A 60,302-nucleotide genomic window follows, 5' to 3' on the forward strand; every position below is an offset into this window, starting at 1 on the left:
GAGGAGGATCACTGCTGTTCAGGGCAAAGACACTAGAGGATCACTGCTGCTCAGGGCAAAGATACTAGAGGAGGATCACTGCTGTTCAGGACAAAGATACTAGTGGAGGATCACTGCTGCTCAGGGCAAAGATACTAGTGGTGGATCACTGCTGCCCAGGGCAAAGATACTAGAGGTGGATCACTGCTGCTCAGGGCAAAGATACTAGAGGTGGATCACTGCTGCTCAACAAAGATACTAGAGGTGGATCACTGCTGCTCAGGGCAAAGATACTAGAGGTGGATCACTGCTGCTCAGGGCAAAGATACTAGAGGAGGATCACTGCTGCTCAGGGCAAAGATACTAGAGGAGGATCACTGCTGCTCAGGGCAAAGATACTAGAGGAGGATCACTGCTGCCCAGGGCAAAGATACTAGAGGTGGATAACTTCTGCTCAGCAGAAAAATACTAGAGGAGGATCACTGCTGCTGCTCACAAAGATACTAGTGGAGGATCACTGCTGCTCAGGGCAAAGATACTAGTGGAGGATGCTCAGGGATCACTGATCACTGCTGCTCAGGGCAAAGATACTAGAGGAGGATCACTGCTGCTCAGGGCAAAGATACTAGAGGAGGATCACTGCTGCTCAGGGCAAAGATACTAGAGGATCACTGCTGCTCAGGGCAAAGATACTAGAGGAGGATCACTGCTGCTCAGGGCAAAGATACTAGAGGTGGATCACTGCTGCTCAGGGCAAAGATACTAGAGGTGGATCACTGCTGCTCAGGGCAAAGATACTAGAGGAGGATCACTGCTGCTCAGGGCAAAGATACTAGAGGAGGATCACTGCTGCTCAGGGCAAAGATACTAGAGGAGGATCACTGCTGCTCAGGGCAAAGATACTAGAGGAGGATCACTGCTGCTCAGGGCAAAGATACTAGAGGAGGATCACTGCTGCTCAGGGCAAAGATACTAGTGGAGGATCACTGCTGCTCAGGGCAAAGATACTAGAGGTGGATCACTGTTGCTCAGGGCAAAGATACTAGAGGAGGATATCTGCTGCTCAGGGCAAAGAGAGGAGGATAACTGCTGCTCAGGGCAAAGATACTAGAGGAGGATATCTGCTGCTCAGGGCAAAGATACTAGAGGTGGATCACTGCTGCTCAGGGCAAAGATACTAGAGGAGGATCACTGCTGCTCAGGGCAAAGATACTAGAGGAGGATCACTGCTGCTCAGGGCAAAGATACTAGAGGAGGATCACTGCTGCTCAGGGCAAAGATACTAGAGGATCACTGCTGCTCAGGGCAAAGATACTAGAGGATCACTGCTGCTCAGGGCAAAGATACTAGAGGTGGATCACTGCTGCTCAGGGCAAAGATACTAGAGGTGGATCACTGCTGCTCAGGGCAAAGATACTAGTGGAGGATCACTGCTGCTCAGGGCAAAGATACTAGAGGTGGATCACTGCTGCTCAGGGCAAAGATACTAGAGGTGGATCACTGCTGCTCAGGGCAAAGATACTAGAGGAGGATCACTGCTGCTCAGGGCAAAGATACTAGAGGAGGATCACTGCTGCTCAGGGCAAAGATACTAGAGGAGGATCACTGCTGCTCAGGGCAAAGATACTAGAGGAGGATCACTGCTGCTCAGGGCAAAGATACTAGAGGAGGATCACTGCTGCTCAGGGCAAAGATACTAGAGGAGGATCACTGTTGCTCAGGGCAAAGATACTAGAGGAGGATCACTGCTGCTCAGGGCAAAGATACTAGAGGTGGATCACTACTGCTCAGGGCAAAGATACTAGTGATGGATCACTGCTGCTCAGGGCAAAGATACTAGTGATGGATCACTGCTGCTCAGGGCAAAGATACTGGTGGTGGATCACTGCTGCTCAGGGCAAAGATACTAGTGATGGATCACTGCTGCTCAGGGCAAAGATACTGGTGGTGGATCACTGCTGCTCAGGGCAAAGATACTAGTGATGGATCACTGCTGCTCAGGGCAAAGATACTAGTGATGGATCACTGCTGCTCAGGGCAAAGATACTAGTGGTGGATCACTGCTGCTCAGGGCAAAGATACTAGTGGAGGATCACTGCTGCTCAGGGCAAAGATACTAGTGGAGGATCACTGCTGCTCAGGGCAAAGATACTAGAGGTGGATCACTGCTGCTCAGGGCAAAGATACTAGAGGAGGATCACTGCTGCTTAGGGCAAAGATACTAGAGGTGGATCACTGCTGCTCAGGGCAAAGATACTAGTGGAGGATCACTGCTGCTCAGGGCAAAGATACTAGAGGTGGATCACTGCTGCTCAGGGCAAAGATACTAGAGGAGGATCACTGCTGCTTAGGGCAAAGATACTAGAGGTGGATCACTGCTGCTCAGGGCAAAGATACTGGAGGTGGATCACTGCTGCTTAGGGCAAAGATACTAGAGGTGGATCACTGCTGCTCAGGGCAAAGATTCTAGAGGTGGATATCTGCAGCTCAGGGCAAAGATACTAGAGGAGGATCACTGCTGCTCAGGGCAAAGATACTAGAGGAGGATCACTGCTGCTCAGGGCAAAGATACTAGAGGAGGATATCTGCTGCTCAGGGCAAAGATACCAGAGGAGGATCACTGCTGCTCAGGGCAAAGATACTAGAGGAGGATCACTGCTGCTCAGGGCAAAGATACTGGAGGAGGATCACTGCTGCTCAGGGCAAAGATACTAGAGGAGGATCACTGCTGCTCAGGGCAAAGATACCAGAGGAGGATCACTGCTGCTCAGGGCAAAGATACTAGAGGAGGATCACTGCTGCTCAGGGCAAAGATACTAGAGGAGGATATCTGCTGCTCAGGGCAAAGATACTAGAGGTGGATCACTGCTGCTCAGGGCAAAGATACTAGAGGAGGATATCTGCTGCTCAGGGCAAAGATACTAGAGGTGGATCACTGCTGCTCAGGGCAAAGATACTAGAGGAGGATCACTGCTGCTCAGGGCAAAGATACTAGAGGAGGATCACTGTTGCTCAGGGCAAAGATACTAGAGGAGGATATCTGCTGCTCAGGGCAAAGATACTAGAGGAGGATCACTGCTGCTCAGGGCAAAGATACCAGAGGAGGATCACTGCTGCTCAGGGCAAAGATACTAGAGGAGGATCACTGCTGCTCAGGGCAAAGATACTAGAGGAGGATATCTGCTGCTCAGGGCAAAGATACTAGAGGTGGATCACTGCTGCTCAGGGCAAAGATACTAGAGGAGGATATCTGCTGCTCAGGGCAAAGATACTAGAGGTGGATCACTGCTGCTCAGGGCAAAGATACTAGAGGAGGATCACTGCTGCTCAGGGCAAAGATACTAGAGGAGGATCACTGTTGCTCAGGGCAAAGATACTAGAGGAGGATATCTGCTGCTCAGGGCAAAGATACTAGAGGAGGATCACTGCTGCTCAGGGCAAAGATACTAGAGGTGGATCACTGCTGCTCAACAAAGATACTAGAGGAGGATCACTGCTGCTCAGGGCAAAGATACTAGAGGTGGATCACTGCTGCTCAGGGCAAAGATACTAGAGGAGGATATCTGCTGCTCAGGGCAAAGATACTAGAGGATATCTGCTGCTCAGGGCAAAGATACTAGAGGAGGATATCTGCTGCTCAGGGCAAAGATACTAGAGGTGGATCACTGCTGCTCAGGGCAAAGATACTAGAGGAGGATCACTGCTGCTCAGGGCAAAGATACTAGAGGAGGATCACTGCTGCTCAGGGCAAAGATACTAGAGGAGGGTCACTGCTGCTCAGGGCAAAGATACTAGAGGTGGGTCACTGCTGCTCAGGGCAAAGATACTAGAGGTGGATCACTGCTGCTCAGGGCAAAGATACTAGAGGCTCACTGCTGCTCAACAAAGATACTAGAGGAGGATATCTGCTGCTCAGGGCAAAGTTACTAGAGGAGGGTCACTGCTGCTCAGGGCAAAGATACTAGAGGAGGGTCACTGCTGCTCAGGGCAAAGATACTGGAGGAGGATCACTGTTGCTCAGGGCAAAGATACTAGAGGTGGTTCACTGCTGCTCAGGGCAAAGATACTAGAGGTGGATCACTGTTGCTCAGGGCAAAGATACTAGAGGAGGATCACTGCTGCTCAGGGCAAAGATACTAGAGGTGGATCACTGTTGCTCAGGGCAAAGATACTAGAGGTGGATCACTGTTGCTCAGGGCAAAGATACTAGAGGAGGGTATCTGCTGCTCAGGCAAAGATACTAGAGGAGGGTATCTGCTGCTCAGGGCAAAGATACTGGAGGAGGATATCTGCTGCTCAGGCAAAGATACTAGAGGAGGATCACTGCTGCTCAGGGCAAAGATACTAGAGGAGGATCGCTGCTGTTCAGGGCAAAGATACTAGAGGTGGATCACTGCTGCTCAACAAAGATACTAGAGGATCACTGTTGCTCAGGGCAAAGATACTAGAGGTGGATATCTGCTGCTCAGGGCAAAGATACTAGAGGAGGATATCTGCTGCTCAGGGCAAAGATACTAGAGGTGGATCACTGCTGCTCAGGGCAAAGATACTAGAGGAGGATCATTGCTGCTCAGGGCAAAGATACTAGTGGAGGATCACTGCTGCTCAGGGCAAAGATACTAGAGGATCACTACTGCTCAGGGGATACTAGATGTGGATATCTGCTGCTCAACAAAGATACTAGAGGAGGATCACTGCTGCTCAGGGCAAAGATACCAGAGGATATCTGCTGCTCAGGGCAAAGATACCAGAGGAGGATATCTGCTGCTCAGGGCAAAGATACTAGAGGAGGATCGCTGCTGCTTAGGGTAAAGATACTAGTGGAGGATCACTGCTGCTCAGGGCAAAGATACTAGAGGTGGATCACTGCTGCTCAGGGCAAAGATACTAGTGGAGGATATCTGCCGATCTGGGCAAAGGCTTTGCAGACACCTTACTCCTTTTGGAGGAGAGAAAGAGAGTGAAAGCAAAATGAAGCCGCGACAAGATAATGGCTGGTCGAGCTGTTGCAGAGTGGTGGTTTAAAATGAAACCTTATGCCATAGCTTACAGGGAATTATGGCCTAGTTTAGCTATCACCTCTATCTTATTTTACAAGCTATCATATGGAGGTAAAAAGGCAGTAAAAGACAAATCTTCCAGTCAAGGACATTGATACAACCAGAGGCTGGGAAATCCTGTAAGCCCATCACTGATTGAAATAGTTCCAGAAGAAGGAATATCATCTGGAAGAATACTACATGTTTTGTACAAATGTGATGTCCCCATGCATGTTTATGCAATAAAAGTAATAAAATGTTGCTTCAGAGATAAAAAACAAAAAAGGAGAGAAAGAGAGTTGTTCCATTTAAGACCTCTCCTAAATCAGTAGGAATTATGTATAGGAAGTCAAGTCAAGAGAGTTTATTGTCATGTGTCCCTGATAGGACACTGAAATTCTTGCTTTGCTTCAGCACAACAGAACATAGAAACATAGAAATTAGGTGCAGGAGTAGGCCATTCGGCCATTCAAGCCTGCACCGCCATTCAATATGATCATGGCTGATCATCCAACTCAGTATCCTGTACCTGCCTTCTCTCCATACCCCCTGATCCCTTTAGCCACAAGGGCCACATCTAACTCCCTCTTAAATATAACCAATGAACTGTGGCCTCAACTACCTTCTGTGGCAGAGAATTCCACAGATTCACCATTCTCTGTGTGAAAAATGTTTTTCTCATCTCGGTCCTAAAAGATTTCCCCCTTATCCTTAAACTGTGACCACTTGTCCTGGACTTCCCCAACATCGGGAACAATCTTCCTGCATCTAGCCTGTCCAACTCCTTAAGAATTTTGTACGTTTTTATAAGATCCCCCCCTCAATCTTCTAAATTCTAGTGAGTACAAGCCGAGTCTATCCAGTCTTTCTTCATATGAAAGTCCTGACATCCCAGGAATCTGTCTGGTGAACCTTCTCTGTACTCGCTCTATGGCAAGAATGTCTTTCCTCAGATTAGGAGACCAAAATTGTACGCAATACTCCAGGTGTGGTCTCACCTAGACACTGTACAACTGCAGTAGAACCTCCCTGCTCCTATACTCAACGCCTTTTGCTATGAATGCTAACATACCATTCGCTTTCTTCACTGCCTGCTGCACATTCCCCCGCTGCTCTTTACATTGATGACACATGACTGTGTCGCCAGGTCCACTACTAACCATATCATCAAATACGCGGATGACACAACAGTAGTGGGCCTCATCCGCAATAACGACGACCAGGCATATAGAGAGGAGGTGGAACAGCTGGTGAGTTGGTGCAGCAGGAACAACCTTCTCCTAAATGTGAACAAAACCAAGGAGATTGTTGTCGATTTCAGAAGGAAAATTCAGCCCAGTCACACTCCACTTTGCATCAACAACTCAGCAGTGGAGCAGGTGAAAATCATCAAGTTCCTGGGGGTGCATATAACGGACACCTTAACCTGGTCCTCAAACATTACATCTCTGGCAAAACGGGCACAGCAGCGGTTGTACTTCCTCCGCAGGTTGAGAAGCTTTACACCTCCACCCTCCCATCCTCGCCACTTTCTACAGAAGCACAATTGAGTCGGTCATGACCAGCTGCATCTCTACGTGGTGCGGCAGCTGTACAGCTGCGGACTGGAAGTGCCTTCAGAGAGTGGTGAGGACAGCGTAAAAAATCATAGGGACTTCTCTTCCTTCCATCATGGACATGGGGTACAAGCGCTTTCTGATTAGAGCTAAGGGCATTATCAGAGCCCCCACACACCCACAATTTGGACTGTTCATACTACTTAACTCTGGGAGGAGGTACCACAGCATGAAGAGCGGGACAACCAGGTTCTGCAACAGCTTCATCCCCCAGGCCATAAGATTACTGAACAATCAAAAAAACCGAGGCTAGAACTTTTTAAAGATCGTCACTTTTTAAAAACGTTTTTATATATATATATTTATTTTACAGAACCATGCGCATGAGGCATTTTTATGGACGCACCTGGAACTTTTTAACTATTAACTGATTTTGGAGAGTAAAATGCAACGAAATTTCGTTCAAGGTGCACTGTGTCTAGGTGTATATCTGAATGACAATAAAGTTTTCATTCATTCATTCATTCCTAATCGGCCACCATTCAGATAACAGTCTACTTTCCTGTTTTTGCCACCAAAGTGGATAACCCCACATTTATCCACATTATACTGCATCTGCCAAGCATTTGCCCACTCACCCAGGCTATCCAAGTCACCTTGCAGCCTCCTAGCATCCTCCTCACAGCTAACACTGCCCCCCAGCTTCGTGTCATCCGCAAACTTGGAGATGTTGCATTCAATTCCCTCATCCAAATCATCAATATATATTGCAAATAGCTGGGTTACCAGCACAGAGAACAAAGTAGGCATTTACTACAAAACAGATCAGTGTGTCCATATACCATTACATACGTAAATACACACATGAATAAATAAACTGATGAAGTGCAAATAACAGATAATGGGCTATTAATGATCAGAGTTTTGTTTGAGCCAAGTTTAATAGCCTGATGGCTGTGGGGAAGTAGCTATTCCTGAAACTGGACTTTGCAGTCTTCAGGCTCCTGTACCTTCTACCTGAAGGTAGCGGAGAGATAAGTGTATGGCTAGGATGGTGTGGGTCCTTGATGATATTGCCTGCCTTTTTGAGGCAGCAACTGCGATAGATCCCCTCGATGGAAGGGAGGTCAGAGCCGATGATAGACTGGGCAGTGTTTACTACTTTTTGTAGTCTTTTCCTCTCCAGGGCGCTCAAGTTTCCGAACCAAGCCACGATGCAACCGGTCAGTTTGCTCTCTACTGTGCACCTGTAGAAGTTAGAGAAAGTCCTCCTTGACAAAACCGACTCTCCGTAATCTTCTCAGGAAGTAGAGGCACTGATGTGCTTTCTTAGTAATTGCACCAGTGTTCTCGGACCAGGAAAGATCTTCAGAGATGTGCACGCCTAGGAATTTGAAGCTCTTGACCCTGCGGAGCACCGGACCTTATCCCTTTTGGAGGAGAAAGAGAGTTGTTCCTTAAGTCAGGTAGGATTACATATAGGAAGGAACTGCAGATGCTGGTTTACACCGAAGATAGACACAAAATGCTGGAGTATTAATGCGTAGGATAGAAACATAGGAAAATAGGTGCAGGAGTAGGCTATTCGGCCTTTCGAGCCAGCACCACCATTCAATATGATCATGGCTGATCATCCAAAATCAGTATCTCGTTCCTACTTTCCCCCCATATCCCTTGATTCCTTTAGCCCTAAGAGCTAAATCTAACTTGAAAACATCCTGTGAATTGGCCTCCACTACCTTCTATGGCAGATAATTCCACACATTCACAACTCTGAGTGAAGAATTATTCCTCATCTCAGTCCTAAATGGCCTCCCCCTTATTCTTAAACTGTGACCCCTGGTTCTGGACTCCTCCAACATCAGAAACATTTTTCCTGCTAGCCTGTAGAATCCTTTAAGAATTTTATATGCTTCTGTAAGATATCCTCTCATCCTTCTGAATTCCAGTGAATATAAGCCCAGTCAACCCATTCTTCCATCATATGTTAATCCCGCCATCCAGGGAATTAACCTGGTGAACCAACGCTGCACTCTCTCAATAGCAATAATGTCCTTCCTCAAATTAGGAGACCAAAATTGAACACAATACTCCAGGTGCAGTCTCACCAGGGCACTGTACAACTGCAGTAGGACCTCCTTGCTCCTAAACTCAAATCCTCTCGCAATAAAGGCCAACATGCCATTAGCTTTCTTCACTGACTGCTGTACCCGAATGCTTACTTTCAGTGATTGATGTACAAGCACACCCAGGTCTCATTGCACCTCCCCTTTTCCTAATCTGACACCATTCAGATAATTATCTGCCTTCCTGTTCTTGGATAAAGTGGATAACTTCACATTTATCCACATTATAATGCATCTGCTCACACACCCAACCTATTCAAATCACCCTGCCGCCTCATAGCATCCTCATCGCAGCTCACACTGCCACCCAGCATTGTGTCATCCACAAACCTGGAGATGTCACATTTAATTCCCTCATCTAAATCGTTAATATATATTGTAAATAACTGCGGTCCCAGCACTGAGCCTTGCTGCACCCCACTCGTCACTGCCTGCCATTCTGAAAAGGACGCGTTAATTCCTACTCTTTGCTTCCTGTCTGCCAACCAGTTCTCTATCCATGTCAATACCCTACCCCCAATACTATGTGCTCTAATTTTGCACACTAATCTCTTGTGTGGAACCTTGTCAAACACTTTTTGAAAGTACAGATACACCACACCCACTGGCTCTCCCTTATCTATTCTACTTGTTACATCCTCAAAAAATTTCAGAAGATTGGTCAGCATGATTTCCCCTTCATAAATCAATGCTGACTGACCGATCCTGTCAGTGCTTTCCAAATGTGCTGCCATAACATCTTTAATAATCGACTCGAGCATCTTCCCCATTACCGATGTAAGGCTAACTGGTCTATAATTCCCCGCTCTCTCTCCCTCCTTTCTTTAAAAAGTGGAGTTACATTGGATCAGTTCCTTCAGCCCAGTGGTATTCAAGTCCCTGCAGTGGAGCTGGATTCAGAAGTAATTACATGATCAAGGGAAGCAAAGCGGACATCACAGATTGGTTCTCTTTGCATCACCCCTCTCCTTGCCACAACATCATTTAAAATCCTCCATCAGAAGATCCACAGACACATTTTAGAATACCTCTCATGCCCTGATGCGAGCAGAACCAGTTTGTTCACATATGCGGTACCATATCCGACCCAAAAGCCCCACACACATGTGTTTAAGAAGGAACTGCAGATGCTGGAAAATCGAAGGTAGACAAAAGTGCTGGAGAAACTCAGCGGGTGCAGCAGCATCTATGGAGTGAAGGAAATAGGCAACGTTTCGGCACGAAACGTTGCCTATTTTCTTCGCTCCATAGATGCTGCTGCACCCGCTGAGTTTCTCCAGCACTTTTGTCCAGCCCCACGCACATTATCAGGATCACCAATATGGCTTCTTCCACATAAGGGCAGCACAGTGGTGTGGCTGGTATAACTACTGCTTCAGAGCGCAAAAGATCTTGTGCTGTCTGAGCGGAGTTTGCACGTTCTCCACGCAAGGATTACTGGTCTTACAGGTCTGTCGCACTGACCTCTGTAGTCCTGAAGATCCTTGAAAGGCTTGTGCTGGCCAAGCTGAAAAATATCACAAACCCCCTGCTGGACCCTCTGCAGTTTGCATATCATATTGCAATAGATCTGTGCATGACACAGTCAACCTGGGCCTGCACTTCATCCTCCAGCACCTAGACCACCAGGGGACCTATGCAAGGATTTTGTTTGTTGATTTTAACTCAACAAACCATTGTGCCAGAGCTACTACACGCCAAACTTTCCCAGTTGACTGTGCCTGAACCCCTCTGTCGGTGGATCACCAGCTTCCTGACAGACAGGAAGCAGCACGTGAGGCTGGGAAAACACATCTCGGACCCGCAAACCCTCACCATAGGAGCACCGCAAGGATACATACTCTCCCCTCTCCTCTACACCAATGACTGCACCTCCACTGATTCCTCTGTCAAACTTCTCAAGTTTGCGGACGACACAACCTTGATTGGACTGATCCAGGATGAGGAAGAATCTGCCTACAGACAGGAAGTGACACAGCTGGCAGACTGGTGCCATCGCAACAACCTGGAGCTCAATGCTCTTAAGACAGTGGAATTGATTGTTGACTTTAGAAGAGTTCCCCCTCCTCTCACCCCACTCACCATCAACAACACCACAGTCACATCTGTGGAGCCTTTTGAGTTCCTGGGAACCATCATCTCCAAGGACCTTAAATGGGGGGCTACCATCGACTCCACAGTCAAAAAGGTACAACAGAGGATGTACTTCCTACGGCAGCTGAGGAAGCACAATCTGCCACAGGCAATGATGGTCCAATTCTACACGGCCATCGTAGAGTCTGTCCTCACCTTCTCCATCATGGTCTGGTTTGGCTCGGCCACCAAGCACGACATCCGGAGGCTGCAGCGAATCGTCCGATCAGCAGAGAAGGCTATTGGCTGCAACCTTCCCTCCATTGATGAACTGTACACTGCAAGGGCCAGGAAGCGAGCGGGCAAGGTCATCTCTGACCCCTCTCACCCTGGCCACAAACTCTTTGAATCACTTGCCTCTGGAAGACGACTCCGATTGTCAAAGTTGCCACAGCCAGACATAAAAATAGCTTACTTTCCCCACGAGTAGTCGCTCTACTCAATAACTAAAAATCTGTAGCCTCCTTTTGCTCTGGTATTTTATTTATAGATAGATATGCCATTTATTGTCACTATACATGTACAGTGAAACTGAAAGCTGCTCGTACTCAGTGCATACATACAATTTAGCACAAAAAACAAGAAACAGAAAAAACAAAAAACAGAAGGGAGATGGGGGGGGGGGGGGGAATATGTGCACAAATTCTGCGGCGCTACATACATATATACATATATACAGATGGAAGTCCGTGTTGGGCGGTGTAGTCAGTGCATGTGTGAATTTGAATTTATAGTAGATATAATTCTCGGAAAGCAACTATTCCTGAGTCTGTTTGTCCTGGATTTGATGCACCTATAGCGCCTTCCAGAGGGCAGCAGGTCGAACAGTCCAAACGCAGGATGGGAGCTGTCTTTGATGATCTTCTTTGCCCTGCTAAGGCAGCGGGAGGTGTAGATGTCCATCAGGGAGGGGAGAGGGCAGCCAATGATTCTCTGCACTGTCCTGGTTACCCTCTGAAGCCTCTCCCTGTCTGCCATGGTGCAGCTGCCATACCATGCTGTAATGCAGTATGTCAGCAGGCTCTCGATGGACGAGCGGTAGAAGGCCAGCAGCAGGTTAGAGTCCAGGTTGTGCTTCCTGAGGACCCTCAGGAAGTGCAGCCGCTGCTGAGCCTTCTTGATGACCGATGTCGTGTTGTACGTCCAGGAGATGTCAGCAGCGATATGGACGCCGAGAAACCGGAAGGTGTTGACCCTCTCCACACACTCGCCGTTGATGTGTAGGGGGGCTAAGTCGGTGCTGTGCCTCCTGAAGTCGACAATGAGTTCTTTTGTTTTCCTGGTGTTCAGAGCCAGATTGTTTTCTGAGCACCAGGTTGTCAACTTCAGGACTTCCTCTCTGTAGGCTGCCTCGTCTCCCTTTGAAATAAGTCCGACATTTAATTCACATGTTTAATCAATAATGTTTTATTATTAATGTTTAATGTGTCATTCCTAACTGTCACTGTATGTCGTTGTCACTTGCGGGCAGAGCGCCAAGGCAAATTCCTTGTATGTGAATACTTGGCCAATAAACGTGTTCATTCATTCACCCTGCGACGCATGGTTTTCCTCCAGATGCTCCAGTTTCCTCCCACATCCCAAAGACTTGCTGGTTTGTAGGTTAATTGGCCTCCAAATCCCCTCTAGCGTGCAGGAGTGCAAAAGAAAGTGGGATAACGTAGAACTAGTGAACTGGTGAGCAATGGCTGGCATGGACTTGGTGGGCCAAAAGGTCTATTTCCATACTGTATCTCTAAACATAAAATTGCCCATCCCCTTCCTCAGTTTATCTGCTACTTAAATCATTGTTCATGCTGTTGTTAGGTTTAGGTTTCATTTTTTAATTTTAGTTTAGTTTAGAGACACAGTGCGGAAACAGGCCCTTAGGCCCACCGAGTCTGTACCGACCAGCGATTAAAATTATCCTACACACACCAGGGACAATCGACATTTATACCAAGCCAATCCGTGCATCTTTGGAGTGTGGGTAGAAACCAAAGTTCTCGGAGAAAACCCATGCAGATCACGGGGAGAACATAGAAAATGGGTGCAGGAGTAGGCCATTCGAGCCAGCACCGCCATTCAATATGATCTTGGCTGATCATCCATAATCAGTACCCTGTTCCTGCTTTCTCCCTATATCCCTTGATAACTAACGTCCTCAGAGCTGTATCTAACTCTCTCTTGAAACATCCAGTAAATTGGCCTCCACTGCCTTCGGTGGCAGAGAATTTCACAGATTCACAACTCTCTGGGTGAAAAAGTGTTTCCTCATCTAAATTGAATTGAATTGAATCCTTTATTTGTCATTCAGACCTTTCGGTCTGAACGAAATGTTGTTGCCTGCAGCCATACATGTAATAATAACAACACACAATAAACACAAATTAACATCTCAATTCTAATGGCCTACCCCTTAATCTTCAACTGTGACCCCTGGTTCTGGACTCCCCCAACATTGGGAACATTTTTACTGCATCTAACCTGTCCAATCCCGTAAGAATTTTAAAGGTTCAATAACCTATAAATTCTGTACAGACAAGTACCTGTAGCCAGGATCGAACCATTATCTCTGGTGCTGCAAGCACTGTAAGGCAGCAATTCCACCGTGCTGCCCTTATTGTCACAAATACAGAGGTACAGTGAAAAGCATTGTTTTGCATGCTATCCAGATAAGATATAGAAACATAGAAAATAGGTGCATGGGTAGGCCATTCGGCCCTTCGAGCCTGCACCGCCATTCAATATGATCATGGTTGATCATCCAACTCAGTATCCTGTATCTGCCTTCTCTCCATACCCCCTGATCCCTTTAGCCACAAGGGCCACATCTAACTCCCTCTTAAATATAGCCAATGAACTGGGCTCAACTACCTTCTATGGCAGAGAATTCCACAGATTCACCACTCTATGCGTGAAAAATGATTTTCTCATCTCGGTCCTAAAAGACTTCCCTCTTATCCTTAAACTGTGACCCCTAGTTCTGGATTTCCCCAACATCGGGAATAATCTTCCTGCATCTAGCCTGTCCAACCCCTTAAGAATTTTGTAAGTTTCTATAAGATCCCCCCTCAATCTTCTAAGTTCTAGCGAGTACAAGCCAAGTCTATCCAGTCTTTCTTCATATGAAAGTCTTGACATCCTAGGAATCAGTCTGGTGAACCTTCTCTGTACTCCCTCTATACCAGACATAGATATCATCAGTTCAAACATACAGTAAATGCAATAGATAGAGCAAAGGGAAAGATTCAGAGAGCAGAGAATAGTTGCATTGTAATGGTTGTCGGTACACTTGAGTATTACAATGCTCTCTTGGCCTCCTCCCATCTTACACCCTCTGTAGTTCCAAAAGACTACTGCGTCCAATCTAATTTGCATCGTTATGTTCACCCATCACCTCAGTCCCCATTTATTGTTTCCTAGTCTGGCAGTATTTCGATAACTGTACCCATTTTTACCCATTTCCATTTCTACATTACAAGTTCCAAATCTACAACTCTGATTTCTCCAATTTTGGAAACTTATTTATTCCTGATTTCCGCGATCGTGCCTTTGGCTCCCTTTAACAGCCATGGGACACAATCACTTCAAAGTTATGCACCATCTTATATATTCATCACATATTTAGTTTAAGGTAGGCACAAAATGCCTTTGATTTAAACCAGCATCTGCAGTTCTTTCTTACACATATTTAGTTTAGTTTCGAGATACAGAGCGGAAACAGGCCCTTCGGCCCACTGCGTCTGCACCAACCAGCGATCCCCGCACATTAATACTATCCTACCCACTAGGGACAATTTACACTTATACCAAGCCAATTTACCTACATACCTGTATGTTTTTAGAGTGTGGCAGGAAAGCGAAGATCTCAGATAAAACCCACTACGGTCACGAGGAGAACGTACAAACTCCAGGCAGACAGCACCTGCGGTCAGGATCAAACCCAGGTCTCCGGTGCTGCAAGCGCTGTAACGCAACAACTCTACCGCTGCGCCACCATGCCGGCCTCATTTTATCATTTCAAAGTTTCTGGGTAAAACATTAACTATTTAGTAATACTGTAGCTGTTCCAGAAAAAGGTGGTATGTGACATCTTCACGCTGCATAGAAACAGAAATCTTTAAGTATCAGAATACACTTTACAAATTAAGAATTTATATAAAACAATGAATATTGTTTCAAATAACTGCATTGGATTTAACACAGCTCACCTGCTTTCGTTGCTTCTCAGACAGACCATCCATATTCTCCCTCTCTGCACCCACTCGATAATATCACCCTCTGAAATCTTCTCAACAAGACTTCAGAGGACTCCAATTCTCCTTCCCAGTTTTCTTTGTTCTCAAAATTGGTTCCGGTGGGCAATTTCGGTCTTTTGTTCTGATACTAATTAAATCTTCCATAGAAAGGCATCAAGTGGCTGACATCAACACATATTTCTCAATAACCCTTTTTCCCTAATGGCCAGAAATCTTCAGGCACTTGGGATCTCACATCATCAAATTAATCAGAAGCATTGCAAGATGCTCAAGTGTTCATCCATGCACTTAATTTACCTCTATGACAACACCTAATGACGAATTGCTCCAGAAATAATGCAAGTATATAATTAATTCCCAATTTGAAACATTTGGAATGGCAAAAATTACAAGAACAGAATCTATGGCATTAATGCCGTACATTAGGAATCTCAGTCAGAATTATGCACTGGAAGATTGTGGTTCAAATAGTGCTTGCTGGTTATAAAATTAAAGCTGGTTAGAATGGTAGAAGGTAGACAAAAATGCTGGAGAAACTCAGTGGGTGAGGTAGCATCTATGGAGCGAAGGAATAGAAATTAGGTGCAGGAGTAGGCCATTCGGCCCTTCGAGTCTGCACCGCCATTCTGATCGTGGGGATATCGTGGTGGTATCCCGTACCTGCCTTCTCTCCATACCCCCTGATCCCCTGAGACAGTAGGGCCCATATAACCTTAAATATACAATTACAGCCTCAACACGGCAAACAGAGCCATCTCTGCCCTACAAGGTCCTTCTGAACAAGTTTTTTTTCCCCCTTAGTCCCACCTGCCTGCACTCATACCATAACCCTCCATTCCCTTCTCATCCATAAGCCTATCCAAGTTTTACTTTTTAAAAGATCTTCAGACTGATGTAAAGGCTGTGGGAGAGCTGGGGGGGGGGGGGGAAGGAGTGAGAGAAGCAAGGACTGTGGGAGACCTGAAATTGAGAAAGCAAGACTACCTGAAATTGGAGAAGTCAATTGGAGAAGTCGCTGGGGTATAAACTACCCAAGCAAAATATGAGGTGCTTTGCGGTGGGGCTGCTCACTCTGGCCATGGAGGAGGTCCAGGACAGAAAGGTCGGATTCGGAATGGGAGGGGGAGTTGAAGTGCTGAGCCACCGGGAGACTAGGTTGGTTAACGCAAACTGTGCGGAGGTGTTGGACGAAGCGATCGCCAAGCCTGCGCTTGGTCTCACCGATGTAGAGCAGTTGACACCTAGAGCAGCGGATGCAAAAGATGAGGTTGGAGGAGGTGCAGGTGAACCTCAGCCTCACCTGGAAAGACTGCTGGGGTCCTTGGATGGAGTCAAGGGGGGAGGTAAAGCGACAGGTGTAGCATTTCCTGTGGTTGACCAGGGAGGTACGGAGGGAGCGGTCTCTGCGGAAAACCGAAAGGGGAGGAGATGGGAAGATGTGGCCAGTGGTGGGATCCCGTTGGTGGTGGCGAAAATGTCGGAGGATTATCTACTGTATGTGATGGCTGGTTGGGTGGAAGGTAAGGGGGACTTGGTCCTTGTTACGAATGGGGAGTGAGAGTGGAGCTACGGGATATAGAAGAGACGCTGATGAGAGCCTCATCTAATCGAAGAAGGGAACCCCCGTTCCCTAACGAATGAGGACATCTTTGATGACCTGGTTAGGACCACCTCATCCTGGATGCAGATGCGGCGTAGACCGAGGTTAGAATGATGCACGCAGCTCAACAGAATGAAATCCCAGGAAAAGTAATGAGGCAACTTAAACAAGGAACTGCAGATGCTTGGACTATCTTTAAATCGGACTTTACCTTGCACTAAACACTATTCCCTTTCCCATGTATCTACACACTGGCTCAACTTTCTGATGAGTGGTTAGCACACGAAAGCTTCTTACTGTACCTCAGGACACATGACAATAAACTAAACTAATGGACAGAATAGCATGCAAACCAAAGCTTTTCATTGTATCTCCGTACATATGACAATAAACTAAACTAAACATTTAGTTGGAGTTATAATTTAGCATTAACCATCTTCTGAAAATTTAAATATTCATCCATTTGATTTCAAATATTATGGGCTCTAATATATTAACCACAGCTCACGACTTTCAGGCTTAAAATAAGCCGAAATGCCTGGCTCTTATATTCCATTCTGTTCAAAAAAGAGAATGTATCAATTCTTTAGTACAATTCCACTTTCGAAAGAATATATCCACAAGGAGTAGAATACTTACAAACTTACACCAAGACATTCACTGAAGGGACGATTAAAGCCCTATCCAAGTTGAGAGATGAATTTTGACAACATCTGGCCAAGTTGCAGGAGAGAGACAGACAAAAATCAGGGGGAACGTTACATTTACTTGCATTGATTGCAGTAATTTACAAGAGTTAGTTAGGTCTCTTCGGCAAAAACAGCTTAAACTTCATAAATAATTGACATAGTTGAAACATTTAAACAACCCCATTAAATGGCGGGTAGATAAAAATGCTGGAGAAACTGAGCGGGTGCGGCAGCTTCTATGGAGCGAAGGAATAGGTGACGTTTCGGGTCAAGACGCTTCTTCAGACTGATGTGGAGGTGGTGGGGGGGGGAAGAGGCGGAGACAGTAGGCTGTGGGAGAGTTGGGAACGGGAGGGGAAGGAGGGAGAAAGCAAGAAATTGGAGAATTCAATGTTCATACCGCTGGGGTGTAAACTGCCCAAGCGAAATACGAGGTGCTTGTTGGATTGACATAACTCACATATAGGATCCAAAGTCTTTTATTAGCAATTCAGCATAGGTAACTTCATTTCAACATGCAGCTCAAGACTGAGGGAGAAAGGGACAAGGGCTTTCTATTAAGCCTGCGGGCAGAGCCACAGTATGACTCATAGTATGAGTGACACTAATCTACATCCTCCCTCTGAAAGAATTAAATGTAAACACAAAACTACTGACTAAATAAAGCATACATAGCTGGAGCAAAGTCAAATTTAGCCCGGGTACTTACGGTGGGCTTACAAACGCAACCAGCATGTGTGCGATATAAACCATTTCCCTTCTTTGCCACCGGGGACAGAATCGGTGGTATAATTGGTGTCGGAGATTGAAATGGCATTCCCGGTGACGAACCAGGAGACTTTGGTACAGGTGGAGATGGCGTCGCCATTGGCAAAGTAACCGTGTCAGAAACAGGTTGTGCTGGTACAGGCGGGCCGATGCCGCTGGATGTGGATGGAAATACACTTGTAATCTCGCCACTTCTGTCTGACGATTTGATTAAAGATTGCCATGGTCTACCATCAACGGTTGTTGCTATCTGCTTTTTAAGAAACAAATCTCTCACATCTCCGCCTTCCATTCTTCCCCTCCCCTCACATGTCTGAAGAAGGGTCTAGACCCGAAACGTCACCTATTCCTTCGCTCCAAAGATGCTGCCTCACCCGCTGAGTTCCTCCAGCATTTGTCTACCTACGATTTTCCAGCATCTGCAGTTCCTTCTTAACCAGGAATATTTAATTTGCTGAGTCGGCTGCAAAGAGTACAATGGGATCTAGGTTCAGCTGACAGGCCCCAGAAGCAAGAAAGAAAAATGGAGGCCAGCATCACTCGGCACAGCTAAGATGGAGGCCAAAAGACCCTGCAAAAGGTTAAGATAAAGTCCATAAACCCAAGGGGCAGGAATAGGTCAAATCCTCCAATTTGCTGCATTAGAGAGTCTGCTTCTGCACAATTCATAATTTCTGTGATATTGCCATTTATGTAGTATTTTAGAGATTTTTTAAATACAATACAAAAACAGGGCAGATAGCTACTTTGCATCCGATATTGTGCTTATTTCTTCTCTGAATACTTTAATCCATTTTATCACCCTTTGCAGCATCCTTTCAAATTTCATTACTTGATATATGGTCACACGAAAACAAATCCAGTCTCTCTTCCTTTATCAATGATTTGAAACCAGTGGAACATAATTTTGCACATATGTTAATTTTGAAGCCACTTTCGGATTCCTCCTAAAAACTTTATTTGTCAATGACGAGTTCAAGAGTCCTGCTTCCCCATTGCACCCCAAATCCCACTGAAACTTCACATATTGTTGATGGTTATTTTCTTCTGCTAGAATGCCTGGACAATTCGCAGTTTCCCAGCTGTGGCCTAACTTACACTCAAATGTTAAATTAGTTCCACTTCCAATTTTGCAATTCTTTCAGACCAGAGAATCAAGTTTACCATTCTGCAAAGTAATAGCCACTTTGTTATTGGGCCTAACATGTAATTGAAACTCAGATTTGCCATTTTCTAAAAAAAAAAAAAATCACATTATATCTCAGTATTTTAAATCCTTGGACAAGAGACCAGTGTCTGCCTTTATAACAACTCCAGAATTAATGATGTTCAAAGATTTGTGTTTAAGGTCACAATACATTTATGAAACAGTCTAGTGACTGGTGGCGTACATCACCCTCTCAACCTTTATTACTTTAAAGATCATTAATTTGTGTATACATAGATAAAACGTTTAGCATGTTATATTCTATCAATAAAAATCAAAGCAAAAATCCATATTCACATTGCGCCATAAATTATAGTACAGAAGTAGTGTTTAATAAAAATATTTACAAGTCACATACAAATTCATAATTCACGAAAATAGAAACAACACTTAATTCTGTGACAAAGATCTATCCACTGAGTTTTTACTGCTTGGTGGGCACAGTGTCAATACAATAATCCTGCACATGCTTTCATTAAAACTGCAATAACAGAGTAGATGAGCTGAAGTACATACGCATCGAACAGAGACCATAAATAATATGTTTGTCTATTTTATATTTTAAGTCAATTTCCATATAGAATGAGGAAGTGGGACTAACCGAATTGTTCATTGAAACAACCGTTTCAAATTTATGGGGCGAATGGCCTCCATCTTAAGGATGTGATGTTTTGCATAATAATGGCTACAATTCAGTTACAAATCATTCAGCCAGAAACTAGGTGCATCTGATTTTAAGTATTCCAAAAAAACAAACCAGCATTTATAAATGAGAAGTTATAATTTGGATTGAAAATGATTTTAAAGAAATTCAACCGACTTTTAGGAACTTTCTAAATGGAAAGATATTGAGACTACAAAGTAACATGCAAGGTACGCTTTAATTAAATCACTTATGTAATCAACAGTAACAGTGTTAGTGGTTCCAAACATTTCAAAGTAGTGAATTACATTAATAAGGAGCGTCAAATTCAATTGCTGCAGATTTAGAGACGTCATATTTATTTTCAATGTTGCTGGGATAGGATTGAGGAAGTTTAAAAAGTAAAAATGTACTTGATAAATACAAATATTTGTGGAACATCTAAACAACCCAGCATTACTTTGACAAAAGGAAGAACAATCACAAATGTTAAAGAGTTCAAGGACGGAAATTACATTTACAAGTAAATATCTGATCTTGTTAATGATTGAGAAAGTAAATCTGTTTAACCACTAATAAAATATATAAACTCTAAAACACCAAGCTGTTTTTCAATGAGGTTTGAACTTCCAAAATTCTTAATTAGTTCAGCAAGTCAGAAAGGGGTTCAGAGATTGGCAGCAGATTTGCATGCTCCACAGACAAATTAATTACCATTGTCCATGAATATGTGGTAACAGACATTCATCAGCTCAAACGTATCAAATCAAGTCCTGCCAGAATCACAGTAAACTAGATTGAAGAACTGATGGGAGGGGAATGGTTTCCAGGATTAGTCAAGTACATTTGTGATCAAGCAATATGGCAAACATATCCCTAATTATACAAGTGAATGCCCTGGATAGAGTGGATGTGGAGCGAATGTTTCCAGTAGTGGGAGAATCTAGGATCAGAAGCTATATCCTCAGAATAAAAGGACGTACCTTTAGAAAATAGATGAGGAGGAATTTCTTTAGTCAGAGGGTGGTGAATCTGTGGAATTCTTAGCCACAGAAGGCTATGAAGGCAGTCAATTGATATTTTTACAATGGAGATTGCAAGGTTCTTGATTGGAAAGGGTGCAAAGGGTTATGGGGAGAAGGCAGGAGAATGGAGTTGAGAGGGAAAGATAGGTCAGCCATGATTGAATGGTGGAGTAGACTTGATGGGCTGAATGGCCTAATTCTGCTCCACAACCTATGAACAAATTCAGGAAGCTAGATTGTAGAATGAGCACAAGTTGTACATGGAGCCGAAACAAACCATTCCTCTTCCCTGCCTTCTTGCACTGTGTCATACAAAGGAGACAAACATTTGTTTAGCTTCACGATAAAAATAATTTTTTCCCCCATTGAAGTTGCTATTTACTTTAAGTTAAAGTGTCGCAAATGTTTGAGAAAGTAATAAAGGCATCTACATTTACATAATTGGAATCAAACATATATTCTACCAACCACAATGACAAATAATTATAGACAGCTACACAACCCCAGGCACTCCAATAGTTTGAATGTGGGATTGTACGTCACAAACTGATGCAAATCTGGTGTAATTTCTTTAAACAGAAAATTATTTTTGAAGCAATTACCTGATGTGATAAGCAAGGAGGATAATGGCACGAGATTTGCTGGCAATGTTGGCCGACAGATGAACTAGGTTTTTGTGCTGTAACCACATTTAGTTTAGTTTCGAGGTACAGTGCGGAAACAGGCCCTTTGGCCCACTGAGTTCATGCAGACCAGCGATCCCCACACACTAACACTATCCTACACACATCAGGACAATTTCCAATTTTACCAAGCCAATTAGCCTACAAACCCCCATATCTTTGGAGTGTGGGAGGAAACAGGAGCTACTAGAGAAAACCCATGCAGGTCAAGGAGACAATGTACAGACTTGATATACACAACACCCGTAGTCATGATCGAATCCTGGTCTCTGCAGCTGGAAGGTAGACATTTTTTTTTCCCTTGCAAGCACTTGCCTGTGATTTCTCATGTGCATTATTGCTGTCAATTATACCATGTGGGGAGTTGATTTTTACACTCGCTCTCCAAAATTCGTAAGAATTTACTTGAAGATTTTATTTTTTACATCGTGAATTTGCCCTTTTCATTAGTTATTTCAGGATTAACATTGCAGCAAAGAGCTCACCAACAAAACAAAAATGCTCATTATCCCTTCCTTCCGTAAAGGACACATGATGAATCAATGTAGGGAGTAACACAAAATAGTTTCAGACCCCATTTGCAACACCATTACTACCATAACTCTTCCAGAAAATATCCAGTTCAATGGAGGAAAAATTCCATTTATGGTGAAGCCTAACAAATATTTTTTAATATTTGTCTCCTGGATATGGTATAATACAAGAGGAACAGATCATTTAAGCTCCATCTACAACTTATGTCCATCTAACAATCTAGCTTCCTGAATTAGTAGCATTAGGAATGTGTTTTTGTTGGATTGTTTGATCTCAAATGTAACAGAATAATTTGTTTTTAAATTGAGACTGAATGGAGGTTGTACATCCAGAGGCTAAATCAGGAATGTCAACTCATGATAATATTGCATTTAAAGAATTATTAACCTTTGTGATTATTCTGCCATGACACTGAAATCAAATGTACTCATAATAAAGCCAGAGGATCAGACCCAGTCTCCTTGTGATGCTGCTCATTACACACGTTTCTAGTTAACAAATTGGCAATTTCCAGTGGGTCATTAACAAAAGGACAAATTATTGCAGCAAAACAAAAAAGGGGGGGGGGGGGGGGGGGGGGGGGGGGGGGGGGGGGGGGGGGGAAACCTCCTTAGCTTTGGCTTACTAGTACAACTAGAGACATCAGTAAAATGGAAACACAAGAAACAGCAGATGCTGGAACCTTGAGTGAATAACAAACTGCTGAAGGAACTCAGTGGGTCAGGCAGCATCTGCGGAGGGAAACGGACAGGCGTGTTTTGGGCTGGGACTTCTCTTCCGATTGGAGAAAGGGTACTATCCAAAATGACAACTGTCAAATTCCCATCCAACAATGCTGCCTGATGTGTAGTTCCTTCAGTAGTAGCAAATATAGAGGGACTCCTTTCAGCTGTAATGTGCAGTTTTCTAGCTCCACCACCACTCCTTCTCCACCTAGTTTGGTTATCACTTGATTCTTTACTGTGTTTAAGAAGGAACTGCAGATGCTGGAAAATGGAAGGTAGATAAAAGTGCTGGAGAAACTCAGCGGGTGCAGCAGCATCTATGGAGCGAAGGAAATAGGCAACGTTTCGGGCCGCCCGAAACGTTGCCTATTTCCTTCGCCCCATAGATGCTGCTGCACCCGCTGAGTTTCTCCAACACTTTTATCTACATACTTTACTGTGCGTTTTGTTTATGTTCACAAAGAATTTGGTTCAAACTACTATCCACAATTTCTGACCTATGGCATGTACAATAAAAACTCAATAATGCACAGTTTACTAAAAATGTAATCACATATAAAAAGCTGATTGAGTTAATTGTTTTAGCACTAGGATTTTAAGGAAAATTCAGAAGTTATCATCGGCCAAAATAATTATAAACATGGTCATAAATGCAAACTAGAGTTTCCTACAGAAAGTGCCCAGAATCATCCAGGGCGGAAACACTTAAAAATATTAGCTAATTTTCATTAATATAGCCCCGACTCCTATCTTAACAATGCCACATTCTAGTTAAAATGAATTTATAATATGTCATGGTTTAAAAAAAATTTGAATTATAAAAAAACTTAAACCAAGATTATATTTCTTAACAATAAAACTATTATAGATGACATTGTGTTAGTACCACAAATATCACTTCACTGTAAAAGATGAAAAAGTATACTTACAACACAGGCTACAAGAAAAGCCAAGTAATAAGCATTTTTATTGGATATTTTAAAACTAATTTTCGTAGGAGTTTGAAGTCCCTACAGTTTTTTAAACATTTATCTGGGAAAATCTCTTGATTAACCGTTTTCTTTTCTCCAGCATTTTGTGTGTAGCTTTTATTTTAAGATCCTGGAGAACTCCAAGTCACTGCCTAAAGTACAGTAACCTACAAGTAAGAAAACCAAATTGAGTTCAGAGCCACAAAGGCAAATGTCAATGAAGGTGCAAACGGGATGGGACATTTATTTTTAATAGTCGTATTCATATGACATGGAAATAGGTTACCTGGCCATGTGGATCCATGTTAACTATCAGGTATCCATTTACAGTGACCACATTTTATTCCAATCAACCACCCACTCACTACACCAGCGAGATTTATAGCAGCCATTTAATCAACTGACGGTTTTGCCTTTGGGATGTGGGAGGAAGTCAGGGAAAACGGACAAACCCCACTTTATCACAGGGTGAACCTCAGAAAGAGCACAAGGTCAGGATTGAACCTAGTTGTTGGGGCAATGAAGCAGTGGTTCTATACACTGCACCACATTGTGTCACCTATACATTCTCTTCAGCTAATGTTCTATTTAGAGAATGAGTGAATAATCCTTAAAAGGGCAGAATGGGGATTAACATCAATAAAGGTGTAATGGGCCAAATATTTTGATCTCGACAGTAATACTTTACGATTACATCAAATTAAAAAAAAAAAAGTACTCCAGAAACCTGTTGCTTGCTTTTAAACAATTCTTTCTTTAGCAAAAACAGGCAACATTTAAAACGTACATAAAATGCATAAAATTATTTTGTTATATATTTTTGACTAGCATTACCTTGAAAACATTACATTCAGGATGTTAAAATCTTTGCTAAAAACTCTTACTTCACAATATTATATCCAGTAGTTCAACGTTAAGACATTCTACAATAGGAAAATAACAATCTACAGATCAGGTATTCACGCACGATCCTTGGTTCATTTTTACATCGTCATCTGTATATCAGCATAGTTATAGAAATTGTCCACATCTTGGGATGCTGAATCTTTGCTTTCAGAAACAAACACCTGTTTGACAAAAAAAAAATAAGCACATGTTATTAGAAATTAATGTCCACAATAAAAAGGATTCAAGATTCAAGAGTTTAATTTCATGTGTCCCTGACAGAACAATGAAATTATTGCTTTGCTTCAGCACAACAGAACATCGTAGGCATGACTACAGAACAGATCAGTGTGTCCATACACCATAATATAAATATATACACACATGAATAAATAAACTGATAAAGTGCAAATAAACAGACAATGGGCTATTAATGTTCAGAGTTTTGTCCGAGCCAAGTTTAATAGTCTGATGGCTGTGGGGAAGTAGCTATTCCTGAACCTGGTAGTTGCAGTCTTCAGGCTCCTGTACCTTCTACCTGAAAGTAGCGGGGAGATGAGTGTGTGGCCTGGATGGTGTGAATCCTTGATGATACTGCCAGCCTTTTTGAGGCAACGATTGCGATAAATCCCCTCGATGGAAGGGAGGGCAGAGCCAATGATGGATAAACTGCCTTCAACTGAAGCAAACCATTCTATAACAATATTTTCCAGTTATTTTGGAGTCAGTGCAATCTTTTAATTTTTCTATATTAAAGTCATTTGTGTTGAGTATGACAGGAAATTGAATTGTTTTAGCTGAAGTCCATGAAGAATATTTTTCTTCTGAAAACACTCCATCATTAGCCAGTTCTTAACCCACCTCTCCACCTCACCTCGTTACATCTCCTCTCTACTCTTTTAGAGAAGTTTAAAGATCTCCATCAGAGTTGTCGATGGTCCATTTCCCTTTACACATATTGCCGGAGTTTCTCCAGCAGTTTTTTTTTTTTTCTCACTGCATATTCCAGCATTTTCAATCTTTCTTATTAGGCCCCCTTCGGTCGTGGACCACCATGGGCGTCTCCAGGGTGCTATTCCCTATATGGAGGACGCCTGTGCGTACCTATGTTTAACGTGGGGAGACAGGGGCACAGACAGCCACCCCGCGGTCATTGACCGATCTGGGTCAGGATCCAATGTCATGGAGTCCAAGACGACGGGAGACCCATTTCAGCTGCAGCCTTCATCCGCCTTCCCAGCCGTTGTGACGCTCCACTAAGGTCAGCCATCATCCTCCGCCTGTTCCACCATTGAGACCTCCCCCTCGACCTTACCGCCATGGGTGGCCCTACCAGGAGCATCGCTGCAGACAGCATCGCTCTCAGGATCTCAGGTCCACACAAGCTTCTCCACCACGACAAGGTGACAAGCCATGGAGAAGTGGATTGTCCGTCTTTACTGAATCAATAATTTGCTTTCTTTAAATAAAAAACAATTTGTCATAACATTTTTATTTTCTAGCATGTGAAGATGCTTAGAAGGAAATTACTACAAGGGGTATAATCTTGGACAGATGTTTTCTCATTCCAAATCCCAATGAAGGTCGGGCAAGAGGCATGCAGGCCACCTCTTGAAATAGAAACAAATAAAGAGGCTCACTGCCACCCATTCTACCAAAAGCTTTTATCAAGTGGAATTAATTGGGTTACATGTAGAGTGCAAGCACGTCAACAGCACAATATCAAGCAATTGACAGGTACACCCAAGGTACATCCTTAGTTACTCACCAACCAAAGAGCATCAAAAGCATCAAGGGACTACATAAACTTGGGGGCATTATTTTTGTCTTTGCGCTATTATTGTTTTTATTTATATATGTATATGCGCGCATGCACACGCACACACACACAGTATTCAAGAGTTAAGAGTGTTTTATGTTTATATTACCCGAAACAGAACAATGAAATTCTCATTTGCAGCAGCAGAACAAATAGGTAACCATAGTATTCCGTAAACACCATAATAAACAGCAAAAATTCAGTACACACACACACACAGAATTGTTTTGGTTGTTAATGATGGTGTTTACAGAGTACTATGTTCACATATCTGTTATGCTCCTGAAAATAAGAATTCCATTGTTTCTTTTCTGGACATATCCATACGTTCATAAGTTCAAGGAGTAGAATTAGCCCATTCAGACTGTCATGTCTATTCTGTCATTCAATCATGGCCGATCTATTTTTCCCTTTCAACCCCATTCTCCTGCCTTCTCCCCGTAACCCCCAACACCCATAATAAACATGAATTGAAGAGTCTAAAGAGTAGACACATTATTCCAGTGCATCCCCTCATTATAGTGCAAATTATTTTGCTAATGCATTCTCAGCCTTTAGCGAGTTGCTTAATATGCTGCTCGTGGAGCATGCTTTGTGGTGCTCTCTTTAAATGAATGGCATTAACTTACACTTATTTATCATTTGATCAGTTATTAATGGGAACATGAAAAAAAATCACATGTAACGGTAGTGTTACGATTAACACTACTGAACTACTAAAGAATCTAATAGACCAGACATCAAGATAGTACATTAAAGACTCAAACCCAAAGTGTTTAGATATTCAGGATTAAAAAAAAAATATTAAAAGGTGGTACACAAAAAAGCTGGAGAAACTCAGCGGGTGCAGCAGCATCTATGGAGCGAAGGAAAAAGGCAACGTTTCGGCCCGAAACGTTGCCTTTTTCCTTCGCTTCATAGATGCTGCTGCACCCGCTGAGTTTCTCCAGCTTTTTTGTGTACCACCTTTTAATATTTTTTTTTAATCCTGAATTAGACTCTTCAATTCTTTGATTTTCCAGCATCTGCAGTTCCTTCTTAAACAATATTAAAAGGTGGTTGTGCTTGATCAAAGGGAACTACATTACAGTTTAACAGAGTATTTCTTTCAAATATGATTCAAGTGGTCAGATACTTTAAGAATAGTTCCATACATTGCTATCCAATTATCGTTGATTTTAATTCACTGCAAACTCAGCTTCTCAGATCAGTGGAAGCTTACATCTAAAGACAGGCTTTTGACATCTTATTTAATATATTTATGTTACCAGAACATTGAAATGTTTCGGCAAAAATAATTTATTATTATTTTAATTATCGTTAACCAGGTGGCCAAGAATAAGGTGATGTGCCTCCGTCACATCCAACCGGTGGCACTACCGTCCATGGTGATTCGATATAATATTTTTATGTTTCCAGAAGACAAATGTTTTGGCAAAAATAATTAATTTAATCAGATGTCCAAGAAGAGTAAGGTGACCTGCTTCAGGTGACTACTGGCACTAATATCTGTCATGAACTGCTTTGTGAGGTTGGTTATGACGTATATCGACTCCACCATCAACAAAAACCTGGACCCGCTACAATTTGCATACTGCCACAACTTGCCAAGGAGGGTGATCTCACTGGCTCTCCACTCTGCTCAGGACCACTTAGACAATAAAAACACATACGTCAAGCTGTTGTTCATAGACTACAGCTCGGCATTCAACATCTTCATCCCCTCCAAGCTGGTTACCAATCTCACTGAATTGGGTCTCTGCGCATCCCTACGCCACTGGACCCTCTACTTCCTCATCAACAGAGAACAATCAATACGAATTGGCAGCAACACATATTCCTCAATAAAGATCAGCATGGGAGCTCCTCAAGGCTGTGTGCTCAGCCCCATGCTCTACTCACTATATACTCATGGCTGTGTAGCTGGACACAGTTCAAACTCCATCTTCAAGTTTGTCGACGACACCACCATTGTTGGACAAATTACAGATGACGAGGACAGGAGGGAGATCGATCAACTGATCGAATGGTGCCAAAACAACAACCTTGCCCTCAACGTCAGTAGGACCAAGGAACCTATTGTGGACTTTGGAAGAAGGACAAAACCATATTCATCAACAGAATGGCAGCGGAGAGAGTCAAAAGTTTCACATTTCTGGTTATGGATATCTCTGAAGATCTAACCCGGACCCAGCACATTGATGCAATCATAAAGAGAGCCCATCAATGCCCCTGCTTCCTTAGAAGATTGAGGAGATTCAGCATGTCAATGAATACTCTCGAACTTCTACAGGTGTACAGTAGAGAGCATATTGACTGGTTCCATCACAGCCTGGTTCAGCAACTCAAACTCCCAGGGAAAAAAAAATTGCAAAAAGTGGTGAACGCTGCCCAGTCCATCATGGGTACAGACGTCACCACCATTGACGGGATTTACAAGAGTCACAGCCTCAAAAAGGCAGCCAGCTTCATCAGAAAACCACACCACCCCTCTCACACACTTTCATTTCACCCCTACCATCGGGATGAAGGTACACAAGCCTGAAAAACGTAACTGAGGTTCAGAACCATCAGGATATTAAACACTACAACCTTCAAATAGGCTCTGAACCCTGAATCGGAAGGGGCATTATACATGACTTTGCACTATTATTGTTTATTTGTCTGTCTGTTTAATTTAATTTTATTTTTAATTACTGATCCTTTTTGTTTACTATGTTTAACAGAATACTATGCTTACAGATCTGTTATGCTGCTGCAGAGAATTTCATTGTTCAGTTTAGGGTCATACACTTATTGTTTCCATCCTATTTTCTATGTTTCTATGGTTAATGGAATCAAGGGATATGGGGACAAGGCAGGCACGGGTTATTGATTGGGGACAATCAGCCATGATCACAATGAATGGCGGTGCTGGATGGAAGGGCCGAATGGCCTCCTCCTGCACCTATGTTCTATGTTTCTATGAACAATGAAATTCTCATGACCACTTGACTCATGGCCAGACTTGTTTACTATAAGTTATTACAGTTACTTTCCACGACAGATTAGACAAATCTTTAATGATGGAGACTGCATATAGGTTACTGAATGTTTAACCTTATAATGAAAAAAGTGTTTATGATATATGAAGCTTCAGAAGATTATTTTACCTTCGAAGTGCTGAACACAGAACTGATTATTTTATGGCAGGCCTCCACTGCACCATCTCCATTAAATTCCAAAGCAACAACAGGACCTGCAAAAACATCAAAATAAACAAGAGCTTCATTCCTGTATCTTCAAATACAAAAGATAGATAACACCATCTCTTGAGCAGAGTCACTTAATTACAGACAATGGTATGATTCAGTTTTTATTTTCAGATTACATTGTATTCAACAAACACCCAGATTTTAAAAATGAAATGAAATGAAATGATTCAATTTATTGTCATTGTCAGTGTACAGTACAGAGACAACGAAATGCATTTTTAGCATCTCCCTTGAAAGGGAGACACAGGGCGTCGCGGTGTGCCCGCGCCTGCCGCCGTAACATTCCATTACAGGCAAAGGTGGGTGAAGTGTCTTGCCCAAGGACACAACGACAGTATGCACTCCAAGCGGGATTTGAACCGGCTACCTTCCGGTCGCCAGCCGAACTCTTAGCCCATTGTGCTATCTGTCGCCTTGCTTTAACACTGCTGTGATGGGAAAACTGTTTATATCATTGTGACTACACTGAAACCAACAGTAACGTCATAAGCGCTTAATAAAGGTGGTAAATTCTTCTGTAGATAGAAAATAAAAAGAGAACAGGAACAGAAAAAGCTGGAAAATCTAATCAGGTCAAGCAGCATTAGACGCGTTTTGATGCCAGGGAATGACAGGGAATGGGTAAATTTTCCATCTTGCTTCAAGATTCACCAGGGACACAGAACAGGTGAAAGTGACATTGAAGGTCATGATATATAATGGAGCCCATTTAAAAAAATGTTTTAAAAAGTGCAAGACAAGCTGGAACACAAAAAGGCTTAGCAGAGGGAGATTGATCCACACATTTTAAAATAACTCAGAGAGAGGTGGAGGGATTATGGTATTTTATTCATTCACTGGAGAAAAGTGTAGATGGAGACTAGTGGCTCATAAACAAACTTGTTTTTCAAAGGAGTTAGATCATCGATGGGGGTCTATAAAGCAGCCCCTTACGATCTATGGTACGAAAAACAATAGAATTTCTGTGAAAATATAGAACAAAAACAATTTAACCAATTGTCACTTAACCAATTAAGGTACAGTGAAATTTTAGTTACTATACAGCCATACTACGTGAAAAGCAACAATATACACAGCCACATAATATAAAATTTAACATAAAGATCCACCACAGTGGAATCCACATTCCTCACTGTGATGGAAGGCAAAAAACTTCAGTCATCTTCCTCCTTTGTTCACCAGTGGTCGGGGCCAAACCCTCCGCACTTGTCGCTGCCGACGGTCCGATGTTCAAGCCCTCGCGTCGGGATGATCGATACTCCGACGCCAGGACGGATCGGAACACTACAGGGCATGGAGCTCCCGAGTCGGCCTCTTCTTACCGGAGACCGCGGCTTCACAGTGTTAAAGTCCACAGGCCCCGCGGTCGGAGCACTTTCGCTGGCGTTCCTCGGCAAAGGATCGCCCTCTCCCGCGGCTCGAATCTCCAGGCCGGTCTCCTTGTAAACCCATTCATATTGAATTTAAGGGTTTACAGAGAGAATAATAATGCAGCTGATGTAATTTATCAAGATTTGCAAAAGAAGCACTGCATTGGATCAATGAAAATGTGCAAGGGTGGAACAACAGCTGACTTTGACACAAAGAGTGGCAGGAGCGAGATTAAAAGGTGACAATTAACAGATGAAGATGAAGCTCTCCCCCCACCTCCTCAAAAAGTGGCCTTTTGAAACAGGGACTAATCCAAGTAAATAATAAATATGCATTTAAATGGAGGGTGAACAGGCATACAAGGGTTATGCTGAAATAAATGGAGTGAGCTCAAAGGGAATAGTTTTGATAAATGGTATGATTCTGTACCATGTACACTATGTCATTCAATGAATTCCTCATTCATCACTCACAATAGAGACCTCAATGGTTTAACATGTGGCAAAGGAATGAAAATTGCTTACAATTATTCTTCCCACTCATAACTTTACCTTGCTGAAGCATTGGAATGAAGTCTGCTGCTTTCTCTTTGAATACCCTGTTGCAATCATCTGGTCTCATTGAGATTTCTTTGGTTTGAACAAGAGCAATATCCTTTGCAGCCAACTTTTGAAATGAAAAACATTATTAATTAATTTTACATTCAATAACAAATTGGAAACAGGTTAACAATTTTATTTGTATCTACCAAGAAAGAGCAAACATTTAAGAATACGTACAACCTTCAGTGGAATTCAGAATAAGGCATAAAGCAAAACTAACGCAAGAATGAAGCTAGGCTATAACAGCATTCTTGAGTAATATGACACAATTATTCATTAAGATGTGGCATTCACTGCCTGAAAAACGATGCTGGCAATAGAAATTCTGGAAATGGAGAAATTTGCAAGACCTAATCGTAACTCTTTCAAAGATGCAGCACAAACACAGCAAGTCAAATTATATTTAAGATTCAGTATAATTCAAAGAACTTTCGCAGATAAGCATAGTAAAAATCTGCAACTTAATTCAATCCTGTTGCCATTAGTTTTTTCAGTAAGATTGGACACCACATTCTTATGAACTAGTATCTGCCCTCAAGATGAAGCTATCCATTTTCAGTTCTTCTGAAATGTTCTTCTTCTTCAGGAAATGTGATTTCACCTCATGCATTTCCGCAAATTTGCTCTCACTTCCCCCATTCATTCTCCTCAGGTCGAAGAGATAGAATTCCCTTGTAGGCTATTTCGCTTTGGCAGCTTTCCATCCTCTCTCCACCCCTCCCTCCCTCATCATAGATCCGACCAATCTGGCTGTCCTCCCGATTTAATTATACATTGTAAGCCTCGCTGTCACCTTCCCCGAGCTAACAATAATATATTCTACACTTTTCTTGATCTTCATCCCTTTTGATCTTTCGTTTTCACACCTTAACCATCCACAGCTCTCGTTTCCCACTCCCGACTCCAAGTCTGAAGAAGGGTCTCAACACCGAGACGCCATACACTCCGATCCAGAGATGCTGCCTGTCCCACTGTGTTACTCCAGCATTGTGTGTCTATTTTAAATAGAATTCCCTTGTTCCTCACCTTTCACTTCACTGGCATCTGCATCATAAGTTCATAGGCGAGAATCAGGTCATTCAGCCCATTGAGTTTACTCAGTCATCAATCATGGCTGATCAATCTTTCCCTCTCAACCCCATTCTCCTGCTTCCTCCGTATTTACTCTTGACACCCTTAATCAAGATGATCAGCATTATTTGGCAAATGAACCCAGCTGCAGCAACTCTCAGGTGATTGCCAATTTGTCCTGCAGCAGGCTCTGTGGATGGATGCCAAAGTATACAACTCCTTTCTTATGCTGCAACGTCAACCAATTCGGGTTACGTTAAGCAGGGCTGCAGTTCGATTCTGAACACGCCCTTTGTGGCAAAAGAACACTGCACAGATATACGATTTTCTCACCTCATCGATTAACTTCCTGGCATTGGCTGTTGTGTAATCTCCAGCAAAAAACACAACTAAGCAGGAGTCCTCGCTGCTCTTTTGTCTCTGGCCTCGTGTGACTGGAACAATGCTCCTGTTCAACTCAGTGTAGATCCGAACCGCTTTCAGCTCCTCAGAATCAGGATGAGGAATAAAATCATTAAGTACCGTGTCTTCGGGCAGCAACACCCAGTTGTTCTCATCTGAAGAAGGGGTGAAGTCATGGATGTTGCTCCAGTTGTTGTTGAAGATGCTCAAGCCTGCATCTTTGAACTGATAGCCCAGCTCCGGGTAGTAATATTGAAAGCAACCAAACTTGATGCTCGACGACGATTCAATGATGGGCTGCGTGGCACAGCAGAGGAAAATGTCCATCTTTCTGCAATCCCGCATTCGGAATTGCTGACAAGCCACGCTACATTTGCAGTCTACGCACTTGCGGAAAAACACGCTGGACTTGATAGGTCCCAGAAATATCCTGCAGTTGGTGCAGTCATCTATGGTGATGGTGGCAGAGTGGTCAAATATATAGATGTTGCAGTTCTCACAGTCTTCAATGACAAACTGCTCGCCAGCAACTTTACCAGGCAACCGTCCCACTGTCTGATCCTTTAATCCGACCAGCATATAGTCCTTAACATCAATCTGTTGGAGCAAATACACCAATTATTTTAAAAGCATACAGACAATATGCTCAAAATATACACACCAGTGTTGGAAGCTTTTAAACATTCCAAGCAGCTTGATTTATTTGGGAGAAAAATCTTTGCCCCCTCACCACTTTTTAAATTAGTTAATGAAATTGGCTCATGGCAGAAGAGGCCTGGAACTATTGTTAGCTGGAACTCAAAGGTACACAAAAATACTGGAGAAACTCAGCGGGTGCAGCAGCATCTAAGGAGTGAAGAAAATAGGCAACGTTTCGGGCCGAAACCCTTCTTCAGACTCCGAAGGAAATATGCAACATTTCGGGACATGGAAAAGAGCCAAGAGAGTCTCGTGTCCTGAAATGAAACAATTAAATTCTTCCTTGCACCAGCGATGGAAATATCATACTCAAGGGTCTGAAGAAGGGTCTCGACCCGAAACGTCACCTATTCTTTTTCTCCTGCCTAACCAGCCGAGTTATTCCAGCATTTTGTGTCTAGCTTCATAATAAACAACAAATTCAATATATGAACGTTATTCACATTATTACCTTCATCATGTATCTGTACACTGTGAATGGGTTGATTGTAATAATGTATTGTCTTTCTGATGACTGGTTAGCAAAAGCTTTTCACAGTACCGCGGCACACGTGACATTAAACTAAACGACAGTGCCCTCCAAAATGTTTGGGACAAAGACCGATCATTTATTTAATTGCCTCTGTGCTCCACAATTTGAGATTTGTAACAGAAAAAAAAAAATTAAAAAATCACATGATGTTAAAGTGCACATTTTCAGATATTATTAAAGGGTATTTGTTACACATTTGTTTCACCGTGTAGAAATTACAGCTGTGTTTATACAGTCCCGGCATTTCAGGGCACCGTAATGTTTGGGACACATGGCTGCACAGGTGTTTGTAATTGCTCAGGTGCATTTAAATGCCTCCTTATTGCAGGTATAAGAGAGCTCTCAGCACCTAGTCTTTCCTCCAGTCTTTCCATCACATTTGGAAACTTTTATTGCTGTTTATCAACAGGAGGACCAAAGTTGTACTAATGAAAGGCAAAGAAGCCATTATGAGACTGAGAAACAAGAATAAAACTGTTAAGAGACATCAGCCAAACCTTAGGCTTACCAAAATCAACTGTTTAGAACATCATGAAGAGAAGAGAGAGAGGGCACTGGTGAGTTAACTAATCGCAAAGGTACTGGCAAGCCAAGGAAGACCTCCACAGCTGATGACAGAGAATTATCTCTATAATAAAGAAAAATCCCCAAACACCTGTCCGTCAGATCAGAAACACTCTTCAGGTGTGGATTTGTCAACGACCACTGTCCGCAGAAGACTTCATAAACATAAATATTGAGGCTACACTGCAAGATGCAAACCACTGGTTAGTCACAAAAATAGGATGGCCAGGTTACAGTTTGCAAAGAAGTACTTAAAAGAGCAACCACAGTTCTCGAAAAAAGGCTTGTGCACAGATGAGACGAAGATTAACTTATATCAGAGTGATGACAAGAGCAAAGTATGGAGGAGAGAAGGAACAGCCGAAGATCCAAAGCATACCACCTGATCTATTAAACACGGTGGTGGGGGTGTCAAGACCTGTGCATGTATGGCTGCTGAAGGAACTGGCTCACTTATCTTCATTGATGATACAACTGCTGATGGTAGTAGCATAATGAATTCTGAAGTGCATAGACACATCCTATCTGCCCAAGTTCAAACAAATCCCTCAAAACTCATTGGCCAGCAGTTCATTCTACAGGAAGACAATGATCCCAAACATCCTGCTAAAGCAAGAAAGGATTTTTTTAAAGCTGAAAAATGGTCAATTCTTGAGTGGCCAAGTCAATCACCCGATCTGAACCCAATTGAGCATGCCTCTTAATATGATGAAGAGAAAACTGAAGGGGATGAGCCCCCAAAGTAAGCATAAGCTAAAGATGGCTGCAATACAGGCCTGGCAGAGCATTACCAGAGAAGACACCCAGCAACTGGTGATGTCCATGAATCGCAGACTTCAAGCAGGCATTGCATGCAAAGGATATGCAACAAAATACTAAACATGATTACTTTCATGTACATGACATTGCTGTGTCACAAACATTATGGTGCCCTGAAATGGGGGGGGGACTATGTATAAACACTGCTGTAATTTCTATATGGTGAAACCAAAATGTATTAAAATGGCCCAAATCTGACAATGTGCACTTTAACCACATGCGCTTTTTTTCTATTACAAATCTCAAATTGTGGAGTACAAAGGCAAATAAATAAATGATGGCTAAAAACAAAAACAGTAGGCATAACTTTGAGGTGTAAAGTGGGGAGGGAAGGCTAAATGTGTAAATGCCATTTACAATATCCATTTAGTTGTTTAGATGTAAATGTAAAAGTGGACCAAAAAAGAAAATAATTAAGGTTGGATGGAATAACTCTCACAAACAGCTACATAGTTTGTTCATTAAAGAATAATTAGTAGATCTTCACTGATCCTATGCAATGAGGGCTAATTATCACCACAAAGGGCAGCACGGTGGCGCAGCGGCAGAGTGTACTCCCTGACAGCACCAGGGACCCAGGCTTGATCCAGACTATGGTGCTTGTCTGCACGGAGTTTGTATGTTCTCCCCGTGACCTGCGTGAGGTTTCTCCAAGATCTTCGGTTTCCTCCCACAAACCATAGAAATACATGTTTGCAGGTTAATTAGCTTGGTATTAAAATGTAAATTAACCCTAGTGTGTGTAGGATAGTGTTAACGTGCGGGGATCGCTGGTCGGCGCGGATTCGCACTGTATCTCTAACCTAAGCAAATGAGAAGATTAGATGTAGGAAACTAAAGAAAAAGGTGAAAACCGATAAGGAAATTGGTTTAATTCAGTTTGTAATGAACTGGTCAATCACAGCCAAGTAGTGAGGGAGGAGTGGACGGGGCAAGGAATCCAGTGGCATGTGTGGGAAGGAACTGCGGATATACACACACACAATGCTAGCATAACTCAGCCGGGACAGGCAGCATCTCTGAAGAGAAGGAATGGGTGACGTTTTGGGTTGAGACCCTTTGTTTCGATCTGAAACGTCATCCATTCCTTCTCTCCAGAGATGCTGCCTTTCCTGCTGAGCTACTCCAGCTTTTTGTGTCTATCTGCTGTGCAGTCAGTGGCATGATTTGAATGCAGACTCATTACGAGTGCATTTCATGTTGGGCAAAGATCAAAAAGTCTGTTTGATACATTGGAGCCGTTACAGAATATGCCCGTAAACATCATAATAATATTGTCACTAGCTGATGCTATTACTCAACGCTGTGAAAATAACAAATTCACAAAATTCAGACAGTAATCAAATAATTGCTAGCTAAATATCCGCTTGGTTCAGTTAAATCACAGTTGATCTTCAAACATAACATGGTGCAAGCTTGCATTTCTTCAATAATGAGGAAGTGCTGTACTATAAAAGGCATTGCCTTTTAAAATAGATATTAAGCAGAAGCCACAACTGTCTCCTCAGGCAGCTGATTTACAATGCCCTCCAGAATATTTGGGACAAAGACCCATCATTTATTGATCTGCCTCTGTACTCCACAATTTGAGATTTGTAATTGGGGTTTTTTTTTTTTTTAAATCACATGTGGTTAAAGTGCACATTGTCAGATTTTAATAAAGGCCAATTTTATACAGCAGCAGTTGTATCATCAATGAAGATAAGTGAGCCAGTACCTTCAGCAGCCGTACATGCCCAGGCCATAACACCCCCACCACCGTGTTTCACAGATGAGGAGGTGCGCTTTGGATCTTGGGCAGTTCCTTCTCTCCTCTATATTTTGCTCTTACCAACACTCTGATATAAATTAATCTTAGTCTCATCTGTCCACAAGACCTTTTTCCAGAACTGCGGTTGCTCCTTTAAGTACATCTTGGCAAACTGGAACCTGGCCTAAGGTTTGGCTGCGGTCTCTAACAGTTTTATTCTTGTTTCTCAATCTCATAATGGCTTCTTTGACTTTCATTGGCACAACTTTGGTCCTCATGTTGCATAAGCAGCGATGAAAGTTTCCAAAGGTGATGGAAGGACTGGAGGAAAGACTAGGTGCTCAGAGCTCCCTTATACCTGCAATAAGGAGACATTTAAATCCACCGGAGCAATTAGAAACACCTGTGAAGCCAAGTGTCCCAAACATTATGGTGCCCTGAAATGGGGGGACTATTTATAAACAGCTGTAATTTCTACATGGTGAAACAAAAATGTATGAAAATACCCTTTAATAAAACCTGGCAATGTGCACTTTAAACACATGTGATTTTTTTCTATTACAAATTTCAAATTGTGGAGTACAGAGGCAAATAAATAAATGATGGGAGTCACTATAGATTCTGTAGCATTCTGAAAAAGGTTTCCTGTTGACCCCAATATTTATCCTTCAATGCCAATGATGTAGAAAGAATTACTACATTACAGAGTCTCTTTACAGCAATTCAACCAGTCACAGTTTCCTCTTTCCCAACAGTCTGGCAAATATTTACCTATGAATGCTCAAGCACACTTTTTGAAAGCCGTGACAGACGGCACTTTCTGCTTGTGCATAGCCGTTCACAATCAATCACTCCGTAACCAATGGTTTTCCTGCATGTTTCCCCTGGATCTTTTCCCAAATAAATCTGTCTTGCTTGGTATTTAACCCCTCTGCTAATCAAGATAATCCTACATCTATCTATACATAACAAAAATTCTGATCTTGTTATCTTCCAGTTTGGCACAATTTGCGCAAAAACGGTTCGCGATAGTGCTACGATGTTACGCCAGTTCACTCACTGTTCTCCTGTGCTGCGATTGCACCAAGTTTCGTTCCGATCGGTTGAATGTCGTAAAAGTCAGCGAGGTTTTTAAAAATCTTAAAAACTGCGGGTGCACAAATCGATCTCTTCTCCTGCCAGTCAGCGTCGCGCGGATTTGGCTCTTCCACTGTCACTCCCCGAGGCTGTCCGCCCCTTCCTGCACCATCGCGTCTTTACTAGAGCTGAGGATGGCTGACGGAGGTTTTCAACTGGACATTCGGAGGGACCCAAAGCAGCCCCGCCCCAAGCAGCCCAGCGTGGGAGATGTCGTCAAACGGAAAATGGAGACTGTGATAACGGCGGAGGAGAATGACCAACGACCGGCGCCCGCTGAGAGTCGCCATCACACTGCCAATTCCAGCCACCCCTCTGGTTCCCCTCAATGGCTCACCCCTCCCCCCCCCACCCCTCCCCCGTGATGCACCTGCACAGTTAGGGGCTATGGGTGGGTGGTGGAAAATTGCTTTGGGGAAAACAGGTGAGTGTTGGAATATTGCGTTGGGGGACCAGGCCTCCCCTGTGACTGGGACCCAACGGGTCCAACTTAGTCTAGTCTCTAATAAATTTTTAATCAAACTCGTCTTGGAACAAACCCCACTTTTCCATTCTAACCTTGTAGCAAAAATCCTTCATTGGTGCATCCATTCAAAGACATTCACATCCACATTCTGGTGCAGGGATCATGATTGCAAAGGCATGAGTCTACCTAGTGTTTTAGAAAAGGTTTAAATTCTTGGTTTTACACTCAATACCTTTATTAATTTAGCCCAGGAGTCAGACTACATTGCTATTTTTAACCACTTTCTCTCATGCACAAATTCTCCCATAAATTCAGGACATTTTTCATGATAGTAACAATCGTGTTTTATGGTTGTTTAAGAAGGAACGGCAGATGTTGGAAAATCAAAGGTAGATAAAAAATGTCTGAGGAAGGGTCTTGACATGAAACGTCACCTATGGGGGGCAGTGTTAGCTGTGAGGAGGATGCTAGGAGACTGCAAGGTGACTTGGATAGGCTGGGTGAGTGGGCAAATATTTGGCAGATGCAGTATAATGTGGATAAATGTGAGGTTATCCATTTTGGTGGCAAAAACAGGAAAGCAGATTATTATCTAAATGGTGGCCGACTAGGAAAAGGGGAGATGCAACGAGACCTGGGTGTCATGGTACACCAGTCATTGAAAGTAGGCATGCAGCTGCAGCAGGCAGTGAAGAAAGCGAATGGTATGTTAGCTTTCATAGCAAAAGGATTTGAGTATAGGAGCAGGGAGGTTCTACTGCAGCTGTACAGGGTCTTGGTGAGACCACACCTGGAGTATTGCGTACAATTTTGGTCTCCAAATCTGAGGAAGGACATTATTGCCATAGAGGGAGTGCAGAGAAGGTTCACCAGACTGATTCCTGGGATGTCAGGACTGTCTTATGAAGAAAGACTGGACAGACTTGGTTTATACTCTCTAGAATTTAGGAGATTGAGAGGGGATCTTATAGAAACTTACCAAATTCTTAAGGGGTTGGGCAGGCTAGATGCAGGAAGATTGCTCCCGATGTTGGGGAAGTCCAGGACAAGGTGTCACAGCTTAAGGATAAGGGGGAAATCCTTTAAAACCAAGATGAGAAGAACGTTTTTCACACAGAGAGTGGTAAATCTCTGGAACTCTCTGCCGCAGAGGGTAGTCGAGGCCAGTTCATTGGCTATATTTAAGAGAGAGTTAGATGTGGCCCTTGTGGCTAAAGGGATCAGGGGTTATGGAGAGAAGGCAGGTACGGGATACCGAGTTGGATGATCAGCCATGATCATATTGAATGGCGGTGCAGGCTCGAAGGGCTGAATGGCCTACTCCTGCACCTAATTTCTATGTTTCTATTTCCTTCGCTCCATAGATGCTGCCTCACCTGCTGAGTTTCATCCAGCATTTTTGTATATACCTATCATGTTTTATGGTGTTCATTCATGGCTAAATACTGTCATGAGTGTTTTATTGTCAAATGTACCAGACAGAAAAAATAAATTCTTACTTGCAGCAGCACAACAGAATATGTAAACATAGTACTCTGTATACAATATAATAAACAAGTAAAGATGGTTCAGGGTATATATACACATACACACTCACACACAAAAAAAAACTAAATAATAAAAGTATAAAAAGACAAACTATATTTAAGAGGGAGTTAGATGTGGTCCTTGTGGCTAAAGGGATCAGGGGGTATGGAGAGAAGGCAGGAATGGGATACTGAGTTGGATAATCAGCCATGATCATATCGAATGGCTGTGCAGGCTCGAAGTGCCGAATGGCCTACTCCTGCACCTATTTTCTGTTTCTATGTTTCTAATGCCCCCAGGTCTTCATAGTTCAGAGTTTATTTTTAGGTCATGGTGTTAATAGCCCAATAGTTATAGGGAAGAATTAGTGTTAAGGTGAATATTTGATGGAATTGAAGAATTACAGCAAGTGTGTGTAGTGTGATATGATATGATATATATGATAAGGGTAGCTAAAGAAAACAGACGTTTCCGACTTGCAGGGGAAAAATAAACTGATGCACACCCGGGGCCTGTTTGTTCTTAAATTGGAATTCAGCATAACAGCCAACAAGGCAATTATATTTATAAAAGAGGAGGGACTGTGCCACTTCATATGCACCTGCTAGGTTTAACCTGAGACAGGCGGATAGGAGATGCAGCCAGATGAAGGCTGGACCAAAATAGGTCAGTCATCCATGTTTCACCTGGGAGGAAGGGGGAATAAAAGAACAATGGAAGGGGTACAGAGGGAGGCTTCAGGTGGGTAGAAAGAATAAAATGGATTGAGTCTGTGCATAATTAGAGACAAAACAATGTAAAACAGGAAATTATGTGAAGACGGATTTGCATGTATTGTGGAAAGAGAAACAGAATTAAAGTTATTGATGGGGATTCATCTTTCCACAGATGCTGCTCAATCTGCTGAGCTCTTCCAGATTTTTATGCTTTTACTTCAGGATTCCCAACACCTGCAGTTTTTTTAGATTTTCATTTGCATTTACGATGTGCTTTGGTACAGTGAAAGATCCCAAGGCAGTTCAGAGGCATGCAGAGGGTGAAACAAAACATACGGTCGGAGTGATGAACCCAAGTCTTGGTCACCTTTCAGAACTATCTCATGAGATGAAGTGTAAAGAGTGAATTAGTTTTGGTCGCATAACATTTAGAATCCCCAAAATCATGTTGCACCACCAATATATCTTATGCTCAGCTTTGTCTCGTGGACAACTCCTTGAATACACTTACTGGACAAATGGGATTAGAAATATTAGAACAAAACAATTTTCCATTATTAAGAACCAGATTTTGAACTGTGTCACCAAACAGCTCAATGCAGAAGGGCTGAGACTTGCTAAACATTTCACCAGCGTCTTATTAAACGTGTGAAATGCACATTCTGGTTTGGATTGGATTCAAATACAGGCCCTGCAGGAAAACAAATAGGTGACATACTCGACCTGGCACAATCATTGAGGCTTAGGTTTATTATTGTCACAGGTACGAAGCTTGCTTCTGCCTACCATACAATCAAATCCGATATTAGACATAAATACAATCAAGCCAAACTCAAATGCAATAGTTGAACAAAGGGAAAATACAGAGTGCAGAATATAGTTCCTCAGCATTGTAAAGCACCAGTTCCATCAACAGTCCATTTTCCACAATGGGATAGAGGCGAATCGGACAGTACTGCAACTTATAGAAGGACTGTTTAGAAGCATGATAACAGAGGCTATTCCTCCAAACCCACTGTCAGCTATTTTTGGTATTTCTCCCAACACCAACCTCTCTGTTGCGTTGAAGCGGGTCCTGGCTTTTACAACCTTGTTAGCCCGGAGACTGATCTTGCTTAACTGGAGGCTTACCTGTCCCCCGACACACGCCCACTGGATCAAGGAGGTGCTCTACAACTTAAAGCTTGAAAAACTTAGGTTCTCTCTCAAAGGCTCTACCAAGACATTCCTAGATACATGGAACCCTTTCCTGGAACTTGTTAACTCTCTTAACTTGTTTCCGGACTCGGAAGAGGACTGAGTGCCCTCTATCACTGCTCTGTCTTATTGCAGCTGCTATCCCCTCAACCCCCACCCCCCACCCCTTTTTTTTTTTTTTTCATTTTCATTTTGTTTATCTTATCGTATCTGTGTGGATGTGTACGTATGCGAGTGTTGTTTGTCCCCGGGTGGGTAAGGGCAAGGGTTTTGAGGGTCATTTATATACTGTTGTACAATTATGTCCTGACTATCACTGTCTGTTATCATTGTATGTATGCAAATTGCTGTCAAATTCAAAATTCAAATAAGAAGGTTTAAATTAGAAGCATGATAACAGAGGGGAAGAAGCTGTTTCCAAGTCTGGTGGTGCACGCTTTCAAGCTTCTGTACCTTCTACCCGATGGGAACAGGGAGAAAAAGGAATGACCAGGATGGGGTATGCCTTTGAGTATATTGGCTGCTTTTCCGAGGCAGTGTGAAATTAAGAAAAATAAAAATCACATTTTAGAACGAGTGACCAAATTACAGTTGGTGTCAGAAATAGACATGTTACAAATGTTCAGCTGATTGCCTTAATTTGGGAAGAGCGCAGGAAATGGTGTGGTAAGCACAAGCCTTCTGCACTTTGTGCAACAAGTGCCCCAAATAGGAACCGAGTTAATATTTTTCCGTTGAACACAGGAAACAAGCTCCACCAGAAATTGACCTTGCACACAGACTCAATAGCAAGCTATGGCTTTTGTCAGTTGCCGTTTCATTACCCCTAGACTCTTCAAATAACAATAAAACATGACAGCCTTAGAACTGTTAAATGTTATTTATCTCCATATAGGGATTAATCAAAAAAACACCAAAAACACCTTCCTGTAAACTGTATGATAAAAATAAAAAATAAAAACAGGAAGGCAGATTATTATCTAAATGGTGTCAAGATGGGAAAAGGGGAAGTACAACGTGATCTAGGGGTCCTTGTTCATCGGTCAATGAAAGTAAGCTTGCAGGTACAGCAGGCAGTGAAGAAAGCGAATGGCATGTTGGCCTTCATAACAAGAGCTGAGTATAGGAGCAAAGAGGTCCTTCTGCAGTTGTACAGGGCCCTAGTGAGACCACACCTGGAACATTGTGTGCAGTTTTGGTCTCCAAATTTGAGGGAGGAAATTCTTGCTATTGAGGGAGTATGACATAGGTTCACAATGTTAATTTGTGGGATGGCAAGACTGTCATATGCTGAGAGAATTGTGCGGCTGGGCTTGTATACTCTGGAATTTAGGATGAGAGGGTATCTTATTGAAACATAAGATTATTAAGGGTTTGGACACTCTAGAGGCAGCAAACATGTTCCTGATGGGGGGTGTCCAAAACCAGGGGCCACAGTTTAAGAATAAGGGATAAGCCATTTAGAACAGAGATGAGGAAACACTTTTTTCACACAGAGAGCTGCGAGTCTGTTGAATTCTCTGCCTCAGAGGGTTGTGGAGACTTCTCTGGATACTTTCAAGAGAGAGCTAGATAGGGCTTTTAAAGATAGCGGATTCAGAGGATATGGGGAGAAAGCAGGAACGGGGTACTGATTGTGGATGATCAGCCATGATCTCATTGAATGGTGGTGGTGGTGCTGGCTCGAAGGGCCAAATGGCCTACTCCTGCACCTATTATCTATAAAAGTTAGTTCCCTTTCTAGTTGCATTGTAAGCACTGACAAAGAACAAAATGACGGATAATATAAACACGATCCTAACCATTTTATTTTTTGTTAATTTTTATTCCAATTTTCATGTGCATAATTACGAAGTTAAGATTCAACCAGCAAAATTTTAACTAAGATTATTAAGGGTTTATTGGTGTCTTGCATTTTTGGCCCCTACATTTTTACTGGCAAATAAAATAGAAAAATGGTGGTGAACTTTTGCTTTTATTGCCCAAATATCATTCTCTTCCCATTGAAATAAACACTCTTTGTTTAGAAAATGTGTGTGTTTATTGCATGGCAAAATAACAAAATCGTCATAGCAGTTTTGCAAATAAATGTTTGTTTTGTCCAAAGCAAAAATTAGAATTGATTGCAGTAAACACAAAATTAATCTCTTGAGTTTTCATTATCTACTAATTATCTGCACAGACTTGTTTGGTTTGTCTAATTAGTACCTAAAAGGCTGATTCCAGCGAGACTTTATACGCAAGGTCAAGTGGAAATCAGGAGCAGAGGGAAGGTGGAACATACTGCCAAGGTTAACGGTGAAGGTAGATTCAGTTGTAGATTTCAAAATGGTGGCGCCAAATATCTAGATGGGAAGAATTAGCAGGACGATAGTAAGGAGAAGGGGGGGGGGGGGGGGGGGGGGGGGGGCACAAAACAACCAGGATTGCTTTTAAACAGAATTGGCTGAGATGTGAAGGGTCAAATGGTCTCCTTTGTTGCTGTAATCATTTTAGGATAATCAGTACCAATGAAGCAAACCTTAAATGGGAGCGAACTGGTCTGCAGCAGGCAAGTGTAATTTAAAATATACTGCAGATCAAATAGCAATTTTGATTACTTTGATCTGACAAGTGTAAACTTTCGGCAACGTACATCCTTAGTCTTAAAGTAATTTGAATTGGGTCAGGCATGGCAACTGTTTTAAAAAAGTAAAGCATATTATTCCACAAACAAATGTATTTCCTAAATAATTAGTTAGAGTCATTAAGCCATACAGCATGCAAACAGGCCATTTGGCCCAACTTGCCCACACTGAACAAACCTTACCCATCCTCTTAAATCTTCTCTGCACCCTTTCCAGCTTAACATCTTTCTTACAGCACAGAGACCAAAACTGAACACAATATTCCAAATGTGTCCTCACCAACTGTAACATGACATCCCAACCTCTATGTGTGGGGAGGAACTGCAAATGCTGCTTTACACCAAAGATAGACAAAATGCCAAAGTAAGTCAGTGGGACAGGCAGCACCTCTGGAGAGAAGGAATGGGTGACATTTCACATTGAGACCCTTCTTCAGACCTCTGTACTCAATACCCTGGCTGATGAAGGCCCATGTGCCAAACATCATCTTAACCACCATAACCAGCTGTGACACCACTTTCAATGAACCATGTACCTGCACTCCTAGTTCCACCTTTGCTTGACAACAGTCCCCAGGGCCCTGCTGTACACTGTGAATGCCCTGCCCCAATTTGACTTCCCTAAAAATCATCTTCCATTTATCTATATTGAACTCCATTAACCATTCCTCAGCCCACTTGCCCAACTGATCAAGATCCTGCTATAATTTTTGATAACCAATCACTATTTACGATATCACACACTTCTGAAATTCAGAAAATAAGTACTATGGCAAGGAGCTTTATCAACAGCCTTTCTAAAGAAACTGGATGATTTTACCAATGATTATTTATTTGCAAGATCTCCAGCTTCATTTGATTCATAATAATCCAACGGTAAATAACAAATGAAATAATTTTAATAGAGATTCAATGAATGAGAGGGGTAGACGTTGGTAAGGTTATGGGGCGGGGGAAGAAAAACTAATGACCAATTATATTTAACAAACGAACAACTCAATTATAACCATTGGAATACATTTTCCAAAGATCTTTTGGAAGTAAAATTAATAGATTAGCCTCGTCTTTTGTTACAGGAAACAGGATAGGGATATTGGCTCAGATCTGAGCCAATACTGAGCTAGTGTTAAAAGTGGGTAACAAGCCAGTTGTTGTCAAAAGCAATAATTGGGAATTAAAGTTTCTACATAAAGCCACTATCTCCAAATGGTGACAATGTCAACATTACAAAACAGTCAGGCATGAAATTTGTTACCTGATTTTCACTCATCTTGGAGCTGCATGAGGTTACATATACCACAAATGTATATTAAAATGAAGAAGAAAAAAGTTAGACAAACGACCCAAACAGTCACAGAAACAACATTAAATTAAACAACCTCCAACCAAAAAAAATAGGCAAATTAATAAACCAAATCACAAACTGCTATATTTTTTTTTTTTTAAGTGGAGAGTTTGAAATGTGTTGACACCAGGTGCTGGATCAGTAAAACTTAACACGCAAGTATAACAAGCTATTAGGCAGGGAAATGGTATGTTGGCCTTTATTGCCAAGATTTGGTACCAAGAGAACCGTTGCTTCAATATGTCCCTCATGAGACAACAAGAATCTTGCGTACAGATATTGTCTCCCAACCCAAGGAAGGACATGCCTGTGACACATGCAAAGGTTGGGCAGATTCATTCCTGTGCAAGTCAGATTGACATGAGAGGAGAGGTCAAGCAGGATGGCTCGAGTAGAATGAGATGGCGATTGAAATGTACATGTTTCTTGCAGAGTTTGACAGGGGAGGTACAGGGTGTTGCTTCCCTGGGCTGAATCGTCTTGGGAGTTTGAGAATAAGGAGTCAGCCATTCAGGACAAAGATGAAGTGAAACTTGGAAATTCACTACCCAAGACGGTTGTGGAGGCCCCACCACTGAGTATATTTAAGACAGAAATTGGTCTTTTAATATTAAAGGAATCAAGGGATACGAGTTAATGCAGTGAATTAGTACTGAAATAATAAAGGAGCCAGCACAGGGGGCCAGACCATGTTTTCAACTTGCATTTCTGCATCAAATGGAATGGATTTTTAACTTTGATTTGGAGCAGTAAAGATGGTGGTTCCCATTTTTACTGAAAATAACCACCAAATTTAGAAAAGATTCTACTGCAAACCAATTGAGAGGACATGGTCCAACTGATACAGGAAATAACGTACTTGTGCTGCATCAGAGTAAAAACTGAAGTCTTTTCTGTTGTGAAAGTCAACCTACAGCTATTTAATGCACGCCGACACACCACAGTGCATGATATTCCTTGTAACCAGATGTATTTACTATGAGCAATATAACATTCATTAAAGCAACATGTTATACCTGTAGCAACAAATCCTAAACCAAAACCCATGCAAAATATTACAGGAGGAAAGCAAGAGAATTAGTTAGGGGGCATTATTGGAATGGGGTGGGGAGATCAGAGCTCTGACAGGAAGTCTATTGGGTTGTGAAAATCTACAGAAATTACCAATGACCGCATAAGCTAGCAGCATATTGGCCACAAATCCAAAAATAAATAAATGTGCTCACTACTTCTTAACATTGCACATAATTGATTGTATTAAAAAAAATAGCTAAATTGGGAGGATGACAAGACAGCTAATTGGAATTGTCATGTTAACCAAGAGCGGAAAAATACAGTTCCCGCCTCCCACGCCAAACAAGTGTATGATTCAATGCTTATTCTGTTCAACATTAGGTTTGCTATCTCTACACCCAACATATTTCAACAAGTATAGATAGACACAAAGTGCTGGAGTAGCTCAGCAGGTCTGCAGAGAAAAGGGATAAGTGACATTTTGGATCAGGACCCTTCTTCAGAACCTGAACCTGCCCCGATCCGAAACATCCCCTATTCCTTTTCTTCAGAGATGCTGCCTGACCCACTGAGTTACTCCAGCACTTTGGGTCTATAGGGAGTTTCATGGCAGTTGGGTCACGACCCATGACCCGTGCTGTTGCTACACTACTCCAAATTGAGTGCACGCGATGAACTCCAGGTAAGCACTCACAATTGTTTCCAGCGTAGCGGGCCCGTTAAAACCCTTCAAAATTGTCAATTTTTGCCCTGTAAATAATTATGGAAAACGGGATAAGCATGAGAGACATTTAGCCTACCTCAGAATTCCAAAAGTGAGGAGAAATTACGGTAGATAGAAGCGAGAGCTGAAGGGACAACAGCCAGAGTGCTTGGCGAACATTGGCCGTTTGCTCACTGCATTTCATCAACTAAGGCATTTTTTGTGTTTTTTCTTGATTCCTTTGGCATCTAAAAAGTTTCAGAAGTGATAAATCTGGCTGTAATTTTTTTTTTAAATCGCCCATGGTTCTCAAGTGGGTTTTCACATACAAACAGAAAACGCGTCTGAAGCAAAATTTACAGCCACTTCTGAGGCTTTTTAGATACCAAAGGAATAAAAAAAAACCACAAATAATGCCTTACTGTTGATGAAATGCAGTGAGCAAACGCGATAGTTCCCAATATTTTCAATTCCGATATCTGCACGACCAATATGTTCGCCAAGCACTTTAGCTGCTGTTGTCCCTTCAGCTCTCGCTTCTCTTTACCTTCATTTCATTTCACTTTTGGAATTCTGAAGTTGGGTACATGTCTCTCACACTAACCCCAACTTCCACAATTTTTTATAACGCAAAAATTCAACATTTTAGTGGTTATTAACAGTTTGGAAAGTACGCGTTTCTTGCATTAATAACATATACCGGAAGTTACGGATGTTCTCAAGATGGATTGAGCGGCTCCGTGCGTCAAGCCCTATGACCCAGTGACTACGTGCAACCTCCCTATATGCCAGCATCTGCAGTTCTTTGCTTCAATATTTCAACAGCATGTTTGGCCTGCATCTTCTATTTCTGCTATTGAATTAAAATACATCTCTTGACCAGGTCCAGGAGGTTCTTGGTTTTCAATATTGGCTTTACAGAAGAGCAGAGAACCCATCCTGAAGAATAATCAGCAAAAGCTACAACCACTTTCTTGACACCAAAATTTACAAGGTTACAAAGAACCATAGCAGGATCTTGATCTGCTAGGCAAGTGGGCTGAGGAATGAAAAATGGAGTTTAATTCAAATAAGTGCGAGGCCTTCGGCACGCTGACCTTCGTCGGTCAGGGAACTGAGTACAGAAGTTGGGGCATTGAGTTACAGTTGTACAAGACATTGGCAAGGCCATGTTAGGAATATTTTGTTCAACCTGCTTTACAAATGATACCATTAAGCTTGAAAGTGTGCAGGAGATTTACTAGAATGTTGGGAGAAAGGAAGATGCGGAGACGGGCTGAGGGAGAGAGAGTAGAGGAGATTTACTAGAATGGTGCCTGGGTTTCAACAACTAAGTTCCAGAGAAAGGTTGAATAAGTTAGGTCTTTATTCTCCGGAGCGCAGAAGGTTAAGGGGGGACTTGATAGAGGTCTTTAAAATGATGAGAGGGATAGACAGAGTTGATGTGGACAAGCTTTTCCCTTTGAGAATAGGAAAGATTCAAACAAGAGGACATGACTTCAGAATTAAGGGACAGAAGTTTAGGGGTAACATGAGGGGGAACTTCTTTATTCAGAGAGTGATAGCGGTGTGGAATGAGCTTCCAGTGGAAGTGGTGGAGGCAGGTTCATTGGTATCATTTAAAAATAAATTGGATAGGCATATGGATGAGAAGGGAATGGAGGGTTATGGTATGAGTGCAGGCAGGTGGGACTAAGGGAAAATAATTGTTCGGCACAGACTTGTAGGGCCGAGATGGCCTGCTTCCGTGCTGTAACTGTTATACGGTTATATGTGGAATGAGCTGCCAGAGGAAGTGATTGAGACATATAAAATAGCAACATTTAAAAGACATTTGGACAGGTGGTCATGGATAGGAAAAGTTTAGATGAATACAAGCAAAACCTAGGCAAATGGGACTAACTTAGTTGGGGCATCTTAGTTGGTCGGCATGGACGAGTTGGACTGAAGGGCTTGCTGTCAAACTGTACAACTTTTTAAACTCTGACCCTACAGGTCACAACTACAGAGGAGGAAAACCTCCTTCCCTCTACTCTGACTCAGTCCCACTGCCTAAAGACTATCCCTCGAGTCAACTCAATAAGATGTCGACACCGCCCGGTCCACCACGACTATACTGTTGACCAAGTCTTGGTCGTGTTCTTGGTCATGTTGACGACTTCTATCTACAGTCACTGACAAGAATCTCTGGCATTTTATGTTTATTTCTGATTTGTTTTAAACAACTACAGTTTATCTCCCCTCCTCCCAAATATCTATTTACCCCAGTCCTGAATACACTGAACCTTAAAACACAACAAACAACCAATTTCTTCCAACCCTCGACATCCCCTACCCACCCCCTCTCCCCTACCCCCAAACCCCACCCTTCCCTCGACACCCCCCCCCCACCCTCTCCCCTCGACACCCCCCCCGCCCTCACCCCACGACACCCAAACCCCACCCTCTCCCTCGCCCACCCCCCCCTCTCCCTACCCACCCCTTCCCTCGACACCCCCCACCCCCTCCCTCCCTCCCCTCGACCCCCCCACCCACCCTCTCCCCTCGACACCCCCCACCCACCCTCTCCCCCTCGACACCCCCCACACCCTCTCCCCTCGACACCCCCCCCCACCCAACCCACCCTCTCCCCTCGACACCCCCCACACCCACCCTCCCCCCTCGACACCCCCCACCCTCCCTCTCCCCTCGACACCCCCCCCCCCCCTCTCCCCTCCCCACCCCCCCACCCCCTCTCCCCTCGACAACCCCCCCCACACCCCCCTCCCTTCCCCTCGACACCCCCACCCACCCTCTCCCTCCCCCCCCACCCTCTCCCCTCGACACCCCCCCCCCCACCCCTCCCCCCCCCCCCCCCACCCCCTCCCTCCCCCTTGCACCCCCCTCCCTCCCTACCTCACCCCCTCCCGCCCCCCCCCACCCTCTCTCCCCTCGACACCCCCCACCCTCCCTCTCCCCTCGACACACCCCCACCCCCCTCCCCTCTCCCTCTCCCCTCACCCCCCCCCCCTCTCCCCTCGACAACCCCACCCACCCTCTCCCTCCCCCCCCCCCCCACACCCCCTCTCCCCTCGACACCCCCCCACCCACCCTCTCTCCCTCGACCCCCCCCCACACCCCACCCACCCCTCTCCCCCACCCCCCCCCCCCACCCCCTCTCCCCCCACACCCCCCCCTCCCACCCCCTCACCCCCCACCACCCCTCCTCCCCCCCCCCCACCCCCCCCCCTCGCCCACCCCTCACCTCCTTGGCCCGCTTGTCCCAGCTGTACTGCTTCAGCGGCTCTTCCTCCACCGCCGGCTTCTCCTGTTTTTTCGCTTTGGATTTCCTGGAGAACAGGCAGCCCATTTTCCCCCACGTTCAGCGGCGAGACGCCCGTCGCTGCGGCCCGCAGCCTCCGCCGAGCAACAGTTCCCGCTCCTCGGCGGCCAGCGGCTCACGGTCAGGGCCGAGGAACAGCTTGGGTTGGTTCTCCTGGTCCTCCTCGTCCTCGCCCTCCGCCTTCGGTCCCGCCGCTGCCGCCGCCGCCTCACGACCCGGTCAGTCCCAACGAGCGGCCGCTCCCTCCTCTCTCTCTCTCTCGCTCTCCTCCCCGCCCCTCGGCCGCCGCTTCCCGTTTCCCTGCCGACCCTCCCTCCCCGCCAATGGCAGCGGCGGCCCGCGGCCACCAATCACCGCCAATGAGCGGCATCGAAGCCTCACACCCTCCCCCTCACGGCCAATCACATCACAGACTTCCCACCAAGTCGCTCGCACACCAATCACATCGCGAACTGTTCCACCAATCACCGGTCGCCCAATCACGTAAGCAGGTTGTTGGCGCCAATCACAGGGCGCGAAGCCTCATCCCGCCCAAACACGTAAGCGTTCAAGAAGGAACCGCAGATGCTGGAAAATCGAAGGAAGACAAAAAAGCTGGAGAAACTGGCACCATCACCGGCTTCATCAACTCTAGCACCATCACCGACCGTCAACTCCAGCACCATCACCGACTCCATCAACTCTAGCACCATCACCGACTTCATCAACTCCATCAACTAGCACCATCACTGATTCCATCAACTCTAGCACCATCACCGACTTCATCAACTCCATCAACTCTAGCACCACCACCGACTTCATCAACTCTAGCACCATCACCGACTTCATCAACTCCATCAACTCCTAGCACCACCACCGACCATCAACTCCAGCACCATCACCGACTTCATCAACTCTAGCACCATCACCGACTTCATCAACTCTCTAGCACCATCACCGACTTCATCAACTCTAGCACCATCACCGACTTCATCAACTCAACTCTAGCACCATCACCGACTTCATCAACTCTAGCACCCTCACCGACTTCATCAACTCCAGCACCATCACCGACATCATCAACCCTAGCACCATCACCGCATTCATCAACTTCAGCACCATCACCGACTTCATCAAGCACCATCACCGACTTCATCAACTCTAGCACCATCACCGACTTCATCCACTCCATCAACTCTAGCACCATCACCGACTTCATCAACTCCATCAACTCTAGCACCATCACCCGACTTCATCAACTCTAGCACCATCACCGACTTCATCAACTCCATCAACTCTCAGCACTCCACCACTCGACGACTTCATCAACTCAAGCACCATCACTCATCAACTCTATCACCATCACCGACTTCATCAACTCTAGCACCATCACCGACTTCATCAACTCTAGCACCTTCACCGACTTCGTCAACTTCGTCAACTCTAGCACCATCACCGACTTCATCAACTCTAGCACCATCACCGACTTCATCAACTCCATCACCTAGCACCATCACCGACTTCATCAACTCCAGCACCATCACCGACTTCATCAACTCTAGCACCATCACCGACTTCATCAACTCTAGCACCATCACCGACTTCATCAACTCTAGCACCATCACCGACTTCATCAACTCCATCAACTCTAGCACCATCACCGACTTCATCAACTCTAGCACCATCACCGACTTCATCAACTCCAGCACTTCATCAACTTCCATCAACTCTAGCACCATCACCGACTTCATCAACTCTAGCACCATCACCGACTTCATCAACTCTAGCACCATCACCGACTTCATCAACTCCATCAACTCTAGCACCATCACCGACTTCATCAACTCTAGCACCATCACCGACTTCATCAACTCCATCACCGACTTCACCAACTCCATCAACTCTAGCACCATCACCGACTTCATCAACTCTAGCACCATCACCGATTCGACTCCATCAACTCTAGCACCATCACCGACTTCATCAACTCCATCAACTCTAGCACCATCACCGACTTCATCAACTCTAGCACCATCACCGACTTCATCAACTCCCACGCCCTGCCCGACCGAGCCTCCAACCTCATCGTTCCCCAACGCTGCACGGCCCATTTTTACCTTCTCCCCAAAATCCACAAGGCTGACTGTCCCGGTAGTCCCATTGTCTCTGCCTGTTCGTGCCCCACCGAACTCATCTCCACATACCTTGACTCCATCCTATCCCCCTTGGTCAAATCCCTTCCTACCTATGTTCAAGACACCTCAGACACTCTCCGCCGCCTCCGCGCATTCCATTCTCTAGGCCCCCTCATCTAAAAGGAGTCTGAAGAAGGGTTTCGGCCCGAAACATTACCTATTTCATTCGCTCCATAGATGCAATCACGTAAGCAACTTGCTGTCACCAATCACAGGGTGTGAAGCCTCATCTGGTGGCCAATCACACCTCAGGCCATTTCCCACCAATCAGCGATCGCGAAGCCTCCACCACCCGGCCAATCATGAAGCGTTGTTACTGTCACCAATCACAGGGAACGAGGCCTCACGCCGTGGCCAATCACAGCACAGGCCGATCCCACCAATCAGCGAGTTAGAAGCCTCCTACCCCCCCCCCCCCCACCCAACCAATCATATAGAACGTGGTCAACCTGAGGAGCACCTTCAACCAATCTTTGCCTTTAACAACAGACTGGTTCCACCAAGATAGACACAAATATCTGGAGTAATTCAGCAGGGACAGGCCATTCTCAGGAGAAAAGGAACGGGTGACGTTTTGGGTCGAGACCCTCCTCAGATTGGTTCCACCAAGATGCAGCACAGAACACCACAGGAGATCCTTTTTCCCTGTGGCTATCAAACTGTACAACTCCTCCCCCCTTCTGTCATGGGGTAGACTGACCTGAAACGTCACCCATTCCTTCTCTCCAGCGATGCTGCCTGTCCCGCTGAGTTACTCCAGCTTTTTGGGTCTATCTTCGGTTTAAACCAGCATCTGCAGTCCCTTCTTACACAGGTACATGGATAGGACATGTTTCAAGGTTCAAAGTTTCAAGGTCAGTTTATTGTCACGTGTACCAATTAAGGTACAGTGAAATTTGAGTTACCATACAGCCATACTAAGCGAAAAGCAACAAGACATACAACCACATAAAACCTATTTTCTATGTTTCTATTCCTCATTGTGATGGAAGGCAATAATGTTCAATCTTCTTCCTCTGGATATGGACCAAACCACAGGCAGGTGGAACTAGTGTAGCTGGGACGTGTTGGCCGGTGGGGGCAAGTTGGGGTCGATGGGCCTGTTTCCAGTCTATGCCATGCTGTTCTCGCAAATCACAGGGCACGCAACCTCCTCTAATTAGGACCCAGGAGATGTAATTCTCACTGAACGACAAGGTTTTGATTGGCCAGTCCCAGGAAGGCACCCTGCGCCCACCAATCCCTGCACACCCAAGGTGGGATTGTCTCATAGAAACATAGAAACATAGAAAATAGGTGCAGGAGTAGGCCATTCGGCCCTTCGAGCCTGCACCGCCATTCAATATGATCATGGCTGATCATCCAACTCAGTATCCCGTACCTGCCTTCTCTCCATACCCCCTGATCCCTTTAGCCACAAGGGCCACATCCAACTCCCTCTTAAATATAGCCAATGAACTGGCCTCAACTACCTTCTGTGGCAGAGAATTCCAGAGATTCACCACTCTCTGTGTGAAAAATGTTTTCCTCATCTCGGTCCTAAAAGATTTCCCCCTTATCCTTAAACTGTGACCCCTTGTTCTGGTCTTCCCCAACATCGGGAACAATCTTCCTGCATCTAGCCTGTCCAACCCCTTAAGAAGTTTGTAAGTTTCTATAAGATCCCCCCTCAATCTTCTAAATTCTAGCGAATCCAAATCCAGTCTTTCTTCATATGAAAGTCCTGACATCCCAGGATGTCAACATGGCAACAAGCCGAATAAAACTCCAGATTGACACAAAATACTGAAATATAACTCAGCGGGTCAGGCCGCATGTCTGGAGAGAAGGAATGGTTGACGATTCGAGTTGAGACCCTTTTTCAGACTGATGAAGAATACTGGATTAAACTCCAGATGTTCGATTGAACCAAAAATAGGAGAGCATGTGGATGTGCAGGAAGGAACTGCAGATGCCAGTTTACACCAAAGATAGAGACGGAATGCTGCAGTTACTCAGCCGGTCAGGCAGCCTCTGAGAAAAGAGAAACCAGCATCTGCAGTTCTATGTTTCTATTTTTTACATGTTACTGATGCTGCCTGATCCGCTGAGTTCCTCCAGCACTTTTAGGGGTTTTTTTGGTACAAGATTCCAGCATTTGTAGTTCCTTGTGTCGACCTTAAATGTTAACTCTGTTCAAAACACAAATTGGTGGAGCAACTCAGCGAGTCCGCTCGGACACGGGTCTGGACCCTTCTTCGCTGATTGTTGTCATTTGAGAGGTGATGGTATTGTCTTTCATCAGAAGCTGAACCATTCGCCTATTGGACACAAAGTGCAGGAGTAACTCAGCAGGTCAGGCAGCATCTCTGGAGACCAAGGATAGGTGACTTGACCTGCTGAGTTACTCCAGCACTTTATGTCCTTGTGTATTAACCAGCATCTGCAGTTCTTTGTATTTATTTCTTCACCATTCACTGACTGCTTCTCTGCGGAATGTTTCTGCATTTTCTGGTGTTGCTTCACTTCAGATCTTGTATCTACTAATCAATGAGCGCCACATTTAGTGGTACCCGTAAAAACAAGGACTTTCATGCAAACCAACCACCACACAATCAGACTCATACAGCACGGAAACTGGAGCAGTTATATTTTCACTGATTTTAAAGTGCCTGTTCATATGAGAAATACCTAAAATTTTCCGAGTAGTAATTGTCCAATCAACGCACATTTGACATTGAGTCAGACGCCAATTGACCAATCACGCGCTTTGTTTCATGCCAGTTAGGCAGCGAGCACTCGGATCATGGCTAACTCCTAATTACATCAAAACCATAACAAGGTTTCGAAGGAATAAAGGTAATGCTAACCTTGCTGATAATTTTTTTTTACAACTGATTTATCGTTGTAAAGTTATGATGTGAACTGTTAAATAAAAATGATAAATAAAAATGTAGAGCTAGGGTTATGATTAGAATTAGGGTCAGGGTCAGGGTCAGTCAGTCAGTTGGTCGGGCTGTTGGGAGGGGTGGTGGGTGCTACGAGCGGTCGATCGGGTTGTTGACCGGCCGGTTTTGCAGTGAGTGAGTGGGCGGACTGGCGGAGCTGGCGCTATGGGGATGCTGAAGATTCAGATTCAGATTCAGATTCAATTTTAATTGTCATTGTCAGTGTACAGTACAGAGACAACGAAATGCATTTAGCATCTCCCTTGAAGAGCGACATAGCAAACGATTTGAATAAAAAAAATAATAAGTGTCCGGAGGGGGGGGGTGGTGATTGGCAGTCACCGAGGTACGTTGTTGAGTAGAGTGACAGCCGCCGGAAAGAAGCTGTTCCTCGACCTGCTGGTTCGGCAACGGAGAGACCTGTAGCGCCTCCCGGATGGTAGGAGGGTAAACAGTCCATGGTTGGGGTGAGAGCAGTCCTTGGCGATGCTGAGCGCCCTCCGCAGACAGCGCTTGCTTTGGACAGACTCAATGGAGGGGAGCGTGGAACCGGTGATGCGTTGGGCAATTTTCACCACCCTCTGCAATGCCTTCCGGTCGGAGACAGAGCAGTTGCCATACCATACTGTGATGCAGTTGGTAAGGATGCTCTCGATGGTGCAGCGGTAGAAGTTCACCAGGATCTGAAGAGACAGATGGACCTTCTTCAGTCTCCTCAGGAAGAAGAGACGCTGATGAGCCTTCTTGATCAGAGTAGAGGTATTGTGGGTCCAAGAGAGGTCATCGGAGATGTTGACTCCCAGGAACCTGAAGCTAGAAACACGTTCCACCTCCGTCCCGTTAATGTGGATGGGGGTGTGCGTGCCGCCTCTGGACTTCCTGAAGTCTACAATGAGCTCCTTGGTCTTCTTGGAGTTAAGGGCCAGGTTGTTGTCAGCACACCATGCTGCTAAGTGCTGGACCTCCTCCCTGTAGGCCAGCTCATCGTTGTTGCTGATGAGGCCAATCACCGTTGTATCATCTGCATACTTGATGATGGTGTTAGTACCATGTACAGGTGTGCAGTCATAGGTGAAGAGGGAGTAGAGGAGGGGGCTCAGAAGGTGGCCCGGGTGGCATGCAGGGCAGTGCTGCTCCCCACCATCATCACCATGATGATCCAGAAGGGCATGCTGGCCGAGGTGGATGTATTGAGCCTCCACACTTACGGAGCCCACAGCCGGTCCCAAAGCGGCTCCAGCTTCAGCCGTGGGCAAATCTGAAAGGGGGGAGAATTAGGGTTAGGCATTTTCCTCTCAGTGGAAGATGCCTTAGCCTTCCCCCAGCCTGGCACTGCCTCAGTCCCACTATGGGCGTGACTCCCACTCTGCCCACTGGCAGTCAGTGGGGTTCAGTAAACGGGGGAACGCACAGGATCTGCCCTCACCCATCAATTAGGCGGTTAATTAGACCTCTCCCTTCTCCATCTTGCAGAGACTGAGCCACCCCCACACTTCTGGGTTTTATAGTCTCTCCCCCCTCCCACTAGAAGGGGCGTGTTCTTCATGGCGTGATTGACAGGAGAGAGAATCTCAACATTTTTTAAACACGAATAACTCTTTTATTTTTCATCGATAGGAAACATCCTCGGCACCTGATGAGCGGAGGGGGACAGAGTAAGATGGCCAAAAATCACAGCCATACGTGGTAGCGTTTTTTTCTAAAATCAATATAAAGCGCAAACAGGAAGTGGTCAAGATTAGACGTTTAATTATATAGAAGGCAAGGCAACTTTAATTATGCACGGCAGCTTTAGCATTTCCAAACCAAAGGCAAGGCAACTTTAGCATTTCCAAACCAAAGGCAACGCAGCTTTAGCATTTCCAAACCAAAGGCAACGCAGCTTTAGCATTTCCAAACCAAAGGCAACATAGCTTTGGCATTTCCGAACCAAAGGCAACACAACTTTAGCATTTCCAAGCTATATTTTCAAACCATATTAAGGGCACTGACAGGTCAGTAAAACCACTCACAGTTTAGTAGACATGTGTTCAGTATTATTCACAGCTCAGACTGAGAGACATGACCCTCTCGCTTCCCCCATCTTGCAGAGACTGACTGAAGCACTGAACACTTCTGGGTTTTATAGTCCCTCCAGAAGGGGTGTGGCCTTCAGGAGAGAGAATCTCAACATTTATTAAACACTGATAACTCATTTATTTTTCATTGATGGGAAAAATCCTCTTGTCCTGCACGGTGGAGGGGAACTCTGAGTAAGATGGCCAAAAATCACAGCCATAATTGGCAGCATTTTTTCTAAAATCATTATAGAGAACAACAGGAAGTGGTCAAGATCAGACTTTTAGTAATATAGGTGTGTGTGTGTGTGTGTGTGTGTGTGTGTGTTGTGTGTGTGTGTGTGTGTGTGTGTGTGTGTGTGTGTGTGTGTGTGTGTGTGTGTGTGTGTGTGTGTGTGTGTGTGTGTGTGTGTGTGTGTGTGTGTGTGTGTGTGTGTGTGTGTGTGTGTGTGTGTGTGTGTGTGTGTGTGTGTGTGTGTGTGTGTGTGTGGTACTACCCCAACTGGGACCCATTGGGTCCCTGTCACACGGGAGGCCTTGTCCCCCAACGCAACCCGTTGCCCAACGTAATATTGCACCACTAACCTGTAGCCCCCACAAGAGGCGTGGTCCCCCAACTGAAGCCATTCCAGAACGTCAGATTCCAGCACTTCCCTGCCTCTCTCAGCAGTGGATTTTAAAATAAATTCCTATTGCACCTCCCCCGCCTGCTGCAGCAGTTCCAATTCCAATACCAATTGGCGCTCCCCCTCTTGTTGAAGGACTAAGTTCAGAATGTTCCTATCTTGCAACTTTGTATCGAAGTGTGTTGGAAACTGTGAGGAATGATTTTAACAGTAAAAATCTTGTGAAAGTTGGAATTTTTAAAGCTTTAATCGCGAAATACAGGATCCAATCTTGAGTGAACTTGATCAATGCTATGAGGGGAAAAATGTGAATCAGAATATGTAAAAATCTTGTTGTTACCGTGTAGTGTTTTTGTGAAAATCTAAAGACACATATACACACATACAAGATGAGAGTTTTAGTCATGATATGATGATGTTAATAATATATGGTTTAAATAGACTGCAGCTTGGTATTAGGCTCCCCATATGAGTAATATGAGCATTGAGCACTAGATGACGCTTACTTTTTCTATCTAATTTTCTAATTAGCTTAATTAAATAGTGTGCAACTTTTGACACTGACGAGTTACGAATTCCTTCTCAATTATATTCTATCTAACTGTACCAAATTTCAAGTAGATACCAGACATGGGTCACGAAAGTTAAATTCTAGACACATTTGCGACGCTCGGCCCACAGCCTATTAACAGGGAGTGCAATTTTCACCAGTCATAAACTCATATTGCAATACTGATTCCTGGGCGTGCATATTTCAAATGATCTTTCCTGGTCCCAC

The 60,302-nt window shown here is 44.0% G+C and overlaps 1 protein-coding gene across 1 annotated transcript; it reads right to left on the reverse strand.

Annotated features, from left to right (window-relative positions):
- Positions 1 to 23,315: 23,315 nt before the first annotated feature.
- Positions 23,316 to 51,946, reverse strand: rp2 (RP2 activator of ARL3 GTPase). Its single transcript, XM_055636488.1, has 5 exons — positions 51,663 to 51,946; positions 33,255 to 33,920; positions 31,800 to 31,914; positions 29,776 to 29,861; positions 23,316 to 24,986 (listed from the first exon to the last, which is right to left on the reverse strand). Exons 1-5 carry the CDS (start codon positions 51,765 to 51,767, stop codon positions 24,903 to 24,905), a joined length of 1,056 nt encoding a protein of 351 aa, XP_055492463.1. The 5' UTR covers positions 51,768 to 51,946; the 3' UTR covers positions 23,316 to 24,902.
- Between the last annotated feature and the right edge of the window lie 8,356 nt (positions 51,947 to 60,302).

The sequence above is a fragment of the Leucoraja erinacea genome, chromosome 6, assembly GCF_028641065.1.
Source record: "Leucoraja erinacea ecotype New England chromosome 6, Leri_hhj_1, whole genome shotgun sequence".
Classification (NCBI taxonomy): domain Eukaryota; kingdom Metazoa; phylum Chordata; class Chondrichthyes; order Rajiformes; family Rajidae; genus Leucoraja; species Leucoraja erinaceus.

Coding starts and splice junctions, on each gene's coding strand:
- rp2 (XM_055636488.1), bottom strand. CDS start 51,767: ATGGGCTGCCTGTTCTCCAGGAAATCCAAAGCGAAAAAACAGGAGAAG. Junction 33,921..51,662: donor GGGACAAGCGGGCCAAGGAG/GTGAGGGGTGGG, acceptor TTGCTCCAACAG/ATTGATGTTAAGGACTATAT. Junction 29,862..31,799: donor CATTCCAATGCTTCAGCAAG/GTAAAGTTATGA, acceptor ATGTTTTTGCAG/GTCCTGTTGTTGCTTTGGAA.